Here is a 70,622-nt window from a genome sequence, read left to right as displayed (position 1 = left end):
CTGAGGGCCACGTGCTCCACCAGCCGGACAGGAGACCCCAAATTGCAGTGGCTTTGACAACAGAGAACTGAGGCCTGTCACTCAGCGGTCTGGCTGTAAGGAGTCCATGGCTGGTACCCATGCTCCCTCCCTCCTTGGTTTCCATCATCAGCAGGGACTGCGGTATCTCCCTCCCACCGTCACGTGCCAGCTAGTGAGAAGAGAGACAGCGGCCTGGGGAGGGCAGGACCCCGATGCGGACTCATCGATGATGCTCACGGCCCGTGAGGCAGAACTTCATGGCGCCCATCTGGGAGGCTGTGACTTGCGATCTTTATTCTGAATGTCATGCCCTGGTCGAAAATGTGAGTGTTCTGTTATTAGAGAAGAAAGGGGAACTGGATATTTGGCGATAACCAGCAGTATTTGCTTCAAGAAAGGGCTGGTCAAATATGAACTATATTGTTCATCCAGAAGCTGGAATGTTGGGCCACTAAGTCAACGAGATGAAGCTACATCCACTACTACAGAGGGGTCTCTGACATGGGTAAGTGAAAGAGGTTGTTGCAGAAGACCCTCTAAGTTTGATCTCGTTTTTACTGGGGGGAAAATAAAACCAGTGGGTTGCACATGCATCCTACGCCTATAGTGCTTAGTGTAGAAAGAGTCTGGAAGGGTTCACAGGTGCGTATGGATCCCCAGGGGATTGTGTGCTAGGAAAGGAGTTACAGTAAGAAGATAAAGGCCTGGGGCGCCTGGGTGGCTCAGTCGGTTAAGCGTCTGCCTTCGGCTCAGGTCATGATCCCAGGGTCCTGGGATCGAGTTCCGCATCGGGCTTCCTGCTCCGCGGGGAGCCTGCTTCTCGCTCTGCCTCTGTCTCTCTCTCTGTCTCTCATGAATAAATAAATAAAATCTTAAAAAAAAAAAAAAAAAGACCTGGATTCCCGGCAAAGCAATCCCATTGGATGCAAATAGAGAACCCGATAGAAACCAGTATGAGCAAAAAAGATGACTGGTTCATTTACCCAGAATGCCCATGGGCAGGACTGGCTTTAAGAAGCCAGTCAGGGATGGGCGTCTGGGTGGCTCAGTTGGTTAAGCGATGGCCTTCGGCTCAGGTCATGATCCTGGAGTCCTGGGATCGAGTCCCGCATCGGGCTCCCTGCTCGGCAGGGAGCCTGCTTCTCCCTCTGACCCTCCCCCCTCTCATGCTCTCTGTCTCTCATTCTCTCTGTCTCAAATAAATAAATAAAATCTTAAAAAAAAAAAAAAAAGAAGAAGAAGATAAAGGCCTGTATCTATCTCAGGCACATCCATCCTCTCCCGGAAGGAGTCTGTGGACGTCCAATTTCCGAGAGGGGAAGGATGTGGCCACACATTTGTGGGAAAACCCATCACCAGCCGTGTCCCAGCCAGACGTTTTTCATTCTATCCTCTTAATGAGCCCTGAGCAAAGGCAGTAGATAGATATGCATTGGTTTTGTCTGCCCAGCATACCTTCCCCCTTCTAGAAATTCCTGAACACCCCAAGGATCTCAGGGACAAAGAGCTTGCCTGCCGTGGCCCCAGCAATTGGTTCAGGAATAGGCATGTGACGAGGGTGGACCAGTAAGAGTCAGGCCAAGGACTAGAAGGGTGATTGTCAAGTTTTTTGAGGAAGCTTTGTTTCCTACAGGATTTGAAACTGAGTGGCTGTTAGCTGGGGCTTCTCAAGACCATGATGAAGAAAAAGGCTGCTTGAGGACAAAGATAAGGCAAGAAAGCACAGCTGGAGAAATCAAGTTCTGCTGACATGATCTGAGGCACTGGATCCTGCCGGACCTGAAGCTTTGGATGGTCCCGCTGTGTGAGCCAGTATTTTTGCTTAAACTCCTTTGAGTTGGGTTTCTGTAGCTTGTACCCCAAAGAAAATTTAATGATACAACTCCCCATTGCCTGTAGGAAAAAAGGATTTTTTTAAAAAGATTTTATTTATTTATTTCAAGAAAGAGAGAGAGCGTGAGGGGGGAGGGGCAGAGAGAGAGAATTTTTTTTTTTTTTAAGATTATTTATTTATTTGACAGAGACAGAGTGAGAGAGGGAACACAAGCAGGGGGAGTGGGAGAGGGAGAAGCAGGCTTCCCGCTGAGCAAGGAGCCTGACGTGGGGCTCGATCCCAAAACCCTGGGACCTTGACTTGAGCCGAAGGCAGACACTGAACAACTGAGCCACCCAGGCGCCCCAGAGAGAGAGTCTTAAGCAGACTCTGCACTCATTGCAGAGCCCGACTCGGGGCTCGATCTCACAACCCTGAGGTCATCACCTGAGCCGAAAACCAAGAGTTGGACACTTAAGCAGTAGAGCTACCCAAGCACCCCAAGATTTTTAAAAAAATCAACTCTATCCCCAACATGGGGCTCGAACTTGACCCCAAAATCAAAAGTCACTTATTCTACCCACTGAGGCAGCCAGGTGCCCCAGGAAAAAAGAATTTTTTTAAATTACTGCTTGAAAGAGCAGACAGCTAGACCCAGGGAAGACCTTCTTCTGGAAAACCTTACTGAACTTTTGCCAAAAAATAAAAGTATAGTTACACACCCAAGGTTCCAGGAACAGAGGAGGGAAGGTAAACGTGGGAGAATAAAATCCCAGTAGAGTGTGTCATAGGGAATTTGTCCTGCTGACAGTGGGAAGCCTTGGGAGTCAAGATTCTGGCATGAAAGAGAGATCACGTCAAAAGAACTTAAGTAAAGATAATTTCATAAAGAGACTGTTTATTGAGATTTATACAGCGTTAGTAGCACCAACGAGGGCTGGTGAAGCACCTTTAGTCCAGCTCTCATGGGAGCAGTTATTCGGGGCTGAAGAGGGTTCAGGAATAACCTGCAGAGCCATGGCCTGGAGGAATGAAGCCACCCCCGAACCCCAGGGGGACAATGAGGGAGCAGGGCTGGTGTGGGGCAAAGGGAAGCACAAAATCCTCAGCTACCCTCCTCCACCCTCTGCTCTCCGGCTGGTGCCTCCCATTGGCCAAATTTAACTGGATGCCAGATAGCAAAGCAAGGCCAGGTGACACAGCCCATGGGACTCAGCCTCCTGGGGCACAGAGCCCAGCAGGCAGAGCAGAAAAATGATCTAGGATGGGCAATGTGGTTGAACCGTGGAGATTAACCATCTCCTCCAGGATGGTTGTGGAGGAAGAACTGGGATGGGAGTTGAGGTTAACAGGGAAACTGGAATGGAATTAAGGCAAGACATTAGAGCAGTCTGCACCAGGACTGTGGTGTAGAGATGGAGGAGAAGCTAAATGCAGGAGGGAGAACCGTGAGATTGACTTGGCTCTATGAAGAGTGAAGGAGAGGAATCTAGGGTGGCCCCCGAATTTTTGACTTCTCCAACTGCTACTATCTGGGAGGGGGTCCTTGAGGATAAGAGTGAGTTTCCTGGTGGAGGGGGTAGCAGAGAGTTTTGTTTGGGTCTGGATGAGTCAAGGAGCCTGGCGAAAAACCCAGTGGAGCTATCTAGTTGGCAGCTGGGTGGACACTATATGTGGACACTGTATTTCCTCATCGCTATATCCTTAGCTCCTAGCCCACGGCCTGACACAGAGTAGGTACTCAGAAAATATTTGTTGGAGGGGCACCTGGGTGGCTCAGTTGGTTAAGCGGCTGCCTTTGGCTCAGGTCATGATCCTGGGGTCCTGGGATCGAGCCCCACATCTGGCTTTCTGCTCAGTGGAGAGCCTGCTTCTCCCTCTCCCTCTGCCTGCCACTCTGCCTACTTATGCTCTCTATCTATCTGTCAAATAAATAAATAAGATCTTTAAAAAAAAAAAAAGAAAATATTTGTTGGGAAGAAGGAAGGAAGAAAGGAAAGCTGGAAGGAAGGAAGGAAGAAGGAAGGCAAGGAGGGAAGGAAGGACAGGTGGATGGATGTGTGGGTGGATGGATGTGTGGGTGGATGGATGGATAGGTGGATGGATGGATGGATGGATGGATGGATGGATGGATGGATGGAGGATGGATGGATGAGTGGAAGAGTGGGTGGAGGGTTGGATAGATATATGTATGTATAAGGAAGAAGTCACAAGTAGAGATATCAGTTGCGGGTAAGGGCTGATGCTGTGGAAATGGCCATGGATGTAGAGTGAGGGTTCAGGTAACACCATCATCTGAGAAACAGAAAGGAGCCTAGATGCCGGAGAAGGGAGAATCAAAAACTCAAAGAGGCATGGGATGGAGGGATGGCAGGAGAAAATGGAATCTCAGAACCTGGGGGGTGGACGGACAAGTGGCCAGTGTAGACGAGCCTCCCAGGGAACTGGTCTACAGAGAGAGAAGAGGGAGAGACTGAGCAGCAGCTAGAGGGAGACAGAGGGCCAGAAAAGCTTCCCTGTGTTTCTGTATTTGATCGTTTGGGAAACACTCGAGTGTGGTTTTCGGCTGGAAGGAGGAGCCCCCAGAGAAGGCGAGCCTACAGAACGGAGGGAGAATGACGATGCAGTGGGGCCCGTGAGCGCAGGTCTGCCCCGGGCTCTGCTTCATCCCCAGAGCTCCGAATGTGGCCTGGCACAGAGCTGCACTGACCACATGACTGAATCCATGACGAATCCATTTGGGACATTTTAACACGGAAGGGAGGAAACAGAGCACCAATACATATGCCGTTTAAATGTAGAAATGTACTGAAAAGAGGCACCAGGACACCCAGATCCTCTCCACCTTCATTACCATGCCTTGTAGCGTGCACACGACTCCATGGAAGCTCCTAGAAGCCAGGCAGGTACCCCAGCCCTGATTCTCCTATCTGGGCTTCAGTCCTTGCCCTTGTCTTTCATGCTGTGATGGTTTACGTTTCTCTGTAAGAATATGGTTATAGAAAGACTTTTATGGGGGCGGCCGGGTGGCTCAGTTGGTTAAGCCGCTGCCTTCGGCTCGGGTCATGATCCCAGGGTCCTGGGATCGAGCCCCGCATCGGGCTCCCTGCTTGGCAGGAAGCCTGCTTCTCCCTCTCCCACTCCCCCTGCTTGTGTTTCCTCTCTCGCTGTCTCTGTCAAATAAATAAAATCTTTAAAAAATAAATAAATAAAAAAGACTTTTATGTTTCTTTTGTTAAGATTTTATTTATTTGTTTGAGAGAGTGCGCATGCACGAATAGGGGGGAGGGGCAGAGGGAGAGAAGCAGACTCGCCGCTAAGCAGGGAGCCCCACGCAATGCGGGCCCAATCCCAGAACTCTGAGATCATGACCTGTGCTGAAGGCAGACACTTCACCGACTGGAGCCACCCAGGCGTCCTTAGAAGAATTATATTTACATTAAAATCCTCAAAATAAGGGAGCCCGGGTGGGTCAGTTGGTTGAGTGTCCAACTCAGTTTTCGCTCAGGTCGTGATCTCGGGGTCCTGAGATCAAGCCCCGCATTCAGCCCCACGTTGAGCCTCGCCTCAGGCTCTGCACTCAGCACGGAGTCTGCTTGAGATTCTTTCCCCCTTCCTCTCCCTCCCCTTCTGCTCCCCACCCCCTCTGCTCTCTAAAATAGATAAATAAATAAATAGATAGATAGATAGTAAGATCTTTTTTTAAAAATCCTCAAAATAACCATGTTTGTAATGGCCTCTTAGTCAAACCAGAGGCTTCCAAGAATGGCTTATTTTGTTCCAAGACAGTCGCTTTGGACTATGTTCCCCTTCCACTCACATTTCTACCCCGAGGATTTTACTATGTTCTGAGAGGAAAAGATGGGGACAAAAGTCTTTGCTGTCAGTGCCTTGTACTCTGGGGACACTAATCCACCAGGTGATGCTGTAGGCAGGAGCGCAGCAGAGGACCAGATAGTAAATATCTGTAGGCTGTGCAGGTCTCTGTCACAAGTACTCAACACTAGTCACTGTAGCACACAAGCTGCCAGAAACAATATGCAAACCAATGAGCACGGCTGTGTTCCAATAAAGTTTTATTTACAAAAACAAGCAGGGGGCCAGAGCCAGTGGGGAGGTGGGGAGGAGGGCGGAGGCATAGTTTTCTGACCTCTGTAGGTAATGGAATATTGCGGAAAGCCTCCCCTTCTGCTGCTCATGATGGGATGGCTTTATTATGATGGGGGTTGCAGAATGTAAAGGACATTAGAGACAATGATATAATAGGTGACCTGAGCCAGGCTTGGATTAAGGTATAGACTAGCAGTGATGGCAACAGGTACTGTGAGCACAGTGACATTTCCTGAGGCATGGCCACTGGGTCCCATTGCCTACCTTCTTTATTTTATTCCTTGTCCCCATAGTCTGTGGCTATGTGGGGACAGGGAGGGACCTGGGACTGGAAGCCAGATGTCTCGGTGATCACCCACTGGGCAAAACACCTGCTAGATTTGGTGATCAAGTAAAGATTCAGAACGACTGCAACAGATGGGAATTTATGAGGCAATCTCTACCAGAAAATTCGAAAACAGTCACTAAAATAAGAACACTCACTTCTTTAGCATTTACACAATAAAACTCAACAGTTCACATGGATTATCTCATTGGAGGCTTACCACTATCGTGTGTGGGAGGTACTCTGACTTCTCCTTCCTTTAACAAATGATGAGACCAGGAGTAACTAGGGTAGGTCACTCACTCAGTGGAGTCTAAAAGCAATGTTGGAGGGGCGCCTGGGTGGCTCAGTCGTTAAGTGTCTGCCTTCGGCTCAGGTCATGATCCCAGGGTCCAGGGATCGAGCCCCGCATCGGGCTCCCTGCTCGGCGGGAAGCCTGCTTCTCCCTCTCCCTCTCCCCCTGCTTGTGTTCCCTCTCTCGCTGTGTCTCTCGCTGTCAAATAAATAAATAAAATCTTTAAAAAATAAAAAAATAAAAGCAATGTTGGGGACTTTGTGCAGGAGTGAGAATGTGTCACTCATAGGTTTCCTGTAATGAGACAAAACTAGGTGTGTCCTTCTGGAGAAAGACAGCAGGGTCCTGACTGCAAAGTGCACTTGCCCAGTGCTTCCTCCGCTTTGCAGAGACGTTGTAGGGTAAAAGGCTGGGCTGTCCTAACACCCATTTAGTGCGTGGGAGGCTCCAAGGCAGTGGCTTCTCTGCTCCGTCGGGAGCCCAGACTGCTGGTCTCCAAGGCCTTTCTCCAAGTCACCATCCTGTCCAATGGGAAGGCGGGAAAGAGTGGACGTTCAGGGCCTGGGGCTCCCTCTTAAGCAAGGGAGGCAGAAGTCACGTGGATCACATTGGTCTGGTTCTGTCGGCCACACCCCACCACACTGGGGCTGGCTAGTGGGGTCCGCGAAGGAAGAAGGGCAGATTTTGCTGACCAGACCCCACCCCGGATCGTTCTCTTATTTAATCCTTAACAACAACCCCATTTGACAAGTGGAGAGCCCGAGAGGCACGGGTGGGGGAGGAAGCTGCCATAAACCACAGTTAGTAGGGCCGGAATTTAACCAAACGCGGAAGGCAGAGCCCAGGCACCCACATGCACCCCGCGCTGGGACTCACAGCGCCAGTGACAATGGGCTGACCACACAACTGTCTCTTCGAACCCAGGCTTGGGCTGGTGGCAGTTTCGGTCAGGCTGGCTTCCACAGGGCCCTGTTCTACTCTGATAATCTCCAAATGTGTAGAAGTGACGTTTCAAACATCAACCTCTCTGCTGTGAGTGACCCGCTGTTAAAGCGCTTAGCAATTAAGTTAAGTAGAGTTCTTGTTCATTCATTAACGATCCACTCCACACTGACCAGCTAGGTCTGTGCAGTTGCAAACATCTCTCCCACACGGACCCTCACACCACAAACAGGCTTTCCAAGGAGGGCTTACTTGCAGCAAGACACACCATTTCACACCTTGCACGGGTTTGGGTTTAAACAGAGAGTTCACAAGAGTTTCCCCCCATGCACAGACTCCTACTAGCAGTTCTCAGACTTTCTCGTCTAGGACTCTTTACAAGAACCCCAAAGAGCTCCCGTCTATGCGGGTTCTGTCTCCAGCAACTTACAGAATTAGACATTTAAATGAGGAAGCAATTTAAAACATGCATTAATTATTTAAAAGTAACAATAACAAACCCATTGCATGTTAAATAAATAACTTTTTTTTTTTTTAATGAAAAGCAGTCATCTTTTCTTGAAAGATTTAGTGAGAAGAGTGGCATTGTTCCACATATTTGCAAAGCTCTTGAATGCTTTAATAGGAGACAGCTGGATTCTCATATCTGCTCCAGCATTCTGTCCGTGGTGACATCTCATGTCATGTGGCTTCTGGAAAACTCCACCGGACATTCAGGAAATAATGAGAGAAAAAAAGAAGAGTAGCATCTTAGTAGTATAAAGAACATTATAGGAGCACCGGGGTGGCTCAGTCAGTTAAGGGTCCGACTCTTGGTTTCAGCTCTGGTCGTGATCTCAGGGTCCCGGGATGGGCTCCGTGCTCAGCGGGGAGTCTGCTTCTCCCTCTCTCTCTGCTCTCCCAGCCCCCCACTGCTCATGAACTCTCTCTCTCTGACAAATAAATAAATCTTAAAAAAAAAAAAAATACAAAGATGGGGCACCTGGGTGGCTCAGTCATTAAGCGTTTGCCTTCGGCTTGGGTCGTGGTCCCAGGGTCCTGGGATTGAGCCCCGCATCGGGCTCCCTGCTCCGTGGGAAGCCTGCTGCTCCCTCTCCCACTCCCCACTTGTGTTCCCTCTCTCACTGTGTCTGTCAAATAAATAAATAAAATCTTAAAAAAAAATACAAAGAACATTATAGGTATTATCTCATTGAGCCTTCCTGATAAAATAGCTCAGCACTATGATGACATCTTCATTTTTCAGAGGAGAGAATGTGGGCTCAGAGCACTTGATTCATTTATACCAGAACACACAGCTAGGAGCAGAGAAGCTGGAATGAGGACCAGGGTCTGCCTGCCCTGCCCCCCCGCCAGCCCCTCCCTCCTGTGGAGTCCTGCAGCCACTGGCAAATGGAAGTCCATTCAGGTTTGTGAGAACCCTGACCTGGGGAACAACAACAACAAAAAACAAAAAGAGAGAGAGAGAGGAGAAAAAATGAAAATGTACAATTTTTCCTCGTTGGATCCATCATAAAGAAAAAGGCTTTGAGATTCTCAACTACATGCAAGGCAGGCAGCTCATGGTTTAACTTAGGTGGGGAAGGGAAGGACGGAGCCAACGTGGACCGAGCACCATCCCAGGGGAGATGCTTCTCGGGGGATCTTGTTTAATCTTCATTTATTCCCCTGCGAAGTGGGTATTAAGAACATCCCTTTGCACCGGGAGGGAGCTGAAGGCTCCTGGGAGGCACAGAGACTTGCTCCAGGTCTCATAGTTACTAAGTCAAAAAATGTGTCTCGTGTTTACTCTTGCGTTTACTTATGGACTTGGTTTTACTGGACTTACCGGGTTTCCTCGGAATCACCCCTGGCCGTGAGCTAGAAAAGCTTGCCTTATCCAGGGGGTAAGTGGGTGGGTGTCGGTGTCTCTAAAAGACTGTGGAAAACCTCAGGAAGGAGTCCCTACCTGGAGTTGAGGTCAGCCTGGATTCCATAGTAGGAGGGGGTGGGACGTGAGGGTACTGAGTAAGATTGTGACCCCAAGCCCTCAACCGTGTGGGTCTTTCCCCCACACCACCACGCAATTTCGTGACACCAGCGGGCGTCCTACAGTTCAGCTCAATTTTGACACCGATTTACTTGGAGACAGTGTGTGAGCTCACAGTGTATGAACTCACTCTCGGTCCCACGAGACTGCCCCCTCCCCCACTTCAGAAGTCCCAGTCCTCTCCTGTGCTTCTGACCCAGCCGCTCTAGATGGAGGTTCCTAGAGTGGCTCACAGAACTCAGAGAAACATTTTACTTACTAGATTAGCTGTCTATCACGTAAGGATCCATAGGCAAGGCAAGAGGGAAAGAGGGGTGGAGTTTCCACACCCTCTCTCTCCAGGGACCCCACTCTTCTCCAACCCCCACGTGTTCAACAACCCCAAAGATCTCCAAACCCTGTCCTTTTTGGGTTTTTAAGTTGTAGGGTACACAGTCACGATTGATTAAATCATTGCCACTGGCGATTTATTCAACCTCCAAGTCCCTCTCCCGCCGTCCCCAGAGATCAGTGCGTGGGACGGAAGGTTCCAACCCTTTTAGACACAGGGTCCTGCCCCCATCCTTTTGGGTGGGTCCCAAAGTCACCTCATTAACATAACAAAAGTCACCTTGATCTCTCTTATCTGCTCAAAAAATTCCAAGGGTTTTAGGAGCTCCGTGCCGAAATGGAGACAAAGACCAAGTATCTGTTATTATAAATTACAACATCAGGGGCGCCTGCCTTCGGCTCAGGTCATGATCTCAGGGTCCTGGGATCGAGTCCCGCATCGGGCTCCCTTGCTCCTTGGGAGCCTGCTTCTCCCTCTGCCTTTCTCTCTCGCTCTGTCTCTCATGAATAAAAAAAAAAAATGACAACATCAGTATCACACAGGGTTACAAATGACAATGTTTTAACTTCTTTTTGTTAATATCAAATTACTTGCCGAACCTTATAAATCAGGAGGGTTTACGTAAAACGCAGACTTACTTTGGCAACATTGGGACTGCATTCTCCAGTGGAGACAATAGGCTGGGACTAGCTCCTGGGAGGTAATATTTGGGCAAGGACCACAGCCTCTGCCACCAGAGAAGCATGGACTGAATTTGCACAACTCCTTGTTGGTACGTTCTCTCCTGTTTTTGTTTTTGTTTTGTTTTTGTTTTTTTAAAGATTTTTTTTTTTATTTATTTGACAGAGAGAGACATAACGAGAGAGGGAACACAAGCAGGGGGAGTGGGAGAGGGAGAAGCAGACTTCCCCGCAGAGCAAGGAGCCCGATGCGGGGCTCGATCCCAGGACCCCGGGATCATGACCTGAGCCGAAGGCAGACGCTTAATGACTGAGCCACCCAGGCGCCCCCTGTTTTTGTTTTTTAAGATTTTATTTATTTGAGAGGGAGAGCGAGCTCATGCAAGCACGAAGGCAGGGGGACAGAAAGGAGAAACAGGCTCCCCACTGAGCAGGGAATTGATCCTAGGACCCTGGGATCACCACCTGAGCCGAAGGCAGACGTTTAACCGACTAAACCACCCACCCAGGTGCCCCCATCTTTCCTGTTCTTGAATCTCATAGAAATGGAATTGAAAGAGGACTTCAACAACCTCCATTTTGACCTTAACTTTTCTAATTGATTAAGTTCTTGGGCATCTGGGTGGCTCAGCCTGCATCTTCCTCTCCCTCTGCAGCTCCCCCCACTTGTGCTCTCCCTCTCTCTCTGCCAAATAAATAAAATCTTAAAAAAAAAAAAATCAATTAAGTTCTTTCCAGCTTAACTCATAACTCAGGCAGAAGGCTGGGCAGGGAAAGCATCCTGCGTCTGACCTGACTCTACCCCCTCCAGCAGTAAGCACGACCCTGAGCCAGCAAGACCCCGCCCACGATTGACCCAAAGACACTGATGACCTGACCTTCACTGCCTACCTTTGTCTCACATGTTCCTTATATAAACCTGGAAGTATGTTCAGCACTCTGGAGAAAGTTTCTCTGCCTTTGAAAAGATTTGGTCGGCGGCGAGCGGCCGGACCTGGTCAGCGCGGGGACCCTGCAGCCACACCGCTGCGCCCCGGCTCCAGAATCATAAGGTATGTGTACTCCTTCACGTCTGCCTCAGCTTCTGAGGTCCATCCGTGGCGGTGCCTGCCAGTGGCTTGTTCCTGCTGAAGACCAGCACGGTCTTCCCCATCCCTTCGCCCGTGGATGAACCCTGGGCCTATCGTGAGCAAGACCACGGGGCAGGTTTGTGTACAAGTGGGAACGTCTCTTGTCATTTCTCCAGATGAACACCTGAGAGCGGAATTGCTGAGACACAGAGTAGGGGTATGTTCACCTGGGGAGTAAGAAACTTCCAAAAAGTTCTCCCAGCTGGTTGTGCCATTGTCCTCTCCTGTTCTTCACAGCCCCAAGAGAGGGTAGAAAATGAGGGAAACGGTCAGAGGGGATGAGCCTGTGATGAACAGTCATGTGACTACAAAATTTTGGACTTATGTTTCTGGAACAGGTGGAAGGTGTGGCCCCATTGGGTCTGGGTTCCCCACATTAGAGCTGGGTCATGCCTCTCCCTTTTGGCTGGGACACATGCTCTCCAGTGCACGTCCACCTGGCCAGCCCGGCTCACCCACGGGCCTCCTCTGTAAGTGCTCTGATCCCCAAACATGCCTGTGGCCCCCCACGCATGCCCAGTGGTCAGGGCTGGGCCCCGGGCTAGAGGAACAATGCACTTCTGTAGCACCCACTGCCTTCCTGTGGCCCCAGACCACAGGTGCAGGCTGCCCATTCCCTGGCCTCCTGTCTGCTCCCCTCTTCCAGTCCCAGCTGTCTCCTCTGTATGCCCGTCCTTCCGAGGCAGACTCCCCCTTCTCCCCTGCTCCTGTAGGACTCTGGGTTCAGATGCGAATCCTGCTGTTCACAGCTGGGTGGCCTCGGGCAAGTTACTGGCCTCTTTTTATTTGAGAGCAAGCACGTGTGTTCACTTGTGAATGAGGTGGGGAGGGGCAGAGGCAGAGGGAGACAGAGAACCTCAAGCACATTCCACGCTGAGTGCAGAGCCTGACCCGGGGCTCAATCTCACGACCCCGAGATCATGACCCGAGCTGAAATCAAGAGTCAGACGCTTGGGCGCCTGGGTGGCTCAGTTGGTTGGGCGACTGCCTTTGGCTCAGGTCATGATCCCGGGGTCCTGGGATCGAGTCCTGCATCGGGCTCCCGGCTCGGCGGGGAGCCTGCTTCTCCCTCTGACCCTCTCCTCTCTCATGCTGTTTCTCTCTCGCTCACTCTCTAATAAATAAATAAATAAAATCTTTAAAAAAAAAAAGTCAGACGCTTAACCGACGGAGCCACCCAGGCGCCCCGTTACAGGCCTGCTGTTTCAGTATTTCTTTTCCTTCGGTGCCCGGGGCTCTTGGTCAGCCCTCTTTGCAGAGCAAAGAGGTAGACCAAACGAAGAGTGGTGGGCAGCAAAGCAAAGTTGATTGATCGAAGTTTCTCATTCTAGGTTTTTAGGAGGTTATGGGCGGGCTGTTTAATCTGCTTCACCCTCCACGCACCTGTCACCCAATCACGTTTTTGTCCACGTGTTCATCTACATATCAGGTAGTTGTTCACATGGGAAAGAGGCGAGGGCTCCTTCTGGGGTGATGTTTCATAGCCTCCGGGACCAAAAGGGTGGAGGCCACCCCTGCCCTAAGGCATGCCAGCCAGCCTTGGGCAAAGGATCAAGCTCTTTGTTTAAATAACCCAGTGGCTGTTGAGCTGGCCCCCCGGGGCTTGGGTTAGGCCACCCAAGGCCATTCCCTTCCTTTCTGGAAAGCCCAGAACAGGATAGGGGGCTTTTTCCTTTTAAGGGTAGTTTCCTCTTAGGACGGGGACCCTAGCCCCTGCCTGCCTGTCTTCCCACTCTCCTCCGTTACTGCCTTTACCTCTCCTTCCTCATCAGTGAAAGGGAGATAGTCGGACAGTTTGTCTTAAAGGGTCGTTGCGAAGACCAAGTGAGCAAAGACATGGAAAGCAAGCCCTTGGAAGGACCGAAGGCACGTGTGTAGTCACCGTCACCGGCCTTTCGGAATCACGCCGTGCGGGCGGCTGCGCACCCAGGGCCCAGCTGGGGCTACTGAGGGAGACAAGTGGGCTTGAGGTGGTGGTCTGTGGCGACAAAGGGTGGCCATGACTCTGCTCTGGCCAGTTGCTGTCCTGTGACCATGTGGACCTGGCGTGGCCAGATCTTCAGAATGTCCTGTGAACGTGGGAAATCAGAGCCTTGTTTCAAGTCTCCTGGTTCGTAAATGCTAGTACTTTTTTTTTTTTCCCCCGTGAAAGCCTTCTGCTGTCCTCCATTACCTGCCTGTCCCGGTGTCATGGGCCCCTGGCCGTGGCTGGGTCGCTCCTGACAGCTCCCCGGGGCTCCAGACGCCTTGTCTTTTTTTTGCCCTGCCTTGGTCTGAAGTACACCCAGGGAAAAGGGGCTGAACAAAGCTTGGGCACTGTCCCTGCGGCCGCAGTGGTGGGGCCCTGGCTGCAAGGGCCCTCCTGGGATTTTTCCGCTGTCCCCGGCCTCCCTCGGCAGCATCCCTCCCCCCCTCCCCCGAGCCGTCCCAAGCCCGCCTGTCCCCAGCGTGGAGGCGGGCCAGTGGAGGAGTGGGTGAGTGAAGCAGGACAGTGTGGGGCTCTGGCTCCCCTGCCCCTCCCTGCCATGGGCCCCCCTCCAGGTGAGGGCCCCCCATGGAGGCTGTGGAGGGGCGGAGCTCAGGGCATGCCCTCCTCCCCACACGGGCCTGTGTGGAGTTCAAGTTCAATGGTTCAGCGCTAGGCCTAGCCGCTCCTCTGCCTGGGGAGATCATTCTCTTCCTCTGGTCCCTGCTGCGGTGAGGCTGGAATTTGGAGTTTGACCCACAAGGAGGCTCTCAGCTGTAGGCGGTGCAGGAGAGGGTGGCCCTGTCCTCTCAAGCTCTGGCTGTGAGGGGAGAGGGAGCCCAGGCATCCCCCCTTCTCGCAGCCCCCTCCTGCCTCCGAAGCCACGGACCGGCCCCCGGGCAGGCGAGCCCTGCATCTGGAGGAAGGTAAGATTCCTACCTGCACCCCGCCCAACCTGACAGCCATTCTCCAAACTGGGGAGGTTGGTCTGGGGACAGGAGGACGTGGTGGCAGAGAGGACTCCAGCTGTGAGCAGGGGGCCCCGGGCGGGGGGGGCACGGCTCCTCTCCTTGGAGAAGGCCGCCTCACATACCAGGCCAGTGGAGTGCGTTTGGCAGGGGTGGACAGCCAGGGGCACCAGGCATGGGTCCCTGTTCTTCCACAATCCAAGTTCAGAGACTCAGCTCACTGAGCCTCAGATTCTTACTTTTTTTTTTTTTTAAAGATTTTATTTATTTATTTGACAGAGAGTGACACAGCGAGAGAGGGAACACAAGCAGGGGGAGTGGGAGAGGGAGAAGCAGGCTCCCCACCGAGCAGGGAGTCTGATGCGGGGCTCGATCCCAGGACCCTGGGACCATGACCTGAGCCGAAGGCAGACGCTTAACAACTGAGACACCCAGGCGCCCCTCAGATTCTTATCTATTAAACAGGATTATAAAGCCCAGCCCAGCCCAGCCCAGCCCAGCCCAGCCCAGCCCAGCCTCTAGGTGTGGTGTCTCGGAAGAACCCAAAGAGAAATGCGGGTGGAAATATCTACGTAACAGCAGAAGGCTGGTGGGATACGTTGCTGCCACCAGGGCAAATCTGAGTTTCACTGAAACGCGCTGGGCACATGCAGAGGGCTTCCCTCTCCGGACCTGGTCTCACTGGACAGTCACCCTTGTCTCACTGGGACACAGCCACCCTAACTCACAGACGGACGGAAAGCCATTAAGAAACATGCCTGAGTTTGCACAGATCCTGAGTGGCAAAGCCGAGACTCAACCATCAACAGCTGCAAGCTGACCCACAACGTCTGTGTTTCCGATAGTGTTCTGTTGAGTGATCTTGGGGACGCAGAGGAGAGAGGTGCCCTCCCCAGGTCCTGGGGATAGGATTTTGGGGAGGAGGGCCCACAACGTGCAGGGGTATATGTATATAGCAAAAGCTCTGAAAATCCCATATTTGTTACACAGATGTATATTGAGTGTCAGCTTTGGGGACACCAAGTGAGAAAGGCAGTCACAGTCTCTGTCTTCAAGGAGCTTCCACGGTCTCAGGCACGGGCAGTGATGACTTGTACAGATCAGATGTGCTGTTTGTTTCTACAGACAGTGAGGAAAAAATGTTTGCTATGATGGCAGATCACTTAAGGACCCGATTTAGATTGAGGCTGAGAGAAAGCTCTGGGGAAGGGACAGTTGGGTGACATCTGAAGGATGGGTCAAGCTGGTCACACTGAGGCCGTAGGGAAGAGCATTTCAGGCAGAGGGGAATGAATTAGGGGCCATCAGATTCTGGGAATCGAGAGAGACACTGTAAATGCTTTGGGGGTGTGTTGGCATTCCGTGGCCGCTGCCGTCCTCAGGCACATGGTAGGTGCTCATGGACCACTGGATGGATGAGTCAGTGATGAACGCAGGAATTCAGGCTCGCGAGTGTCGTGTATGAGCGTCAGGGTGGGCGAAGTGGCCTCCTGTGTGGGATGGGGGTGTACTGAGGTTGAAGAGCATGGTCTCCAAATAGGATGAGTTTTGTTGGAGAGGCCATGTTTGCATTTGGATGCTCTGTTCTCTAGGAAATTATGAGACAAGGTCATCATCAAAGGTCATCACCCCTGGAATTTTCCCTGCCAAGGGTCCACGTGCCAGGCGGTGGTTACGAGCTCAGGGGTTAAGCCTGGGCCGGACCTGGGTTCAGTCATTTACCAGCACTGTGACCTTGGGCCCAGGGCCTCGGCTTTGTTTTCCTCACCTTTCAATGGGGTTAATCCAAGACCTGACCTCTTGGGGTGCTGTGCATTTAAAATGAGATTCACACATGTAGGTGGTCAGGATCTGCTGGACCACAAAGTCCAGGCTCTTTTTTTTTTTTGATAACAAGGACAGGGACAGACCCAAGTATTCTAGACCTAATCATGTTATAAAATGAACTCACCTAATGCTCTTAACAAACCTGTGACAGGTCTGATTACTATCTCCATTTTTTTTTTTTTTAAGTAGAGGCTTTTTTTTTTTTTTAAGATTTTTATTTATTTGTCAGAGAGAGAGAGAGGGAGAGAGAGTACAAGCAGGGGGAGCGGCAGGCAAAGGGAGAAGCAGGCTCCCTGCTGAGCAAGGAGCCGGATGAGGGACTCAATCCCAGGACCCTGACATCATGACCTGAGCCGAAGGCAGACGCTTAACTGACTGAGCCACCCAGGTGCCCCAAGTAAGGGCTTTTTTAATGCAGGGCTTGAACTCAGAACCCCGAGATCAAGACCTGAGCTGAGGTCAAGATCAGACAACCGACTGAGCCACCTAGGTGCCCACAGTGTTTGCTGGCCCAAGATCACGGAGCTAGTAAGAGGTAAAGCTGGGATTTGAACCGGGCCATGCAGTTCTAACATCTTTATTAGAGCACATCTCTTTTCTGGAGAGTTTTTGTCTATAATTAAAACTTGTAGTAAAGCTGTCATCTCTGGTCCCTGCAAGGCCCCTCCCTAGTATCTCTCTGTCTCTCATTCTCTGTCCCCACTGATGTGTTTGACATTCTTCGGCAAATAAGCCTGCATCCTGGCAAAATACTTCCGAGCTATTTTGTGTCTTGGAATGTATTTAACATACGCAGATAGTTTTATGCTGTAAATTTTGTTCTGTTCATTTTTCTTTTGTTATGAAATGTTTCAAGATGCACAAAAGTTAAAGAATGATGTTGTACGCCTCCCCGCCCGCCGTGGACACACACAGGGGAGCCAACCTATGGAACCAAATGCCCCCACCCCACCTGCAGCCGAGTTTCCCAGTCTTGTCCTCGCACTGGGGCGTGGAAAATTTCCACATCTGCTATGGTAAATTATGTAATGGCTGCAAGGAAAAGGGTGAGCAGCCGTCCCTGGGTGCTGAGCTTCCTTTGTTCTCTGGCCCATCGGTGACCGCGAGGCCAGGGTGTTCTGACAAACAAAGCCGAGGTTACAACGCCGGCTTTGTCCAAAGCCAGACTCCCCTTAACCCGGCCTTCCCACACAGAGGGTCCCTCACAGGAGGGGAAGCCGGAGCCCACCCCCAGCTTGGCCATCCTGGAGCAGTGCAAGGGCCAAGGGCTGCCTGGGCCGGCAGAAGAACCCACCAGGACAGGGGACCATGCCCTCCTTGTTCACTACTTTGTCCTCTGCATCTAGCACAGAGCCTGGCACACAGCTGGTGCCTAATAAATGTGGAAGAAAACCAGAAGGATGGAGGGAAGGAGTGAGGGAGGGGAGCAGACGGGGAAGGAGGTTAGGAGAAAGGGAGGGAATAAAGACAGAGCAGTCAGTATTGGGTGATGGCAGTGTCTGCAGTTGAGGACCTGGGTTCAAATCCCACCTCCGGCATTTCTGTGCCCTAGAAGCAAGGGGCTAGGACCCAAACCCCAGCTCACTGTTCCTTCTTCATGCCTCCCTTTCGCACCTGTAAGGGGACTGGTAACTGTGCCTCACCAGGGTGACCAGATGCAGTAAGAGGCCAGCTGTGAAGTGGGTTCCACACCTGGCGCACGGTGCTCACGGAATTGCCGAGAAGGGGCGCGTTCGCCTGTGAGCGTGTGGCCGAAGCGGTAGCACCAGGGTTCCCCGCTTCGCTGGTCCCCGCTCCTAGTCCTGCCCTGCAGAAGGGCCAGTCCCTCCTGGCCCCTGGCAGGGCCCCCACCTCCCGGGCACTCAGGAAGAGCCTGGAGTCGGTACCAGTTTGCCCAGAGCTGTGATGAATAGGTTGTTTATCCGCCCCTACCGCCCTCGGTGCCTGGCGGGCAGAGGCCTGCAAGGGGCAGCTGGGGGAGGGGCTGGCCCCAGGGTCGGCCCACTGCCCGCCCCTCCTGCCTCCCTTTCAGACCTGCTGGGTTCTAGAACAATCTACCCTCCTGCCCAGTTCAGCATCAATCTCCACCTTCCCAAGCTCCTAGCCCTCACCTTCCCCAAAGCCCCCGGATTTGGAAGCAGCAGGTTGAAGTGTTGAAAAACACATGCTATGACACCATACAGATGTGGGTTCGAGCCCTGGCTTTGGACATGATGCTAAACCTCCCAGAGCCACAAGTTCTCACCGCGCCAGTAATGTGTAGTAACAGTACCTAATAGGGATTTCATTCCTGGGATAACCTGACGGACCATCTAGCCGCCTCCTCCCCGAGCCTCCAGAATGTGCCTTTCCCTCCTTTATTATTATTTTTTTTAAGATTTAATTTTAGAGAGTGTGAGTGGGGGAAGGGGCAGAAAGCGAGAGAGAGGGAGAGAGAAAGAGAGAGAATCTCAAGCAGACTCTGCACAGAGTACAGAGCCTGTCTCGGGCTTGATCTCTTGACCCCGAAATCATGATCTGAGCCAAAACCAAGAGCAGGATGCTCAACCGACTGAGCCACCCAGACACCCCTTTCCCTTATGTGCCTCTGTTCGCACCCTAGAAACTGCAGCTTCCTTCCCTCTTCCTTGCACAAAGGCTCTGCAAGTGTCTGGTCCAGTTGGGTTCGTCTGGGCAGGTTATTACCCCATTTCATAGGTGGCAATGATCATGAAATCTAGACTGAGAGGTGAGGGGAATCCCGGCTTCTGCTACTTCCTTCCTCCCGCATTAGGGCACAGTAAGTGTCTGAGCTGGGCAAGCCCAGTAGCAGCTGTCTCCCCTCTCTCCCTCCCTCTCCCCCTCTGCCATCATTCCTTTCCATCAGTGCAGTGGATCCCTGCTTGCTTGGGTCCTCCCTTCCCGGGCTCGGGCCACCACGTCCAAGGTCTGAGCAGCCATGAGCTCCCTTGCAACAATACAAAGCAAGGTGCAACCCCAGGGAGAAGTCCAGAGCTATACTCGGCGTGGGAAGGGAATTCAAGATCCTGGAGCGCCCCCCTGAGGCACCTTCTCTAAATGAACATCCAGCTGCCTCGTTTAGGTCAACAAGACATCTCGTAGCAGGAGCTTGTTAAACATCCTACAGTGCATGGGATAGCCTTCCCATCCCATAACAGAATGATCCAGCCCAAAATGTCAATAGTTTCGAAGTTGAGGGAATTTACTCTAGAAACAAAGAACATCCTGCCCAAGTAATCAGGTAGTTCTGTCTGCGGGAAGCTCTGATCAGAAGCACGAAAGAAGCATTACCCTGTCAACTAATCACCAAGCCTTACTGATTTTAACCCCAAATTGCTTCTCAAATCCTCTGTCGCCCCTCTCTCTACTTCATCTCAAGTCTGAGTCATTACACCGTGACCTTCCTGCCCCCCTTCTTGCTTCTACTCAAGCCTCCCCCACCCCTATCTGATCACACAACTCACTTGTCCTTTAACCTAGAGCATAGACGTACAGCGGATGCATTGCTGCCCATTGGGAGATGCACTGAGCATGTATGGGAGCATTTTCGGTTGTGACCATGATTTGGGAGTACAATGGAGGCCAGAGATACTAGACTCCCCGAAATACACGGAACTGCCCCCATGCAATACAAACTTTCAGATATTCTACCAGACCTTCATGTGGGTGAACAACATGCTTATAACTGAGACTAGAACCTACCTCCAGTTTACATGAAACACAAAATGTTGGCTTTTTAAAAAAAAAATTTTAAAGCAATGAATGTGCCCGCTTTTATCATGACAACATTGTCTCAGATATTTTTCAGAGTGCTTGGTCTTAAAAAGATGGCATATCATGGCAATTGCTTGGAATTTTTTTTTTTTTAAAGATTTAATTTATTTATTTGACAGAGAGAGAGGCAGCGAGAGAGGGAACACAAGCAGGGGGAGTGGGAGAGGGAGAAGCAGGCTTCCTGCTGAGCAAGGAGCCTGATGTGGGGCTCAATCCCAGGACCCTGGAATCATGACCTGAGCTGAAGGCAGACACTTAAACATCTGAGCCACCCAGGCGCCCCCCCCCCCCTTTTTTTTTTAGATTTATTATTTGAGAGAGAGTGCACGAGGGGGGAGGGACAGAGGGAGAAGCAGACTCCTCCCCCCGCCCCCCCCCGCCGAGCAGGGACCCCGATGCGGAACCCGATGCGGAGCCTGACCCAGGACCCCAGGACCCCAGGATCATGACCTGATCTGAAGGCAGACGCTTAACTAACTGAGCTACCCAGGCGGCCTGGACTTTGGGGGCGCCTGACTGGCTCAGTCAGTAGAGCATCTGACTCTTGATCTCAGGGTCATGGGTTCAAGCCCTCCATTGGGCATGGAGCTTCCTTAAAAAACAATGAAATCACAAAGTATGCTCACAAATGCAAGCATTTTGGTGTATATACACTCGACCCTTGAACAACATGGGTTTTAACTGCATGGGTCCACTGACACATAGTTGTTTTTTTTTTTTTTTTTTATAAATACTGCGGTACTGTAAATGTATTTTCTCTTATGTTTTTTAATATTTTATTTTCTCTACCTTTATGGTAAGAATACAGTATATACTACATATAACCTACAAAATACGTGTTAATCAACTGTTATTGGTAAGGCTTCTGGTCAACACTAGCCTATTTGTAGTGAAATCTGGGGGAGTCAATAGCTACCTGTGGATTTTCGGCTGCACGGGGGGGTCAGAGGCTGTTCAAGGGTCGACTGTTCAGTTTCTTTGCTGGCATTCCTTTGCAGATTCACTTTTTATTCTGAGTTTGGGGAATAAAATGGCTTCTGACTTTGTTTCTCTTAAATTCAGAACTTACTCAGCATCGTAGGTACAAATGTGTGGCTGCCTCTTAGGGTCTGCCCGTGGAGTGAGACAGAATGCAATTGCATGTTGATGCATTCATCATTTTATCATTAATTGAGTTCCTTTTATTTCTCATGGAGTTAGAGCATCGACTTTTTAAAAAATTATTTATTTACTTAATTTTCAATCTTTTTTTGTAGTTTCTTTTTTTATTTAATTTTTTTGAAGATTTTATTTGAGAGAGAGAGATTGAGAGAATGAGTGGGAGGAGGGGCAGAGGGAGAAGCAGACCCTCTGCTGAGCAGGGAGCCTGATGCAGGGCTCAAACCCAGGACCCTGGGATCATGACCTGAGCCGAAGGTGGATGCTTGACAACTGAGCCACCCAGGTGCCCTACTACTTACTTTAGAGAAAGAGAGAGAGTGGGGAGAGGCAGAGGGAGAGACAGAATCTTAAGCAGGCTCCACACCCAGCATGGAGCCCGATGTGGGGTTTGAGCTCAAGACCCTGAGATCATGACAGGAGCCGAAATCAAGAGTCAGCTGCTCAACCGACTGAGCCACCCAGGCACCCCAGAATCTGGTGGTTTCTTAACTGTAACATGCTTAGTCACACCTCAGTGTGTAGATGCTGTTGTCTTGGCCTGGAATGCTCCCTTATCCCTGCTCTCACATCTAGAACCACCGACTCATTCTTCAAAACTCAGCTTTAAAAAAAAATTTTTTTTTTAAGGTTTTATTTATTTATTTGACAGAGAAAGACACAGCGATAGAGGGAACACAGCAGGGGGAGTGGGAGAGGGAGAAGCAGGTTTCCCGCTGAGCAGGGAGCCTGATGCGGGGCTCGATCCCAGGACCCTGGGATCATGACCTGAGCTGAAGGCAGACGCTTAACGACTGAGCCACCTGGGCGCCCCAAAACTCAGCTTTTAGGCTACTGTTTGGATCTCTTCATTGACAGTGAGGTGGTCTTTACCTTACTCACTGAATCTTGTAGAAAATCCTGTTAATCATGATAATAATAGCAGCCAAAATTTATGGGGCATAACTGTGCAAGCGGTGCACCCAGCCCTTCATAGGTATGAGCTCACCACAGTCTCCCAGTACACACTCTTATTGCCCATTTAGAGAATTTGTCCTGGTTCTCAGGATTGCTCAGTGGTGGAGCCAGCTCTGTGGCTTCTAAGCCCCCATTCTTAACACATCTGCCTCTAAGCACCTCCCCTATATGGAACATCTTTATGTTTTTATCTGATGAGTAAATTTCCCCATTACTGGGCTGCCCGTGGTAGAGGTCAGGGACTGAGTCTTTTCATTCCCAACCCCCTAGAGTGGAGTCACACATTAACACAGGAATAAGTCAATGCCTAAATCACTTATGGTCAAAAATCACACTTGGGAATTTTATTAGTTAACAATTACCAGCAGTGTAGCCGCTTGAAACAACACAAGATTATTATCTTACGGTTCTGGAAGTCAGAAGTTCTAAGTGGGTCTCACTGGGCTAACATCAAGGTGACAGCAGGGCTGAATTCTTTTTGGATGCTCTAGGATGGAACGCATTAATTTGTGTTTCCAGCTTCTAGAAGCCGTCTGAGTTCCTTGGTTTGTGGTCCCTATTTTTCCATCTTCAAAGCCAGCAACATTCGGCCAGATGCTTCTCACACAGTCATCTCTGGTTCTCTCTTCTGATTCCCTTTCACTTTGAAGGACCCTGTGGTTGCATTGGGCTCACTCAGATAATCCAGGAAAAAATCTGCAAATTTGATTGTCCTCTGGCCATGTAACTAACATATTCACAGGTCCTGGGGATTAAAATGACACATCCTTGAGGGGGACATTTACCTGCCTACCACAGAAATCCCTTAAATTACACACAAATGCAGGATACTGAGAAACAGCTTAGGATAGTGGTTCAAAGTATGGATCCTGGAGCAAGATCGTTTACCTTCAAATCCCAGCTCTGCCACTTGAGCTGTATTACCTTAAGCAAGTAACTTAATTTCCCTGTGCCTCAGTTTTACCATCTGTAAAATGGGGATGATGACAGTAGCGCTTACTAATAGTAAACACTTAGAATGATGCCCAGCACTTAGGAGGCGTTATATGTATCACTAAATACGTGCAATTTTATGGGCCATCCAGCATTGGAATAAGACAGTAGTGTCTAGCTGACCCTCAGACAAAATGGTCAGCTTGACCTTCACCCAGCTCAGAGGTTCTTCAGAAATGGGGAGTAACTCAGGTGTCTTGCTTTACTTACACTCTTGGAGTGGGAAGCCATCTGTACTATTCATGCTGTTTATTCTTTTTAATATTTTGCCAAGTGAGTGACTGAATTGCTAAAAAATCAGCAGTTGAGGGGCGCCTGGGTGGCTCAGTCGTTGGGCGTCTTCCTTCGGCTCGGGTCATGGTCCCAGGGTCCTGGGATCGAGCCCCGCATTGGGCTCCCTGCTCGGCGGGAAGCCTGCTTCTCCCTCTCCCACTCCCCCTGCTTGTGTTCCTGCTCTCGCTCTCTCTCTCCCTCTGTCAGATAAATAAATAAAAAATCTTTAAAAAAAAAAAGAATCAGCAGTTGATTGAATGTGACTTCACTGTATTTGCTGAATGAATGAGTGAACGGATGGACGGACAGATGGGTGGGTGGCTCTGCCTTCCCGGGGGACATGTCCCTACCACACATCCTCCTCCCTTGCTGTCCTCTGGTTTGGGTGCTCCGAGGAGGCAGTCCCTGAGAGGATGAGAAAAGCTCCTCTGGTTCTGGCATCTGATGCACATTTGTACTTCCCGCAGGAGTGAACGTTTGCTCAGGACCATGGAGAGCAGCTCCAGCAGCCCTCCGCCCACCCAGTCAGATCCCCTGGAGGCTTTTCCCCAGAGGAACCTGGAGCCAGGTGACATCGCCGTGCTGGTTCTGTACTTCCTCTTTGTCCTGGCTGTGGGACTATGGGTAAGCCAGGCCAGGGAAGGCAGGGGAAGAAACTCGCCCAAGGTCATCAAGTAATCTGAACTTGACACTGTAAAAACGGACCGAGTGTGGATCATAAATCAGGTGCTGTCTTAGGTGCTTGCAAATTTGTGTTACCCCATGTACTTTGCACAGATGTCTACGAGGAAGACACTACTACTGTACTCATTTTATAGGCAAGGAAACTGAGGCTCAAAAATGTAAGCTCCTAGGGGTGCCTGGGTGGCTCAGTCATTAAGTGTCTGCCTTCAGCTCAGGTCATGATCCCAGGGTCCTGGGATTGAGCCCCACATCGGGCTCCCTGCTCTGCGGAGAGCCTGCTTCTTCCTCTCCCACTCCCCCTGCTTGTGTTCCCTCTCTCGCTGTGTCTCTGTCAAGTAAACAAATAGAATCTTTAAAAAAAAATGTAAGCTCCTTGTATGTTAGTTAACAGAGCTGGAATTAGAAGCCATATTTCCTTCACTTTGAAGGTCATGTTCTCTCTTCTTTTTTAAAGGAAGGTTTGTTTTTGTTCTGTTTTGCTTTGTTTTTTAAAGGCAATACAGCCTCATGGTTCAAAAATAAAAGCAACTTAAAGTGACATACAGTGAAAAGTCTCACTACTACACTTCCCTTCACAGGTAACTACTGTTGTTAACTTGTTCGCACGTTAGTTTGAGTTTCCTTATGGAAATCCAAGCAAATATTATTGTGTGTATTTACCTTTTTCTTAAATGGGAAATTGCTTATTATACACATTTTTTAAAAAGATTTTATTTATCTGACAGAGAGAGACACAGCGAGAGAGGGAACACAAACGGAGAGAGGGAAAGGGAGAAAACAGGCCTCCTGCAGAGCAGGGAGCCTGATGTGGGGCTTGATCCCAGGACCCTGGGATCATGACCCGCGCCGAAGGCAGATGTTTAACGACTGAGCCACCCAGGTGCCCTACATGTTGTTTTTTCACCTTGCTATTTTTCACCTATCATAGTCTCTTGGCTATTTTTTCATATCAGTACATAGATGCTTCCTCGCCTTCTTAAAAGTTGCACTGGATTCCATGAGATGATCGTACTGTGATTTATTTAGCCTGTCTTCTTCTGAGGGTCATTTGGATTGCTTCCTATCTTACTGTCACAAACTATGTTGCAGTCAACAAATCAACAAATCTTACACACTCATTATTTTGGATGTGTGCAACTATAATGTAGGATAAATTCCTACAACGTATGAGGTTGTCAGACTGAAGGATGTAGGAGTCTGTAATCATTGAGACCTGGGTCTGAATTCCCCATGTTTCCGCTATCTAGAAATACGGCACAAGATAAGTAACTTTGCTTCCAAGCCTCAGGGTCTTCATCTGTTAGACTGTGGTCTAATGACACGAACTTCATAGAAGTTGGTAGGGATTAACATGAGATGAGCTCTAGAAGCTTAGCGTGATGTCTACCGGCTCTGTTGCTGTGATGCTACGCTGTGCTGATACTCAGGAAATGGTGCCCATCACGAGCTCTCCTACATGAGCCCTGGGGTGAAAACTCAAATACGTAGGTGAGCCGTAAGTATGCGAAGCAGGGAGTGGCAGGGGTTGTATTGACCCGAAGAATTTATGTCTCCTCTAAAGCATTCAAATTAAAATCCTCTTAAACCATGGGTTTAAAAAAAAAAAAAAAAAAAAAACCTGGGGCGCCTGGGTGGCTCAGTTGGTTAAGCGACTGCCTTCGGCTCAGGTCATGATCCTGGAGTCCCGGGATCAAGTCCCGCATCGGGCTCCCTGCTCGGCGGGGAGTCTGCTTCTCCCTCTGACCCTCCCCCCTCTCATGTGCTCTCTGTCTCTCTCATTCTCTCTGTCTCAAATAAATAAATAAAATCTTAAAAAAAAAAAACAAAAAAAAAACCCTAAACTATATTTGATGTCCAAATCTGGCCTGCTGGACTCGCGGTTGGTAATCCATGGCTCAGGAGCTCTGGGATGCCTCTGATTGTTACCTGCCCTCTTCTTTGTTTCAGTCCACAGTGAAGACCAAGAGAGACACAGTGAAAGGCTACTTCCTAGCTGGAGGGGACATGGTGTGGTGGCCAGTAAGTGATCTTTGATTCAATTAAAGTCACTTCTCAAAGATTCTTCGAGGGCTGATGTTCTGTTTAGCCTTGAGTCTCGCAGGACTCTGGTTGTATGTAGTGTGAAAGTCACGGTCTAGAGAAGGCTTAGCTCCAATGCAAATGTTTGAACAAAAAGGATTCATCAGCGCACCCAAGGGAAAAATCTAGTTAGGCTGGTTTTAGGGATGGCTGAGGGCAAGGGTTCAAGTGATGTCACTAGGACCTGGTTTCCCTCCCCCCCATCCCTTCTTTCCTTCTTTCCTTCCTTCCATCTGTCCATATCAACTTCTCTTCTTCTGGATGGGCACTATTCCCAAACAGGGCCAACTTCATGGCAACAAGATGGCAGACACTGCTCCAGACTTTTCATCTTCTCAAGTTCAGTCCAGTATGGGAAGAGCACCTACCTCCATGGCAGTATCCCCAGAAAATATCTTATCTCTGATTGTGTCCCATGCCCACCTCTGTGCCAGTCTCTATCAATCCTCCTGATTACATAAAAGAAAAATTCACAGTTTGGTACTAATATATCTTTATCAACCTTCCATCACTGGCTAATCTCTATGTTTAGCCAAGAGAATGCAGTCCTCACTGATCGAAACTAGCTAGGATTTAGTAACAGAGATGGTGTCCCAGTTCCAGATTCCCAGGAGAGAAAATGTAATTGACCCAGCTTGGGCCAGGTGCCCAGGGCTGTCTGGTCCAATCAGTTGAGACCAGGGATTGGGATCATTGAACATAAGCTTGGCCACTTAGTGTTCTACCAGGAGGGTTATTTACATTGCTAAATTAGAAGCAGAACTGGAATAGAACACAGGCTTCCTGATTCTCATCATGAAGCACCTTCCACAATACCCGTCATCCTTTTCCCTGGGGATGCTGCATACAGTTGTTCATGTTGTGCACTGCACAACCCTATGGCACACAATTCACATTTTAGCCATCATAAATATACATGTTTATTATGCCAATTTCTGATGGTTGGAAGTAAGAGTCTTGGGGAAGAAGAATCTTTTTCTAATTTGAAAAAAAAGGTGCCAGATAGGCTAGGGATGGCCCTGCCTCCTCTACTTCTCCTTCTGTCTTGGTCCCTCTGGAGCATGGGAAGAACTGAGGGTGGGGAGAAGGTACCATAGACCATCCCTCCAAGATCTGACTTGTCCATCTCCTAACAGGTGGGCGCATCCTTGTTTGCCAGCAACGTGGGAAGTGGACATTTTGTTGGCCTGGCAGGGTCAGGTGCTGCTGCAGGCCTTTCTGTCACTGCTTATGAATTAAATGTAAGTATTTTACCAGGGTGGGTACAGCTCACCCTTTGCCTACTAGGTAGATCCTGGGGGACAGTGTGAATGCCCCGTACTTTCATTTATTTATTTTTGTTAAAGATTTTATTTATTTATTTTAGAGAGAGCGAGCGAGAGAGGGAGCATGAGTGGGGGGAGGGGCGGAGGGAGAGAATCCCAAGCAGTCTCCATTGCTGAGTGCAGAGCCCGAGGTGGGGCCAATTCCCTGACCCCGAGATCACGACCTGAGCTGAAACCAAGAATTGGACGCTCAACTCACCAGGCCACGCAGGCGTCCCTACCCTGTACTTTTTAAAAATAGAGTTGTACTTCACGAGAAAACAAACAAGCACCAAAGGCACCGCTGGTCTGCAAAAATCAGTTTGATCTGCAAGCTTCAGGCTTGTCTGGGTTTGCTTGATCCTGGGACCAGAAGGCTGGGACCCCAAAACACCAATGTGTGGGAGAAGAGGACTCAGAACCTCTCCCTTGTGGATGCAGAAGATAGAAGGACCCGAGGGATACCAGTCGGCCATCACAAAAATGTAGTTCTGTGGTTCAGTGGTTCTTGACCTTCCTGGCACCCCACAGATACCCCAGAGATAGGACACACTGTCTTGTGTAGCAGGGCTCGTGCAGGGTATGACTTTCACTGACCGGGCAGGCATGCACTCTTAGTAGTGTTTCGTCTTCACAGTGACTAACAGTTTTTTTTAAAAACAAGCTTAATTTTTTATTTATTTTTAAGTCATCTCCATGCCCAGCGTGGGGCTTGAACTCACTACCCCAAGCTCGAGAGTGACTCACTCCACCCACTGAGCCGGCCCCTTAGTGACTAACATTTTTAAAATGCTCATTCTGTGTCGTACTCTTAAGTACACTATGCATATTACTGTATGATGGGGTTCACTTAGGGAGCCCATCCTGGCTCAACGAGGGAGGGCCCACGCCTGGATGAAGGGGGACGACACAAGGTTTTAGGGGACATTGAATGAGGAGTCACAGGAAAGCTTCTATTTCCACGCTTCCCTCCTTCTTCCCCTTCTCCCATTATCAGTGTGGGAATATGATAGCCCGGGGAGGATGAGGTACTGAACCCAAGACGGAGCCAGGCCAGGTGACCTCCAGGTGCAGAGGGAAATCCAAATCAGCACCTCAGTGTAGGTGGGAGCTAAGTCCTGACTCTGTTTTCTCGGGCAGGGCCTGTTCTCTGTGTTGATGTTGGCCTGGATCTTCCTCCCCATCTACATAGCTGGGCAGGTGAGTCAGGGTGCTCTGGGATGGGGAGACCATTGGGGAGGGTCACCCTCGAGTTCCCTCCCTCCCACCTGAGGACATCTGTTAGCCAATCCCTGGGAGCTCCTTGCATGGTGAAGGATGCTGCACAGGTGAGACCGGGGAGCCCTGTCCTCAGCACCTCCCACCTCCTGACCCATGATGAAGATGGGCATAGGCTTTCAGATGTTTCAAATGTTTCAGAAACATTTTTTTCAATGCCTCACACAGTGATAGGTGGGTATATCCGCCTGCACAGAACCCCAGTTCCTCCACACCCCACTCCTCTGCCCCTGTTTCCTCCTTCCTTCTTCTTCTTTTTTTTTTTTTAAGATTTTATTTATTTGAGAGAAAGAGAGAGTGAGCACAAGCAGGGGGAAGGGCAGAAGGAGAAGCAGGGTCCCCTCTGAGCAGGGAGCCCGACTCAAGACTCGATCCCAGGACGCTGGGATCATGACCTGAGCCAAAGGCAGATGCTTAACAGACTGAGCCACCCCTCTGCCCCCATTTTCTCCTCCCTTCTTAAGTCTATGATTAAGAAGACCATCAGTGCTGCTGAGTTTGGAGAGGAAGGGGGAGGGGAGGGGAAGGGCCAGTGCCCTGAGGCCATTTGCCCCAAATCAGGTGGGTGGTGACAGCTCAGCTCTGGCCCCCAGGTCACCACGATGCCAGAATACCTAAGGAAACGCTTTGGTGGCAACAGGATCTCCGTCATCCTGGCTGTGCTCTACCTGTTCATTTACATCTTCACCAAGATCTCGGTAAGGCGGGGACACAGCCTGGCCACGTCCTTACAGCCTGGTGAGAAGATCGATTACAGCCATTGGTAGTGGGTCCTGCCCATGCGTTTCCTCCCCTTGGGCAGGCTTCAGGGAGCTTGGAGGATGGGAGGGGTGGGGGAAGAGGGTAAGCATGGGGAGAGGAAGTTGGGAGAAAAGGTGGAGGGAAGGACACCTCTTTCCATTCCTGCTTTGGCAACATGTCAGGATGGTGCAGGTCGCACAACAGGACTCTTTGAGAGCCCTGCCAGGCCTTGCTGGGGGGCTCTTCTCTTCCTCCTGGGATCAGGTAGTCATCAGGTATTCATCAGGTGTGCTGAGGCCCATAGGGCCTGCCCCACCCTGGCCTTTGGTTGGATGGGCAGATCTCCAGAAAGAGGCCAAGAGCAGATGCATTGCAGCCTCCAGGCACGTGTGCTCAGCTGGCCTGACTCACGCTGATGCTGTCTCCGCTTCCAGCTGGGGCTGGGGAGAGCTTGCCCCAAGTGGGGGGCGGGTGCAGAGAAATTCCATTCAATTCAAACAAAAATACTGGACTCTACACCAGCTGCAGGCTTGAAAGACAGACATTCGATGACAGCATCCTTTCAGAACTCTGCCTCTCAGTCTGGTGGGAAGCTATAGATGTGGGGAAGCTTTCACAGGGGAAGTTATGACCGAGGATGATTACCAGCTGGGGAGAGGGGGACTGGCATTCCAGATGGATGGACAGGGCTTGTTGGGGAAGCAGGGAATGTGAAGGGAGTGAAGGAAATGAGGCCAAGGGGCGAGCAGACTGTGAAGCCTGGCATGCAATTCTAATGTATTTATGTAGACGTTATCATGGGGGCCATTCAGGGGGGGCACTGAAGAATTTTAATGAGCAGGAGAAGGTTGTTTGATCATGACAGTATTTGATAAAGGTTGCAGTGTTGAGGGTGGAGGGTGGAAGACCAAGAGTAGAAGCAAGAAGACCACTGAGGAGGTTGTTGTATTAGCCCAGTGAATGGGTGTCAAATGTAACAGCCCACAGGGCTCCAGTTGGAGAACCTTGATCTGGGAAGAGGTGGTTGAAGAAAGGGCAGTAGAGAACTCTTCCGTGTTTGCCAGAATCCAAGCTTAGCGGAGCCTGTGCTGAAAATGTCCCTCCTTTCATTCATCCGTCAACTTCCTGTCTCCCCAGGTGGACATGTATGCAGGCGCCATCTTTATTCAGCAGTCTCTGCACCTCGATCTCTACCTGGCCATAGTTGGGCTGTTGGCCATCACGGCTCTGTACACTGTTGCAGGTGTGTCTGAACAAGGGGTGATGCTTGAGAGACTGTGGCCCCCCCCCCCAATCTTTTCCTGGCCCATCTTCTGATGTTCCCGTGTGTTAAAACCATTCATTTATTACACCTCACTCCACAACCCCAGACAAGGTGATTTCTCTTAGCCATTGTCCAAAGGAAGAGGGTTTCCCAATTAGAAGGAGGATTTAAAAATGTACCACAACTGCATCAAGCTATTTTCCATTTGTTTATTGAAGAACTATTTACTGAGAACTATCAGTGCATGTTTATTCACATGCACCCTGTAAAGCTAGGTGGTAAGCAGCTCTAATTCTGAGCCTGAGGTCGGGCAGCCTCCTCTTTCCCCATTAGAGCTGCATTGTAGGAGAGAGACTGGCCTATAGTAGGGCCCGGACAAGTATCTGGTTTGGAACATTTGCCTTTTTATCTTCATTCTGCTCCAGCTTCACCCTTGTCTGCCTCCTCTTGGTGTAATATAATCCATTCCGCAAATATATCTGCATATTACCTAGCATGTGCGAGACATCGTGCTAGGAATGGGGCAGAGCAGTAAACAAAACAGACAAAACCTTTACCCGAAAGGACTTTATATTTTAATGGGGAGACAGACAACGAACAAGGAAATGAAGATATTTCTTGGTATATCATGGTATATCAGGATATATTAGTATAATCTGATAAGTGCTCTGAATGAAGTTTAAGCAGGGCAAGACAGGGAGTGATGGGATAAGGAGGTTTTTTTTTTTTTCACATAGAATGTTCAGGGAAGGCCTTTCTAAGGTGATGTTCGAACCACATTTTAATGATACGAAGGAAGCTCTAAGGAGAAGTGCAGGGGAAGGGAATTCCAGGCAGAGGGTACATGTAAAGACTCTTAGGATGAGAACATGCTGGTTTGGGAAACAAAAGGGCGGTCACTGTGGCTGATGCTGAGCGAGCAAATGGTGGTTCAGGCCGCGTCCCGCTCAGCTCCGGGGGCCGTTCCCACAAGCCAGAGAGGGATGCAAGGCCAGGCACTGTGGGTAGAGCAGCCCTAATGAGGGAGAAAGACCAGCCGCCAGAGCCTCGCAGGAGACAAAATGCACCTGGATTTTGTTCTAAGTGCCGTGGATCTCCACTGGAGGCTCTAAGCGGAAAAGTGACTAAATCAAACATATGCAAAGATCCCCCGAAGGATCTCAGGGGGGCGTCAGCACTCACGGAGGCCCTGTGCCTGGAGCCCAGGGAAAGAGAAGGGCGAGCGGCAATAGCCGGTTTATCTTTGTGTTTCCTTGTTTGGGGGTCTCTGTCCCCATGACACTGATCTCTCTGAGGACCGGGGACATGCTGTTTTGTTTGTTTCTCTTTCCCTACCATGTAGAGCTGGGCAGGGCGCTCACCAGAGATTTGGTGAACAATTGAATAAAACACTGAACCCAGTGTCGGGTGCATGATAAATGCTCACACTCGTCAGTGTGGAGATGATGCTGGCTTTTAGTGGGCAGGACCTCGCCGCGCTCAGGCCGGCTAATTGCAGCAGAGGGCTGGGGCCAGAACGGACCCCGGGCCTCTTTCCGCGTTTGTGACGGGGCCCTGTTCCCGCTGGCAAGGAGGGAGAATCAGAGTAGAACACCACAGCTCTGTGCACGGTTTTGGTTTTTTTTTAAGATTTTATTTACTTATTGTTAGAGAGAGAGCATAAGGCAGGGAGAGTAGCAGGCAGATGGAGCAGGGAGCCTGATGCAGGACTCGATCCCAGGACCCTGGAATCATGACCTGAGCCGAAGGCAGTGGCTTAACCGACTGAACCACCCAGGCGTCCCTCTGTGCACGTTTTTTATTGCACACCGACTTTGCCCGCTAGTAAACGTGCTCATATCAGAGAAGCATCTCTTTCCCCTTTGGGAAGAAGGAAGAGGGAGGTGTAGTACAGAGAAGAGACTGGAAAGATTGCCCTGTCCAGGTGCCGGCAGACTTGCTGCCATTAATTATATGGCCATGATCAGATCTCACCGGGCTCCATCAAGAACAGGAGGTTGATGACATCTGGAACGGCTGCCTGGGGCAAGGTGGCCTCACTCGGGCGACTAGTGGTTGGCATGGGCTCTCAGCTGGGCTTCCCCCCACCCCGTGTGAACCATCACCCTCCGGAAGGCGAGCATGGGCTTCTTAAAGAAGCACGGTGGTCTCAGGACAACACGAGAGCAAGAGCAGAAGCTTCTGGGCCCTTGAGGCTTAGGCTTCGAGCTGCATAGTATCACTCCCACCATGTTCTGCTGGTCAAAGCAAGCCATCTGGCCAAGCTCCTCGTTAAGAGGTAGAGAAATCAGCTTCACCTCAACATGGAAGGAGAGCAAAACCACAGTGCAAAATGTGCATGCACTCAGGAAGGCGATACCGTGGCCATCTTTGCAAACAACACTAAGAAATCTCAGGCAGGGCTTGAACTTGCAGGTTCTGTCTGCTCCCCAGGGTAACTCCTCTCCACCATGGTACCCGACCCTCACCTCGGTGCTTATCCCCACTCCCACCCCCAGGTGGCCTGGCCGCTGTGATCTACACGGATGCCCTGCAGACCCTGATCATGCTTATAGGAGCGCTCATCCTGATGGGCTACAGTAAGTGGGGCCCCAGGGTCACTTGGGTGGATGACAACCCCTCTCTCAGGGACATCTGCTTTCGTCACTGTGATCAGCAAGCCCAGGGTCAAAAGCATACCACGGGGGCATTCCAGTCACGGGTGATTTGCTTGAGACATGGTTCTTTTAGCTGGAAGAGAACTGGGCTTATGGAAACTTATTGTTTTGTTTTGTGTTTTTTTAAGATTTATTTATTTTAGAGGAAGGGGGAGGGGAGGGCAGAAGAAGAGAGAATCTCCAGCAGACCCCCTGCTGAGTGAGAAGCCCCATGTGGGGCTCCATCCCACGACCCCAAGATCATGACCTGAGCTGAAATCAAGAGTCAGCCTCTTAAGCCACTGAGCCACCCAGGTGCCCCTGAGTGGTATATACTTCTCTATCATTTTACTTTGAACCTATCTATGTCTTTATAAACATAGATATGTGTTTATACATATATATGTATATATTTCCTATTCTTTATATTTTAAGTGGGTTTCTTGTCGACATCATATAGTTGGGTCTTACTGTTTTATCCAATCTGACGATTTCTATCTTGTCATTTGCATCTATGGGTCAATTATATTTATGTACTGATTGATAGGGATGATTAAAACCTACCATCCTGTCAGCTGTTGTCCATTTGTTCCAGATGTCCTCTGGTTCCATTTTTCTTCTTTTAAAAATTATTTTGGTGGGGCGCCTGGGTGGCTCAGTTGGTTAAGCGTCTGCCTTCGGCTCAGGTCATGATCCCAGGGTCCTGGGATCAAGCCCCGCATCGGGCTCACTGCTCAGCGGGAAGCCTGCTTCTCCCTCTCCCACTCCCCCTGCTTGTGTTCCCTCTCTCGCTGTCTCTCTCTGTCAAATAAATAAATAAAATCTTTAAAAAAAATAAATAAATAAAAATTATTTTGGTGTTGGCCCTAAAGTTTACAATGTTCATCTCAGTCTTCCTTCTAATATTATCCTACTGCTTCATGTATCCTTTAAGAAGCTTACAATATTACACTCCCAGATGCTCCCTCCCGTCTTCTGTGTTATCGTTATCATACATTTACACATGCCCTAAACCCCGATGCCCTGCTACAAGTTTTGCTTTAGACAGTAGATTATCTTTTAGAGTGATTAAAAAGAAGAAAAAAAGCCTTTTGGGGCATCTGGCTGGCTCAGTTGGAAGAGCATTCGACTCTTGATCTTGGGGTTGTGAGTTCAAGCCCCACATTGGGTGTAGACATTACTTTAAAAAAATCGTAAGGGCTGCTTGGGTGGCTCAGTCGGTTAAGTGTCTGCCGTTTGCTCAGGTTGTGATCCCAGGGTCCTGGGATCGAGCCCCGCATCAGGCTCCCCCCGCATCGGGCTCCTTGCTCAGTGGGGAGTCTGCTTCTCCCTCTCCCTCTGCCTGCCACTCCCCCTGCTTGTGCGCTCTCTCACTCTCTCTCTCTCTCTGTGTCAGATAAATAAAAATCTTTAAAAAAGAGAACAGAAACCAAATTGTTATTACGGGGGAGCCTGGCTGGCTCAGTTGGTGGAGTGTGTGACACTTGATCTCAGGGTTGTGAGTTCGAGCCCCATGTTGCTCATAGAGAGTACTTAAAAATAAATGAATAGTTATTAGACCTGCTGCTCGGTCTTACTGTTTAATGGAGCAAATAATTACTAAGCCACAGTTTTTGTGTTTTGATGATTGCCATCACTATATCTGTTTTCCTTTATAATCCTATGTATTTTGTATTATGCATTGGTTATTAATATTCTGAGGAGCAATATATAATCACCACCAAAGGCATAAAAACAAGGCCGAGAACCTTTAAGGTGACTAACTTTCTTTGTTAGCGCTGCTCGAAGTAGGATGTCACCCATCCAGCCATCCCCTGACCACTCGCCATGGATTGCTCTGAGTTTCTGGCAAATTTGGGTTTCCTCTGCGTCTTAGGTTTTGCTGCAGTTGGTGGGATGGAAGGCCTGAAGGAGAAGTACTTCTTGGCCGTGGCGAGCAACCGGAGTGAGAACAATAGTTGCGGGCTGCCTCGAGAAGATGCCTTCCATATTTTCCGAGACCCCCTGACATCTGATCTCCCGTGGCCCGGGATCCTACTTGGAATGTCCATTCCATCCCTCTGGTACTGGTGCACGGATCAGGTACAGGGCACCTGATGAGGGAGCGCCCTCCAGGACGCTTCTTTGCTTGGGGGGCTGGAGGCTGGGCTGGTTTCCTCCATCTCTTCTCTTGTTTGCTTCCGCCCCTCCCCCGCAAGCTCGACGACTCCTTCTTTCCTACTGCTCTACATTATTTTACTTCTTGAGCTTGCTCATGTAATGGCAAATCCAGGGCTACTAATATTTGCAAAGGGGAACTGTTTTTTGTTTGTTTTTAAAGATTTACTTAATTATTTTGAGAGAGCGAGCGAGCAGGGGGAGGGGCAGAGGGAGACAATCTCAAGCAGACTCTGCTCAGCGCAGAGCCCGATGCCGGGCTTGATTTCACGACCCTGAGATCATGACCTGAGCAGAAGGCAGACGCTTAACGACTGAGCCATCCAGGTGCCTGAGATGATACATTTTAAATGGAGTTTAAAATTGATATCGGGTATCATTTATCAACAAATACTCACTGGGTGCCCTCTAGTACTAGACACTTGGAAATCATGAGTACACACATCAGACAGGGCTCTCTTCTCTCCTGGAGCTCACCTTCTTCTAGTGGGGGGGTAGACAGACAATAAGTAAATTATGTGGAATATTTAAAAATGATAAATGCAATTTTTTTTTAAAGCAGGGTAGGGAAAGAGGGGTTAAGAAGGTGGGAATGCAGTTTATTTATTTTTTAAAAAGATTTTATTTATTCATTTGAGAGAGAGAGCACGAGCAGGGGGAGAGGCAAAGGGAGAGGGAGAAGCAGGCTCCCCGCTGAGCAGGGAGCCAGACGCAGGGCTTGATCCCAGGACCCTGGGACCATGACCTGAGCCAAAGGCAGACACTTAACCAATGGAACCACACAGGTGCCCCAGGGCTGATGGAAGTTTAAAGTAACCATCACGGAGTAGGGCAACTGAATTTATGCAGGTGGCCATGCCAAGAACAGAGCCCAGTTCCCCCCATGGGCCAGAGTTCCTCTACACCCGGGCAGTGGCGAGGTGCCACTTAAGACGAGACCATCCTTGGCAAATCTCCTCCCCCATCCCAAGCAAATCTCAGGTAGGAGAGACTTTGGGACACAGTACAAGATCTAGGCTAATAGCATGGGCTTGAAACGTCACAGGCCTGGAATCAAGTTCTGGGGGCACTGGAATACTAACATCTTGTTTCCTTGTTTCCTTACTAACAGTGTGGTTACTAATGGTTACAGAAGAGGGAAGCATGAGGAATTTGGCCATAATCCTTTGGTCACAGGGACAGTTAATAAACCATTAAAAACACTTATATATATATTTTAAAGATTATTTATTTATTTATTTGACAGAGAGAGACACAGCGAGAGCAGGAACACAAGCAGGGGGAGTGGGGGAGGGAGAAGCAAGCCTCCTGCTGAGCAGGGAGCCCGATGCAGGACTCGATCCCAGGACCCCGGGACCATGACCCGAGCCGAAGGCAGACGCCCAACGACTGAGCCACCCAGGTGCCCAAAAACATTTACATTTTTGCGATGGTTTATGTTAGTGCTCTTGACACAGCTCACCACCAGCTGATACTTCTGAATTTGTACAAATATTTCCTTGAGGGCGCCTGGGTGGCTCAGTTGGTTGGGCGACTGCCTTCAGCTCAGGTCATGATCCCGGAGTCCCTGGATCGAGTCCCGCATCGGGCTCCCTGCTCGGCGGGGAGTCTGCTTCTCCCTCTGCCCCTCCCCCCTCTCATGTGCTCTCTCTCATTCTCTCTCTCTGAAATAAATAAATAAAATCTTTAAAAAAGAAAAAACAAACAAATATTTCCTTGAGATGCCTCAAGCCCTTCGTAGCTGGAATTCCAGCATGCACCCTGTGAAACCCACCTCCAACCCACCCGCATTGTTCAGGAGCCTGGGGACTTAGTCACAGAGGACTCAGTCTCCTTCCAAACGCCAGGCAGGGCAAGAGGGCCTAGAAACCCACGCCCTCTTGATCACACGGTGTAGCCGCTGACCTGGGTTCTGCGGAGTCCCGAGACTGCATTGCTTCATTGTGCTGGTCCTGCCCTAGGGAACGTAGAGCTTTGCCAGCCCTATATCTAGGCTAATTTTAAGATTTTATTATTTATTAGAGGGAGAGAGAGAGCGTGTGCAGGGGGAGATGCAGCAGGAGAGGTTGAGAGAATCTCAAGCAGACTCTGCGCTCACCACGGAGCTCCACACGGGGCTCGATCTCACAACCCTGAGATCATGACCTGAGCCGAAGTCAAGAGCTGGAGGCTCAACTGACAGAGCCACCCAGGTTCCCTTAGGCTAATTTTAGAGCAGGAGAAAGGCACAACTAAGCATTTGTGATTCGCTGACAGAGAATATTCCAGATCTTCCTGGGTCGAGACTGAAAAGATAAGTAACAGCGGACAATCGTAATGGCACTTAAACGTTTACTACTGCTGTGCTGTGGCCAGTCCCTGGTCTAACCATTCTACATGAATTAATTCCTTTTCATACCATCCCTCTGAACTGTGGTTCCATTACTTGGGCCTGGGGGTTATCCTACAGGGGGATCCCCTTCCCCCCAGGCTTGTGGGTTTTCAAGGAACACAGATCTTTTCAGACATACTCAGCTGCTTCTTAAATTGATGTTTGTATTCTCCACTTCATGGGAATAAAAGCCAGAATTCTTTTTGGTCACAGTTTTGGATCTCTAGTAGAAAGGGCTTTGTTTTCCAAAGCTATAAATGCTCTCCTCTCAGCTTCCAGAGGGATGGGCTAGGATTAAAGCCTGGGTGCCTCTTTGGGCACCTTACTGAAGCAACCAGACGTATTCTATAGACCCTGATATCCTCACATTTTACTACCACATTCTAAAGTGTTCTAGAAGGCCGCCTGGGTGGCTTAGTAGGTTAAGCGTCTGCCTTCGGCTCGGGTCATGATCCCATGATCCCTACATTGGGATCCCTGCTCGGCTGAAAGCCTGCTTCTCCCTCTCTCTCTGCTGCTCTCCCTGCTTGTGCTCTCTCTCTGTCAAGTAAATAAATAAAATCTTTAAAAAATTTTTTTAAAAAAGTAAAGTGTTCTAGAAAACCTCAGTAGGTATATATCTGGAGTTCTAAAAAATAACATAATAGTTAAATCAAATTCTATAAATTTTTTTAAAGATTTACTTATTGATTTGAGAGGGAGAGAGAGAGAGAGAGAGCATGAGGTGGGGAGGGGCAGAGGGAGAGGGAGAGAGAGAAACTCAAGCAGACTCTGCACTGAGCAGGGAGCCCAATGCAGCGCTCGATCTCACAACCCTGAGATCACGATCTGAGCCGAAACCAAGAGTCAGATGCTCAACTGACTGCGCCACCCAGGCGCCCCCATTAAACCAACCTCTAAACAAGGATGGCTAACTTCCCAGCTCTGGATTGAGGGCCTCCATGCTCTCCACTTTTCCTCACATAAGCCAATCCTGCATTTTAGAGCCTTTCACTTTATGGCATCCAAACAAATATAATTTATGCCTGTCAGGGTACACTTGGTTGCAAGTGACCAAAAAAAAAAAAAAAAAAAAATCAAACTCAAACTACTTCAGAGAAAGGATGGGGGATGTATTAGCTCATGGAATACAAACAGGAAGTTGAATGAGCCTTCAGAAATTACTGGAACATATTCTGGTTTCCCTCTCCATCATCCATCTTTTTTTTTTTAAGATTTTATTTATTCATTTGAGACAGACAGAATGAGAGAGAGCACATGGGAGGGGGGAGGGCCAGAGGGAGAAGCAGACTCCCTGCCGAGCAGGGAGCCCGATGCGGGACTCGATCCCGGGACTCCAGGATCATGACCTGAGCCGAAGGCAGTCGCTTAACCAACTGAGCCACCCAGGCGCCCTCTCCATCATCCATCTTTATCGCCTATAACTGTTGCCTCCCACTGTAGACCAACAGGAAAGAAGCTGGGAACTCCCTAAGTCCCAGTCCAAAAATGCTGTAGAAGGGTCTAGCATGGGTCAGGTGCCTACCCCTGGATTAGGCAGCTGTGCCCAAGATGAGAGTGTAGCCATGTAGACAGGGCGTGGGTTTCAAAAGAAGGAGCAGGACACTCTGGGAAGACTACTCCATTAATGCCCACTGTCACAAAAACTGGGAAGAATCTCAACTTTGTCCTGCTCGTCACAGCAGTGGTAATGATGTGACATTTCATTCCCTTTGTCCATAGTTCACTGAACCGGCTTGTAAAGGCTCTGGTAACTCAACAAGGCCTCTGTAGCTTCTGCAGATGCTTCAAGACTCAAAGCCGAAAAAAATAGGAGAGAAAGTTCTGGGCTCATGTCGATTCGATCTGAAGGCTGGAGGAGGATTTTGGGGGACCACTCTCCTACTCAGAAAACACTCTGGAACAAGTTATTCCTTTTGAGTAGATAAGGTTTTTTGTTTTTTTAAAATTATGTGATATACATTTTTAAAGATTTTATTTGAGAGAGCATGAGTGAGGGGAGGGGCAGAGAAAGAGGGAAAAGCAGACTCCCCACTGAGCAGGGAGCCTGATGTGGGGCTCGATCCCAGGACTCTGGGATCATGATCTGAGCTGAGGGCAGATGCTCAAACAACTGAGCCACCCAGACACCCCAAAATAACTTGAATTTTAAAGAATCTTTCCCAATATGATGGTGGAGGTGCAGCCAGTGGTCTAAGCTCCTCTCATAGTTGGCAATTCTAATGGAGGCTGTAGGTTCTTTCCTTTGCCTCTTCTAGGAAGAAGTTTTGTGGGAAGTTGTAACTGGCCCACCTTGGATTCATACTTTTCCTCAACTGATCATGGTAGCCAGAGAAGTGGAGAAACTCCATGTAGAAATCGAACTGGCCAGGTCCAGCCCCAGGATAAAGGAGTAGGGAGGGGATGGAATGGGGTTCTTAGCTTCCTCAACTGGACCACAGGGATTGGGAATAGGAAAGTGATGTTTCCTCAAAAAGAAGCTAGACAAACCAAGATCCCAAGTCTGCGATGCCTACCAAGAAGCTTTGCACACTTAGCCACTTCAGCCTCCAACCACCCCACTGTTTTCCAGGTGATCGTTCAGCGGTCTCTGGCTGCCAAGAACCTGTCCCATGCCAAAGGAGGCTCTCTGATGGCTGCCTACCTGAAGGTGCTGCCTCTTTTCATGATGGTGTTCCCTGGAATGGTCAGTCGTGTCCTCTTCCCAGGTGAGAAGACAGTGGGGAGAAGAGATCGTCTGTCTTTGAGTTGCAGACCCTGTGAAGTGTTCTAAACATGTGACTGCCATCAGAGATTGGGACTGGAGGTCCCTGCAGAGTGATTTGGCTGAGGCATCTCTATCCAGACATCTGACTCTCTCCTGTTTCCTAACAGGGCTTCAACAGGAGTGTCTAGTAGATGTCCCAGGCCAGTAGAGGGGAGACCCATTTGGGGCCTTGCCTCAAATGAATTTTTTTTTGAACCCACAAACTACAGGCTAAGATCTTGTGGTTCCAGATGTCAGTTTCTTAAAGACTAATGTGAGAGTGCCTGTTGTGCTTTTTAGTATTTCAGCTCAATGGTTTGGTTAGTTTGGCCCAGTGGAACCCCTTTGGGGTACATAACAAAAACCAGGGATGTCAAAGCCTCTAGATTATTTGCCTTAGATTTTTTTTTTAATGTGGTAAAGTGATGAGATTTGCACTGTGTGGATAAACAGGACTGGGGGGAGGGTGTTATTGGGAGTCATCATGATGTCAGGAACTGCTGATCTGTAGGGAAGAAAGCTCCTTTATTCCGAATCACTGAGCTTTCCTCCCGTACCCACGAAGGCTGTTATTAACTCAAAGGGGAGGGTAAGATAGAGTGCTCCCTCCCCTGCGTTTTATCCTACACAATGTCATGCACAGGTAAAGAAAGGGTAGGATGGCCTAGAAGTTTTGTCGAAATAATTTAGGACAATAAGCCTTAGGAGCAAAAAGCTGGGGAAGGAAGGGGGCGGGGGGAGAGGGGGGAGAGCTCTCCATGGTGCTAGACTCTGGGCTTCCCGCTCCTCCAGCACAGAGGGCATGAAGAACCCAGAGTCACTGGTCCTGGTTCCAGGGAAGGTGCACAAGACTTGGGAAAAGCCAGGTCAGAGTAAGAACTGGGATTTGGGATTTGTGGTGACTTGATGGAAAATACACAGCTTTTGGGTAAGGCTTGACATATGAACAAAGAACGTAGCTTTAAACAACCTACATTCATCATGCTAAGAGTCTTACAGAGAGTGTGGTCTTTCTGAATATGGACTCTGATTTGAATGTTGCAGCCAGAATCCTGGCTCTGCCACTTCCTAGCGGTGTGACCTTGGAAAGCCACTTGCCTCTGTTCCCTCACTCATAAAATGGGGATAATCCTTCATGAGGCTTAAAGCAGTTCTCGGCACGAGGTAAGCACTATAGAAGTGTTTACTCTTATTTTATGTATTATCTCATTTATTCCTCAAAACAACCTTATAAGGTAGGTACTGTTAGGGCTCTTTTCATTTACAGATGAAGAAACTGAAGTTCATCCACTCATTTATTCTTCCATGTGTCCATCAAAGATTCTGAGAGCCAATGATCTGCCAGGCCTTATTCTGGGAGACCCTGGGGATCCATAAGTGAACAAGACAAACAGTATCCCTGCCGTTGGTGGGGCTCACATTCTAGTGGTGGAGGAGACACAGAAAGATAAGGAAATAAGTAAATGAGACATTCATTGATTATGTTGAGAGCTGTGAGCCATTGATTGTGTTGAGAGCTGGGTGGGGGGATGGGGTAACTGGGTGATGGGCATTAAAGAGGGCACATGATATGATGAGCACTGGGTGTTACACTGAACTGATGAATCACTGAACATTATATCAAAAACCAATGATGTATTATACCTTGGCTAATTGAATTTAAATTAAAAAAAAAAAAAAGAAATGCAAACTTTTGGGCCTTGTCCAAGACCTGCTGAATCAGAATCTCTTGAGGTTGAGGCCCAGCAATTTAATAAGCTCCCCAAAAGATTGAGAAGCCCTTGCCTAAAGTGCCAGGCTCCAGGTCAAGCCACTCTACCTTCCTGTTTCCATATCTCCCTCTATGTCTGCTCTGCCAGTTCCCCCTGAATCTTCAGTTGGGTCCACAAACCACCCAAAAGGATGCTCTAATACTGAGCTATAATGAGCCTGGACAACACCTTCTTCCACTTATCCATCTGATAAATGGTACACACTTTGAAAGGAACCATAGTGGAAATTAAGAGAGAAGCAAAACCACCCTCAAAAACAGTAAAACACAAGTCTAGAAATGTACCCGTTTATAAACCCAATCATCCCCACCTGAGCTCTGGAATACATTAAGGGTATGAGACCTATCCATGATATTTACTAGCTGTTTGATTTGGGGAAGCCTTTTCACCTTTCTGGGCCTCAAATTTACTTGTCCTTACAATAGGTGTAATAACCACATCTTCCCCATGGAGTTGTGAAGAATACAGTGAGAATTGTATTGAATTGAATGTTAACATTTGGAAATAGGAGATTTTGTGTTGTTTGGATCTGACCTTGCCAGAAGCATCCTTTTTTTTTTTATTTTAAGATTTTATTTATTTATTTGACAGAGAGAGACACAGAGAGAGAGGGAACACAAACAGGGGGAGTGGGAGGGGGAGAAGCAGGCTTCCCGTGCAGCAGGGAGCCCAATGTGGGGCTCGATCCCAGGACCCTGGGACCATGACCTGAGCCAAAGGCAGACACTTAATGACTGAGCCACCCAGCACCCCCAGAAGCATCCTTTATGTCAACTATCAGAGGGCCTGATAAGAGAACCCACACCATATATGAAATGGTTGATTAATTAGCCCAAGACAGGTAGGTGGTTGTTACCCAATGGTGTGTTAATGATCCATAAGGCTGTTGGTTTCAGTTGTAGCTTAGCCAACTAATATCCTAGGATGATTATATTCTTTTTTTTTTTGAAGTAAGCTCCATGCCCAGCATGGAGCCCAATATGGGGCTTGAACTCATGACCTTGAGATCAAGACCTGAGCTGACATCAAGAGTTGGATGTTTAACCAACTGAGCCACCCAGGCTCTCCGGATGAAGCTGAACAGACAAGGACAACTGCCACAAACATGCTTTGTAAACTGTGTATGTCACGTTTCATGGTTGAAAAGTGCATGTCTGGAAGGCTAAACAACCTAAGGTTAACAACCAAAGGTTAAACTATGTAGTTAATTAAATATCCCAGGGAGAGTCTTGCTCCATCTCAGTGTACCTTGAAGAGAGGAGCTTTTGGGGGCGCCTGGGTGGCTCAGCTGGTTGGGCTACTGACTCCTGGTTTTAGGTCGTGGTCTCAGGGTCCTGGGCTCAAGCTCTTCCTCTTCCTTTCTCTCTAAAGTAAATAAATCTTTAGAAAGAGGGAGAGAGGAGCTTTTGGACAAAAAGAGGTAAAGTCCATATGATCTGAATGTGAATAAGATCTTTGCCTGACCTGGGAGGCTCCTTACAATATTCTGGGCATGGGAATGAAATTATTTCCTTATCTTCTTTTAAGACTTCTCAGAAGTATCATAAAAAGCCAAGAACTTTGACCTGTCAAAAGCATTTTTCTCAAGATGGTTTCTGCTCAGGACTTCTCTTCAAATATCACTTTTGGTCTACAGTCTTAATTTTGTCTAAGACTTGAACCAGAGCTTTGGGGGCATCTACTTCTGTTCTGTAGCAATTGTATTATTAATTGTGGCCACAACACCCATTGGTGGATGTTTGTGAGTCGAAGGGTCCCAGCCTTTGAGAAGACAATAATGTGTGGAGAAATTTTATGAAGATCAGTTTGCCCTTGGACTTCCCAGTGGATGAAAGGGCCTAGGGCTATATCCATTTCTTGGGTCTTATATTACATTAAAAAGAAAATGAAGATAGAACAATACTGCATTTTAAAATTGTGGTGTCCTTTAAGTGGTTATAGTTATTAAATTAGCAGTTTCAATGCAGGTAAAAATATAGAGACTAAGTGTACAACCTCACCTGGAGATACTGTCAAACATCTACACTTGGGGTCTCAGTTAAATGGTCATCATGACCTTGATAAAGCACTGGAACCAGGCAGAAAGTTGGCATGAGCGGTGGAGGGCTTCATGTTCACTTGTAAACTGAGGTTCGAGATGGGCGGACAGGAAGCCCATCACCCTTCAAAATGAGGACCAAGGACTGAAGACTTTGGATTGAGCAGAGGGGGCCCAGGAGGGATTTATGGGAGTTATTTCTCAGTCCACCTGGTGAAGGAGACTTGAGAGGTAGTAAGTGGCCCAGCTGGGGTGAGTGGTGTTGGGTAGGCATTGGGGCGTTGGTGAGGAGCACTGGTTAACTCAGATGTCAGGAGCTGAGGAAGTGAGAAGGTGACAAGAAAGGTATCCTTCAGACACAGGTGCCAAACCATTGAGACCAGAGTTCTGAAGGTCCCAGTGGCCAGGATTAAGTCTTGGATAGGGTGCCTGCCAGACTATTAAAGACAGAAAAGCATATACTCTCTTGGTCTTCCTTCTCTGAAAAATTGGATTTCGAGTCAGGAGACCTGGGTTTCAATTCTGCCTCTGGCATGACCTTGCTGGGTGTTTATACTCAGGTCTCTCGCCCTGATTCTTCATCTGTGAAACGGTGGAAGCAAGCACTGTGATAGCTAGCTCTGTCCCATAGAAATTTGTTGAGCACCTGCTCCGCCTCACGCTCTGGACTCCAAGCAGGAGTATGGACGTGTATGCTTGGGACGTGTTCATCATTATACTAGGAAGAGATGACAAACTGCAGATGCCATGAAGGCTGGGTGGCTTTACACCAGAAAATCAGAATGCTGTTCAGGAGAGCAAAGACCCGACACAGAAATGCAGGAAGAGGGGGGAGAGAGATTCAGCTAGCACAGTTGGGTTGTTAGGAGCCTAATATGAGAACAGCTCTTGAGGAGCTGGGGGAAAAGAGGGATTTGGAAAATATTCGCCCTGTGTGGGGCAATGGCATTCTCCTGTGCATCCCCTAAGGAACTGTAGGCAAGATATGAATTGCTTGTGTCCCCATTTTGGGGGCCCGGGGGAATGCAGCCTGATGGGGGATGCTGTGGAGAATGGCCGTTAGGTGTCTCAGTTTTATTTGGGTGACAGTAATAACAGCCGAAGTGCATTCAGTGCTTCCTACATATCAGTTTCCGGGCCAAGCACATTATGTCTGTCATCTCAGCCAACCCCCATGATAATCATACAAAGTAGACTTACATTACTGTCCCAGTTTTACAGATAGGGCAAGGTTAAGTAAGAAGGTCATGGTTTATAAAGTCTAGGCTCCTTTTTTATTTCACGGAGTTATACAGGTATAGACAGTCATCCTGTCTCCCGGCACGGGCCTGCGTCACCCCATGCTAGTGGCTCGGCCTGGGCTCACAGGGTCTGTCTGCTCACCCTGGGCCTTGTTTTATCCACAGATCAAGTGGCTTGTGCAGATCCAGAAACCTGCCTGAAGGTCTGTAGCAACCCCTCTGGCTGCTCCGACATCGCATATCCCAAACTGGTGCTGGAACTCCTGCCCACAGGTAATGTCCACTCGTCCCTAAATGGAGTCCCCATGGCGCTCCCGGAAGGGAAGACCTTGGCCGGGCCCTGATCTGAGGGAGGGACAGGATGGGAGGGCAGCAGGAGGGAATGCGCTCTGGGCTGAGGGACTGAGCCCTGGAGCCAGGGCCCTCAAATAAAACCCAGGTCCTGGCTATGCCCCTGCTCCAGCCCCCGTCCCTCCTCATGGCTCCCACCCGAGTTCTGCTTCCTCCCGGTGGCACCTACTGGGATCAGCTGGTGCTGTGGGCCTGGGGTAATGGGGTCATGAGTGGAGGCAGCAGCAGTTAGCAGGAAAAGCCTGAGGCCCATAGACCTCCCTTTTGCCCCCAGGGCTCCGTGGGCTCATGATGGCTGTGATGGTGGCGGCGCTCATGTCCTCCCTCACCTCCATCTTTAATAGTGCCAGCACCATCTTCACCATGGACCTCTGGAATTACATCCGGCCTCGGGCATCAGAGAAGGAGCTCATGATTGTAGGCAGGTAAGGTTGTACTGAGTGGGACTGGGGAAGGAGAGTGAAAAGTTTAGAAACCCAAGGAGGAGAAAGCTGAGCCCACCCAGAGGCAACCCGACCAGCCACTCATCCTGGAGGCTCAGCCTCCTCTGATGGCAAAGGTGAGGTTCCTTAAGACTCTGTATGAATAAATCACTCATTCAAGAGATGTTTGCTGAGCACCTACTATGTGCCAGGTGGCTGGGTGCAGAGCAGGGAAAAGCAAAGATTCAGTTTCTGCTTTCACAAAGCTAAAGAGAAGATAATTAAAGAGAGAGGATAATTAAAAAGAAATTACAACCCCAATGAGTGCTATGAGGAGGAGCCAGGAGATGTAGGGATTCAGAGGAGTCCCTAGCCTGGACTGGGTGAGACCTGAGGGATGAATAGGAGTTAGCCAGGTAAAAGGGAGGAAGGGGTTCTGGGGACTGGGCGGGGGTGGGGGGTGGGGAAGGTTTCCCTACTAAGGCTTCTGTAAGGTCCTGAAATCTAATGGGGGGAGAGGGGGAGGAAACGGAAGGGGCCAAAATGGATGGTATGCAAGTCTTATGTAAAATACATGCTAATAAGCATCTTGGGGCCCCGAGGGCTATCTTAGCTTTAGGTTAGGGAAAGAGTTCTTAGGTCTGACACTGAGAACATAACTCATAAAAGAAAAAAGAAAAAAAAAAGCTTCATCAAAAGCTAAAACTTTTTCATTTCAAAAGACACCATTAAGGAAATGAGAAGACAAGCCACAGATAAGGAGAAACTATTTGCAAGTCGTGTAGCTGACAAAGGACTTTTGATCTAGAATGATTTGCAAAATGAGATCATAACCCTAGAAAATTGCAGGGAGATACCACAACGTGCTCACTAAAATGGCTATAATCAGAAAGACAGAGGGACGCCTGGGTGGCTCAGTCGGTTAAGCGTCTGCCTGCCACTCCCCCTGCTTGTGCTCTTTCTGTCTCTGACAAATAAGTAAAATCTTAAAAAAAAAAAAAAAAGAAAGAAAGAAAGACAGACAAGGAGATAGAGAAGTTGGAACTTTCTTAACACTGCAGGTGGGAATGTAAAATGGTTCAACTGTTCAAAACAGTTTGGCAGTTTTTAAAAAAAATTAAACATACAACTTATCATATGACTGAGCAGTTGCATTCCCAGAAATGAAAACATACGTCTACATAAAGATTGCATTCCCAGAAATACATAAAGACACAAACACAAATATTCACTTAGCAGCTTTTGTTTACAAGAGTGGAAAAATAGAAAAAACACAAGTGTCCACTGACCACTGCAGGATAAACAGTGGCATGTCATGGTAGATCCATTCAATGGGGTATTTTTCAACAATAAGAAGGAATGACATACTGTGATCATGCATGATGCATGGATGAACCTCAAAAGCATGCTACGTGAAGGAAACTGGCTGCCAAAGACCACATGCTGTTGAATCTTATTTCTGTGCAAAGTCCAGAAAAGGCAAACCCATAGAAACAGGAGCAAATAAGGAATAAATTGTAAATGGGCGCGAAGGAACTTGTTTGGAGTAATGGACTTGTAAAACTTGATTGCATTGCCCGGAGTTACGGGATTGTACTCTTAGAATGGGTGAATCTTGTGGTATGTAAATTCTACCTCAATAAAGCTGTAACAGAAAGAGCAGTAAGTGTTTATGGGGAAGACATGCTAACGAGGGGCTCTCTCCGCCTGGCACTAGGGCGTTTGTGTTGCTGCTGGTGCTGGTCTCCATCCTCTGGATCCCCGTGGTCCAGGCCAGCCAGGGAGGCCAGCTCTTCATTTACATCCAGTCCATCAGCTCCTACCTGCAGCCACCCGTGGCCGTGGTGTTCATCATGGGATGCTTCTGGAAATGGACCAATGAAAAGGTAGCTCATCACCCATGAGGATGTCTTAGTGACATGGGTGGCATTCCGGAGGATGAGTTCTGGGGACGGAGGTGTGGGGAGGGGGCCACCTGGCCTTTGAAGAGCAACCATGGGGGTTCTGTTTTGATGCATTGTGTCATGAAACAGGAAGCTAAATTCACAAGGAATGAGTAAATTATTCATGAATGATTAGTTATGTGTGAAAGATAAACAGATAAGTAGCTGCAGTCCTTTTCAAATTACTGACGCCTGCATCGACCGTCCCTAGAAAGGCGGGCTCTTGAAAATGGCTCATCGAGGTCTGCAGAGGCTCAAGCTGGCCGCCCCGTAACCCTGGACGTCTCTAAGATGGCCTTGCTCTGATTTGCAGGGGGCCTTCTCAGGTCTGATCTTGGGCCTTCTCCTAGGCTTGATTCGGCTGGTCCTGGACTTCATTTACCCGCAGCCTCGGTGTGACCAGCCAGATGACCGCCCCACCGTGGTGAAGGATGTCCATTACCTGTATTTCTCCATGATTCTGTCTGCAGTGACTCTGATCACGGTGTCCATCGTGAGCTGGTTCACAGAGTCGCCCTCCAAGGAGATGGTACCTCTGGGTTTGATACTATATAACCACTGAGATCCTTGGCTGCAAGCGACAGAAAACTGACCCAAACTGGCCTCAGCAAAGATGGTTTGATTGTTCAAGAAGCTGGGACATCCAGGGTTGGGCTTTAGGGACAGCTTGATTTGGGATGGAAGACCATCCGAATCCATCCTTCATTTCCACCCCAATTTTCAGGCCCTGTGTGGGGCTGGCAGTTTCCAGGGATTTTATCTTTTCTCATGCTCATCAAGCAAAAGCAGAAACATGTTTGTCCCAGCATTTCCAGCAGGGTTCCTGATTTCCATCGATGCAGTCAGCTCGACACATGTTTACCCATGAACCAGTTCAGTTTCTGTGGCTAGAGAAATGCATGTGCTGAATGGCTGATGGGGGGGGGTCCCCCCAAAAGCCCCAGGCTAGGGTTAAGCTCTGGGGGGCCAGAATGAAGGAGGGCGAGATCCCAACAGAATTAGGGCTGCTGAAGAAAGCCAGGGGAATCGTGGGGGAAATGTCCATTGATTCTGCAGAGGGCAGGGAGCTGGAGCTTGTTGGAGGTGCAGTGATGGGGGGCGTTCTCACATGTGAGGCTGAACATGGGTTCGAGCAGGGGACCCTAATCTGATCCATCTCTGCTCCTTAGGTAAGCCGCCTGACCTGGTTTACTCGTCATGACCCCATGGTCCAGAAGGATCAGGTACCACCAGCAACTCCCCAGACTCTTACCATCTCTCCAAATGGGACATCAGAGGCCAGCATCACCAACATCCAGTTGGAGATTGTTCAAGAAAACATAGCCAAACCCCACTGCTGTGAGTTGCCTCTCCTCGGTTACAGTAGAAGCCCAAGAAGCATTAGGTGTTTAAGGGGAGATTTTTCTACCAAATCACCAGCCAGAAGGAGGATGTCCTTGGAGTGTTAGCATCCCCTGACCCCCAGTATCTGTTCTAACTTTCAACAGATGCTCAGTGGGGAGCAATAACAGCAAACGCATGTTGAGTGCTTGCTAAAACATGGCTCACTCAATCCCCATGAAATCTCACCGGGTAGGCTGGAATGCTATTGGCTTTCTCTAAATTGCTGGTTTCAAACTGGCAGCTTGCAGACATACCGCGGTGTAGTCCACCTACCATTTTAATAAGAGGTGAGTTAACATTGAAAAATCAGGAGATTTCACATAAAATTCCAGATTTCCATCTCCTTTTGAAACGTGGGAAGATGTAACAACACTGGGCCCCCATGTCTGCATGACTCACGTTGTCTGGAGCTTGGAAAGCAGGCCCTTCAGACCTGGGCTGTGCCCTTCAGTGAGCCAAGGTCCCCACCTGCCCCTATTGCCCCATGACCCTGCGGCCGTGGGCTGTCATTTACCATCACACGTGGCCTTTTACATCTATCAGTATACATGTACCTGCACGTACAAACGTTCTGTGGCTATGTATCCATGTCAACCCAACGAGATAGATCCAGAAGACCATGTGTTTCAAGAAAAATGAGAGAATCCTTCCTGGTTCATATTTTGACGAGTTTAATAAGCAAGGTGGCTCCCCTTGACCACGTGCCTGGCTCTAAAGGCCGTGGAGCTTGCAGCCCCAGCTTCGAATGGGGAAATAGTTTCCCCACAAGAGTGCCCTTCTCTGCGTTGGGCCTCCTGGCAGGCAGTGTGATCGAGAGGAGGGAGACAGATTTGGCTTCTAAACCCACCCCTGCCACTGCTTACCCACCAAATGGCCTCACCCAAGTTAGTCAAGTGAGGCTCTGTCTCTTCATCTGAAAATGATAAGTCTGAAAATACCACTCTTCCGGATTAAGGTATTCATGAATACTTTCCAGAAAAGGTATGGAAAATAGTCACTGGGAACGGAACACAGCTGGTCGGCCCCTCTGCTCCCTTCTCTGGGAGACACAGCCCACATCCTTATGACCTTCCTTTGGGTTCTTCTAGGTGACACGACCCCAAAGCGGTCCAAAGTGATGCGAGCCATCTTGTGGCTCTGTGGAATGGAGAGCCTGGATAAGGAGCCCCCGAGCAAAGTGGAACCCGTCATAGTTTCCTTGGAAGAAAACCCCCTCGTGAAAACCCTTCTGGACATCAACCTCATCATCTGCGTTGGCTGTGCCATCTTTCTCTGGGGCTACTTTGCTTAACGTCCGGGGGTGAACCCAGGGGTCCAGTCTGTTGTCTGCGCCCTCTTTTTGTAATGAAAGGAAATAAATAATAAAGCTTCGTTTGTTTACTGTGAGGTTTCAAAGGAGTTCATGGGCCATTTTCAACGTGACACTTAGCTCTTTTCTTCTTAAAAGGGAATGGAGGGTAGAAGGTAGGGGAGAAAAGAAGTGTCAAAGCTGCCTCTTCTCAAAAGGCTATTCACTCTTCTTGTCTATTGTGCGACACCACGGGCGAAATTCAAACTGATAAACAAGTGAAGAGACCCGCCAGGCCTCCCAGCCTGGCAGCAGCCCCATCTCCAGGGCCGAGCACTAGCATTTGGACTTTGCCCGGCTCACGTTCAAAGCGCAAGGAATGGGACCTGCAGGCCACCGCTTGCCTCCACTCCTGCTGGCTTTGGGTGAAGGAATAGCTGGTCCCCAGAGCTTTCCTCGCTGTGACACTTGCTTTTCCATATGATCTCTGGGAAGTAGACCAGAGGGGGCACCCTGGAATCTTGTGCTTTAAGGAAATCAGGGAAATGTGTGCACTTCCCAAGTGCTGACGTCGATTCTGTTTCTCCACTTAATTCCCACAAGGCTGCTTGCCCTCAAACAAGCGGCCAGAAGGATGGGCAACCCCACAGCAAATCTCTACTGACCGAGGGGCGGTGGGGCTTTGGACCTGAAGAGCAGCCACCCCTGTTCCACGCAGTCCCAGCCATCCTCCTTTCTGTGTTCTGGGCTCTGCTGGGGTCTGCCGGAATGACCCACACAGGCTGTTGGCTGCGTGCACGGCTAAGGTCAAGGGCAGGCCCACAGACCTGGCCCTGGGGGAGCCTAGCGCCTCGAGTCGTGATTCCGGCCCTGGGATAAAGGGAGCTGGGGCGGACTGGAACCACTTATTGGCGTAACAGAACTCGGAACTCTGTTCTCAGAGCAGTCTCTCCAGGGACCCCAATTTCCACACTTGAACACGGACAGGAAACCCTGAGGCTGAAGAGCCACTGGCTTCACTTAGTCACCCAAGTGTCTCTGGAGTCCCTGCTGGTTGCTCTCAGGACCTGGGGCCAGCCTTGTCAGAGGCCTGGCTCTGCCACACTGGTCCCGAGGTCAGCGGTGGGTCGGGCGAAGGCACACCCCCGCCTTTGTGGGGAGCCGTTTGCTAACGTGGCTACTCCCCAGACCCTCGGGAACTGTCCCCCGACCGGAGCCTGGGTTGGCCTGCAGCAAGTGGGCTCCAGGGGGAGGCTAAGCGCTCCTCTCCAAGGGCCCAAGGCGGGGAGGGGAGGCCCAGCAGGCTCTGCTGGGGTCCTGAGCTCCTTCCCCACGCGGCCGCTCAGCCAAGCCCCAGAGACCTCTGCTGCCACTGGTGGGGCTTGGAAGTGCATCTCAGTGGGAGCCATCACGACGGTCATGCAGGCCGATGCCATCTCTCCCCCGGGTCACTGTCACAGCCTCCTGACTGCTGGCCTTCCTGACTCCAGTCTTGCTCATTGTGCAGCTACAGGCAAAGACAGCGAATCTGACTGTGCCACTCTTCTGCCTAGAATCCTTCAGTGACTCTCCCAGGCTCCCGGGATGAAGTCCACATTCCCTGATGGGAATTACCCCTCATGGCCAGGCCCCTCTCTGGCTTTGACTCTGATCGCTCTCCCCTCGCCGCTTTGCCATGCCAGATCTTTCCTTGTCCCCAGCACCGCCACTAAGACATTCCAAAGTGGAGGCTTAGAAACATCCGCCAGTGAGCTGCTACCCCATGTGATGCAACAGACTGTAAGTCACAGATGTCACTTGGTGCCCCGGAATGAAGAGATGGCAGAACAGTGTCCACTGGAAGAGAGGGAAGGCTCTGAAATATGGTCACAGGCTGCCAGGGCCACGGTGCTGATGGGAAAATGGTGGGAACAGATGTCAGGTGGAGAAGCCGGTGGAGGGTCTGTCTTCATACCTTCAAATATGAGCACCTGTGGGGCTCACTGGACTTGGGGGGCACTGGGAGCTGGAGTCCCAGGAGGGGGACAAGGGTCTCCAAATGCTGCACCAAGAACGGGATAGATGGGTCCTGAATGCAAGGCGTGGTGCAAGGAAGAGGGCCTTGACCCTGGTGTTGCCGTGGGTGGGGGAGCAGAAAGAGAAGGCCTGAGCACACAGGGCTAGAACGTTCTATGAGAAACTGTTCTGAGGGAAGCAAACGGAAACCAGCATCTTCCTAGACACCAGCACCTTCCTGGATGACCAGGGACAGCCACTGTGAGTTTCGATTATAAAACCTCTCCTCTCTGATGGTGTTAGTGCCAGGAGAAGGGGACAGCAAGGTGGGGACTGTCCCAGCAGGGGTAATCACGTCTCTGTGGGAGCTCGCAGATGCTTCCACCATGGTGCGCTTGCGGTTCCGAACGCAAGCCGAGCCCCCATCCAAAAGATGGGCAGTAGCCTTGGTTTGGTGTTTACCTTTGACACGCAGACAAAACCAAATTATCATCATTTTTCTTTAGATTGGAGCTGCTGGGGTTGGGAGATTTTAACAAGTGAAGGAGAGTGAAAACTGAAACATTCTTCAAATAAAGAGGGTCTGTGTTATGTTTCAGAGCCAGCAATAACAAAACACGTGTGCCATTCTGGGGACAATGTCCAGCACGGACCTTCCTAGTCCCCAGACACCCACACCACCTCCTTGGCAAGCACGGTATCTCCGTTTTCTCCTGAGCACCAGCGCTGCAGAGGAAGCACGTCCAAGGCGCCGCCGAGATGCCTCACGGCACATAGTGGGCTCCCTGGAGAAGGGGCTCAATGCCGATGGGCAACCGACACCGAGACCCTTGGTCTCTAAGGGGAGCTTGATCTACAGCCAAGGGGGGATGGCTTCTGAGGAGGGAGACGGTCAGCCTTAAGCAAATATAAATTTAAGATACAGGGGGAAATGGGTTCATGGGTATATATTTTCAATGTCATTAATAAGTGTAGGAAGTGCTTTGGGGACACAGGGATCTTTGATGTCTCACCCAAATTCTGTTTAGTTAAGTGACAAGACAACACGTGCGCGCACACACACACAAGCCACAGTTTTGTTTCCGAGAATTATAAAGTTTTCATATAAACCACAGAATATATTTAATTCAAATTAAACATGAAACTACAATAATGTTCGGTCCTTATCAAGTAGCAATTACATTGTTTAAAAAAAAAAAAACACAGTACATTTCTTTCTACATTCTGGCAATCCAACAAGGCACAAGTCACATCCAGTTTGCTGAGGTGACGGATCCAGCAGTCACCATCAATGCTCGTGGGTTTGAGGGGTCGGGGGGGGCACGACCATATTTCATACAAAATGATTCTGCAGCAATTATGAAGGAGAGGAACCTCCCTCCTAATAGAAGGAAAGTCCAAGTAGCAGGAAGTAGGCGATTTGCATAATGCATGCATTTTATTAAATAGATAGTTCACGCGCTGCTTCTTCTTCATTCCAAATTGCCTTTCGTGCCACCTGCCTCAACGGCTGTGACAAAGATTCCTACACACATCTCGGCAATAATACTCTTTCCATTCTGGGTACTTCTTTTTTCTTTTTCTGTTTTTCTTTCTTTTTAATTTTTTTTTTTTTTAATTTTTTTGGCATGATTTCTTTCCCGTGTAAAGAAAGCCAACTTCAAGACACAGGTCATTCAGCTTAAAGTGTCAGCCTCCACCTTCTCCTGGGGCTGCGGGGAGGCGAAGGCCTGCATGCCAGACCTTCTTTTCCCTTCACTGAAAGCTCTTCACTGTTTGGTCTGCAGAGAGAAGCGCGCACCTGCCCCTGTTCTGCTCGCCAGGGTGAAAGGGGGCGTGGCGGTGCGGGGGCGTGGCCGGGGCGTGGCTTTCTTCACAGGGCGGTGCTTTCTGTATCGTTGTCTATATCCAACAGAATGCGTCCGGGCAAGTCTTTGCTGGCTGAGTCTGAAAGCATGTCAGGAAAGGTGCTGCGAAGCGGCTCTGAAACTCTAGAACTGGTGTCTGGACAAAAACAGGAGACACGCTGTCAGCGTGTGGTAATGCCCACGAGGCCGCCCGAGGGCGCTCAAGAAGAAGAGAAGCATGCACACACACCCTCGATCACTACAGGCACCGTCAGCCCCTGGAAGTTGGGTCAACTCTCTCAGACCCCAGGGCAGCCGAGTGGCACAGCCCTGCCTCCTGGCTCTGGTGGCCCTTCCCGGGAGCCCTCAGAGATGCAGCCCTTGCAGGGGGCGCTCCTTCTGACCGAAGAGAGGAAACCTCATTCTCACCAAGCCTCTCATGCGCTAACTAAAACCTCCTCACAAATCAGGGCTGAGGGGATAGGTGAGCCTCACTGGAGAGAGCCCCCTCCTCTGGGACCCAGGAGTCTGTTCTCCTGTTACTCCTGCTATGCCAGCCCTGGCACCAGTGACATTTTGGGCTGGATCAATCTGGGTTGGGGGGCCGTCCTGTGCCCTGTAGGATGTGCAGCAGCTGTCCTGCCCTTCATGCATGAGAGGCCAGTGGCAGACAGCCCTCTCTCCCCCAGTGTGACAAAGATGTCTCCAGACACGGCCAGATGGCCCCTTGTCAACCCCTGGGTAACAATCCCTGAGGTAGATCACCAGCCTCTCACAAATACCGATTTCTCTTCTCCTTCTAATACTTATACTCCAGTTCCTTTTTCATGTCTTATTATGTTGGCTGGAATTCCTCTAGCGAGAGGGCAAATGCGCAATCCTCAAGCCGTCGGTCCCTCACTCCTCAACCCACAAGAGACATCTTCACCTGTCATGGCCGGCCTCCTGGTGAGGCCGGGGAGGCTCAGATGCATTCGTTCATGAACAAGTACTTACTGAGCATCTACCTGAGAGGGCACAACAGTGAACAAGCCAGACACAGCTTTAATGAAGCCGGCAGTCCAGTGGGGGAGATGGCCCCTGATCAAAACAGAATCATTTGTTTCTCTAGGAGGTGTGTGTTTTAGCAAATTGTGAGGGCCTAGTTAGAGGTTTTACGGCCGGTGCCGGAGAGAAGGGAGAGGTTCAAATTTGCTGTAATTTCACGTTGCCGGGCTGGAGTGTCCTGGGAGTCTCCCCAATATGTTTAAGAACTTCTCTTAACTTCTCTTTCACCTGCTCCTTCTCCACACAGGCTGCGGGCACACGCAGGTGCGCGCTGGGGGGCTCACTTCTTTATGACTGGTTCCTGCTCCTGCATAACCCCACAGTTCTGAGCTGCAAGATCTATTTATTCCCCTTTCTCACAAGGGCTCTTGGGTTGGCAGCCCCAGCCCTCCAAGTTTCCTATGCAACCACAACTCAAGAGAAATTTCTAGATTTATGGAGATGCCAAGGTGTGAGAGGTTCAAGTGCTAAATGCACTTGACAGTTCCGGTCTTACAATAATTGTAAAACCAACTGAACTGCACTGCATTGCACTGTCCAGTGGTGCAGTCAGGGGTGGGCTGTGTGCACAGAACAGGGATCCAAATGTCTCAGACTTGACCTCAGCAGAAAGGAAGTCACGAGAGCAGGGACCGTGTCTGTCTTGTTCAGTGCATCCCCAGTGCCTAGAACAGTGGCTGTTTAACGGCTCAACCTCAATAAAATTTGTGGCTGGCCAGTTGGATGGATAGATGAGGAAGAGCCCTCCAGCCCTCCCATTTTTCCAATCCTCCCCTCCTATAGTCTCAGGCAGAGTAGTCACGTCTCAAAGACAAGACTGGTACAAGAAATCCATTGCAAATTCAATCCCTAACCCAACAAGACAGATGGTGCAACCAGTCAGTGTCTCTTTTTAGCCTGAAGAGTTTACCAGAGACTATGGAACTGCCATGCCTGGTGGGGGACGTGTGATGCAAAGGCACTATACGTACTGATTAGATTTCTACTTGTTAATATGTGGATTTACATGCAAACCAACACCGATCAGCCACAGATCCTTTTCAGAGGACAAACTTTCTTTTCTTTTCCTTTCTTTTTTTTTCCTTTTCTTTTCTCTCTTTTTTTCTTCCCTTTCCTTTTTTTTTTTAAGATTTTATTTATTTATTTGAGAATGAGAGAGAGCACATGAGATGGGGGAGGGTCAGAGGGAGAAGCAGACTCCCTGCCGAGCAGGGAGCCCGATGCGGGACTCGATCCTGGGACTCCGGGATCATGACCTGAGCCGAAGGCAGTCGCTTAACCAACTGAGCCACCCAGGCGCCCCTCTTCCCTTTCCTTTTACTTCCTTCCTTCCTTCCTTCCTTTCCTTCCTTTCCTTCCTTCCTTCCTTCCTTCCTTCCTTCCTTCCTTCCTTCCTTCCTTCCTTCCTTCCCTTCCTTCCCGTCACACATAAATAATTTCTGGATTTGTACTTTCCTGAAATTCTCTATTTATGATGAATACACACAAATTGTACACTCAGGAAAAAAAATGTGTGGTGGGAGCATAAGGGACGTTCCTTCCCTCTGCCTCCTGCCTGCTCCCCTGGTTTGCCTGAAGTTGGCAGGTACATTATTTCCCAGCCCTGCGCCCCCTTACAAGAACCACTTTTAGTTTTTATTTTTTTAAAGACAGTTGATTTAATTTTTATTTATTTATGATTTTATTATTATCTTTAAAGTTTTAAGTAGGTTCCATGCCCAACATGGGGCTTGAACTCATGACCCTGAGATCAAGAGTCACATGCTCCACTGACTGAGCCAGCCAGGCCGGCTGAACCATGTTTAAAAAGAAGACAGCAAATCTGTTCCCACACAAGAAGTAGTAAGAATCAGCATGTGTGCAGAGCCAGCTTTCAGAAGGAGACTGCTCTTCATCACAATGGCTGGACCACTGAGCAGCTACCGTATACCAGACATGGTGCGGGGGGCTCCACACACATCATCGCGTCAGTTCACTGGCCCCCCGTGAAAGGACCCCAAGGCAGCACTAGTGCCACCGTAGAGGTAGAAAGGGGGACTCTGAGAGACTCAGCTCCACACAGAGGATCAGAGCCAGACGGGTTGGGCCCTAGAGTCTGGTTCTTCATTGGCCTAGCGCTCTCCCTCCGCCCCGCAGGAGTCTGTGCGTCCTCGGGTGAGGGTCCCGACAGAGAAGACGGCCTCTGAGGATATAATGCGTGAGTCTTAAACACTCTGGTTCATTGTAGTAAAAAGGTGGAAAAGGTTATTTTAGGAATAACCTAAATCACCTAGAATCCTAAATAACCTAAATAACCTAGAATCATTTGTTTCTCTAGGAGGTGTGTGTTTTAGCAAATTGTGAGGGCCTAGTTAGAGGTTTTACGGCCAGTGCCAGAGAGAAGGGAGATTTTTTAGAAAATCTTTTGAAGGAATTCTATTTTTAAAAAATGCCTCTAGGGGCGCCTGGGTGGCTCAGTCGTTAAGCGTCTGCCTTCGGCTCAGGTCATGATCCCTGGGTCCCAGGATCGAGCCCCATATCGGGCTCCCTGCTCAGCAGGGAGTCTGCTTCTCCCTCTGCCCTTTACCCCACTTGCGCTCTCTCTCTCGCACTTTCTCTCAAATAAATAAATAGAATCTTTAAAAAAATTATAAAAATGCCTCTAGGGGCGCCTGGGTGGCTCAGTTGGTTGAGTGTCTACCTTTGGCTTGGGTCATGATCCCAGGGTCCTGGGATAGAGCCCCATGTCGGGCTCCTGGCTCAGCAGGGAGCCTGCTTCTCCCTCTCCCTCTGTCTCTCCCTCTGCCCCTACTCTCTGCTCTCTCTGTATCTCAGATGAATTAAAAATAAATAAATAAAAATAAAAATAAAAATGCCTCTAAAACCTCCTGGCTGCAAATTTACAAATTTATATGCATTCTAAAAAGGGCTGGTCTTTGAGCATAGAGTTTGGAGCTAAGGTCACATGACTGACGTTATATTATAAAACCCAAACCAAAAAGACAGAGACGCCCAGCACGCTGCATCTCCTCTCAGGCAGAATGTTACCCCTGATCGGCAGCTTGGACAAATCTCACCGGGTTCCTTTCTTTTTTTGAGTATCTGTATCAAGGAAGTTAGCCCCCCAAGGGCCAGAATGGGCCCTCTATAATTGCGGGTATGGTCCTACAAAGTTTATTTGTTACCTCAACAAGATGTGCTTGTCTAAGGTTATTCGAATGGTCACTCTGAGAGGTAATAGACCCAAATACATCCTTGAAATTAAACTTTCCAGGCACAGCTGCAGGGCGAATCAACTTCCCTGCCTGACCAATCTGTAACCTGAGGTAAGGACTCCCTTCTGCTGCTCGCCAGCACGCTAGGGCTGTCAGAGCTTTGGTGCCCAGTTTTTATTATTTTAGTCAAAGGAGAGATCCTGTTCAGGTCTCACTGGATATTTACCTTGACATGATTCTGATGTCTAGTTATTAAAAGTAAACTGCAAGTAGAAGCAGAAGCCACTGAAATGTCCGGCTATGAGCAAAAATACGCCTGCTTAACATTAAGGAGTCATTTGAAAAGATGGTTGTCAAAACTCCATCATAACACGGGATGGAGCATATGATGCAAGATCAAAATCTATTTTTGCAAAATAATTATGGTCAGGCACCCCCTGGACTTTTAGGGAAAAAAAAACTAGAGTAGAGAAAAAATAGAATATGAATAGCAAACTTCTTCAACTGTAGAAGAGTGCCTTCTTATTAGTTCTAGTTTCCAAATCTCCTTTCATATCCGTGATTAATTTTTTTAAATGTGTTTCTTTTGGGATATAAAAAGAGATTAGTTTTAATTTTTTTTTAATTTTTTTATTTATTTGCGAGAGAGAGAATGAGAGACAGAGAGCATGAGAGGGAGGAGGGTCAGAGGGAGAAGCAGACTCCCTGCTGAACAGGGAGCCTGATGTGGGACTCGATCCCGGGACTCCAGGATCATGACCTGAGCCGAAGGCAGTCGCTTAACCAACTGAGCCACCCAGGGGCCCAAAAAAAGAGGTTAGTTTTAAAAAAGAACACCGTGAGAACCAGCAAAGTGTCGCGGTTTTAAGGATGATCCTGAGAGCGACATGGTGTATCCTTGCACAGAGGATGGGTGCCTTGTGGGTATTCTCAGGCTCATGTAATATCATGAAGTATTAAGAAATATCTTCTACTCCTGAGCATTGTCTTTTTCACCCATGAAAGAAGCGATATTGGGAAAACCAAGTGGTGGCATCAGAATCTAAATATGGATGCCTGGGCCCCAGCCCTCCCGTGTCTGGGTTCTAGAAGGCTGGGTCTGGGCATATGAGTTTTTAAAGCATTGACCTATGAATCTAATACATAACTCTGAATATCTATTTTTTCCAAGATAAAAATGATCATAAATAGCTACTATTTACTTAGGACCCCGTGAATATTAAGAACTGTAAGATGTTTTCTTATTTTATCTGATTTAATCCCTTCAGGAGAAATTCTCACAAACATCACCCTCTTACTGATCAGCCAGGCTGTGCCTTATCTGATGTTACACAGAGAGCTGCAATTCTAATTCGGGCATGTCCGAGTCTACAATGTCTTCTTTCTACTACACCTCAAGCCTGCCTGGTATAGAAAAGAACAGAAGTGAGAGAAGTAACAGGGCCAGCCCCGTGAGCACCTGTCACACGTCTGTGAGCACACTTCGTATCCAGGGTGATTGACAGCAAGCATGAACGAAGCCAGCCTCCTTCAGTACATGCACTGTTAGTAGGGATGCAAGCAGGCAGGGTTAGGGTGCCCGGTTAGTAACAGGCATTAGTGCACAAACATGATCATAAAGTAGCACAAGTGCTTTGGCCAATCAGGTGCCTTTTCCTTACCATTAAATATTCCAATTTCAGTTCCTACTGAATATGGCAGGTCATACATCTAAATTATTTAATAAAATGTTGAAATTAGAACACTCTTGGCTAGAATCTATTATTTTAAAAACAGCAAGATGTACACTCTCTTACTTTTGAAGCTAAAAGCCTTGTCATGCTTTCTACAGTGACGATGAAGAAGAGATTCCAGTGACATCAGAATCCCTCCATTCCCCCCGGGCCGGTGCTGAACTGCCAAAGGTGCTTGGCAGCAACAATCTCCCCCAAGAGTTTATCCTAATGCCCAAGCCTTAATTCCACTTTTTTGGGATTAACTGCTCTAAACGAATAACCTGTTTCTAGGAATCTGTGGTTTCCCACGTAAAAACCCACGATGTCGTAATAAAGAAACGCCTTCCTTGGAAGTTATGTTGAAATACCCAATAGCCATATCGGAATGGTTAACACTAGCGGACTCATGAGTCCTAAATGCTGGCCTTCTGTGCGCTTCTGCGGGTAGTCTGGGCATTTTTAAGCAATTAAAAGTTAATTCTGCAATACAAAGGTCATTGTGGTGACCTGGAATTTCTTGAGTTTAGGAGAATTCATAACATAGATTGGTTTTTAAATACTTAGCTTAACATCTTAAGGAAAAGTAGTTTTTATATAAAATTTCCCTGACGTGATAATTATAAAGTACAGAGCCTTATGGGGCTGTACCAGATCAGTAAGATAGCTTTCTGGAATAAATACACCTGGGTGGAGAACGGTATTAAATAACAGACATGATTCTGGTTTGTAGTTCTCGATCTAAAAAGAAGGAAAGATCTGGGTGGAGGGGGGGAATTTTGGTGTGTCCCAAGTATTGACATGTTAAAAGGCTCAGCCTTGATTAGGGCTTAGTTACTTTACTGTTGTGCATGACTTCCACACCCCATCGGGCAACCCCTGGCTTCTGGGTTATAAGGAGTCGGGAAGGGGGACTCATCCCTGTGTCCTCCTCCGTGTCCTAAAGGCCGCACTCTAGTTTCCCTTTCCGGTTTCTCCAGAAAGTCTTACTCAGACCAAAGCTGTGAATACTCTGTCGAAGTAGCCCACCAAAGGTTTAAGGCTCAGCTCAGTGGCTGAGAGCAACGGTACACATAACGAGAGCCTTACGGTGTCCAAATGCGGACCCAAAGGCGGGTTGTAGATGAGCCTCACGGTGCCCTTGGAAAAGCTCATATGGTTTAAGAAAGCAAAATGTAAGCATGCTGGAATGCAAAGGAATTTAGTGTGGGATCTTTGGAGGAAGATTTTTTTTTTTTTGGTCCGAGAATTTCAAACATCAAATTAAGAAGCTCCATGCGGTTAACTTGCACTTAAAATATACAATTAAAAAATTAAAGCTCAAGACACAGGGAACACAATTTTCTGTGCTGACTGCACCCGAGTCCTCTTTGGTTGGATGTGATGAGCCAATCTATGAGAGGTAAATCAGTGAGAAGAGCAGGATCCTTTAGGAAAGGCTTACCAACAAGAAAGAAGACACTCCTCGTATCTTATGAGAGTAGCTTGAAATCGGGTTCTCAATCTACTGACATCTACCTCTTGAATTTGGAGCATTGCGGCTCGGGATGCTTTTGCTAAGAACATAAGGAATGTCTAATGCTACAGAACGGATGGCAAGGGCGTCAAGTAGCTGCTCCTGAGCACACAGTCACAAGCACATATGCAAAACAGGGCTAAGCAGGAGCGTTTCGAGCTGTGGTGAGAGCTGCTTGGGGGGGTTACAGACCTTAGTCCTGGGAACCTTCCCCACCTGTGAGGGCATCTATTGGGAAACAAACAAACAAACACACCAATATGGCTTTGTTTTTTAAAAATAAATGCTGGAGTGTCATCAGAAATTATTAACCATTTATAATATGTGCACTTATGTAGTATATTCCTGGGAAAAAAAAATAGGGTTATCAAAAGATAGACTATTTGGTTAACCCTCATCATTTGGGATACCAGTCCAGGGGATACCGTTGGCTCATTTCAGCAGAGAAGTTGTACGGTACAAACTAGCTCCACGTAGGAAATTTAAAACTAAGCTGTTGTGATTCAAAGCTCCTAAGTGCCATTTTTAAAAACACATTAAAAACCCCATCCACCCCATCCTTAAATCAAATAGTGTATTAGAGCCCTTGGGGTAGAACTTTTTAAAGAAATAATAATTAAGTAAAATGATCATGTTCTAGACTACCTGTAAAAAACAAAACAAAACAAAACAAACCACCCCATTAGGTAGCCCACTGAAATCTATATAATCACCACCACCCGAAACAGGTTTCCACAGGAATTATGGGAAATTCTTGATCCTTCCCCTCCCTCACCACTTGAGGCTCACGCTCTGATGTGATCACGCCCCAAGACTTCTCTTCCCGGAGCATCCAAATGGGCACAGATCACGTTTTTTTAAAGTTATACCCGAAATGCTTCACTTACTATGAACATTTTTAGCTTTAGAAGGAAAATAAGTATCTTAATGAGGAATTTGCTAAGAGATGGATTTCATGCTCATGTTGTACAACACCTTCCACCTGCATTAGGTCATTATACTTAGAAGAAGGTAAAGGTAGATAGGTCTTAAGCACATATGAAACTATAAATCAGAGGCCAGCTAACTTCAAGGGCCAGGTAGTAAATATTTTTAGGCTCTGTGAGCCAAATACTCTCTGATAGGACTATACCACTGTTATGTTAGCACAAAGGCAGCCAAAGACAGTATGTAAACAAATTAGAGTGGCTGTGTCCCAATAAAACTTTATTTATAAAAATGGGCTATGGGCCGGATCTGGCCAGTGGGGATGGTTTGCTGCCCCCTGCTGAAAACCAAAGCCTAAACTGAAAGGGGAGAGTCCGGAAGCAATGTAGCGTGGATGGGGGGAAAGGTCTGAGCCGGTGTCTCACTTACCCGTTACTATTTTGGAAGCAGTGGGAGCTGCATTGGTGAGGGTGCCGTCCCCAGCAGAGTGGGCGCCAGGAGGATGTGGGGGTGGAGGCACACTGGGCCGGTTCCTCGGCTTTGGTACTGGTCTCGGTCTCGGTAAGGTTCCGGTGTGTGGCTGCACCGTCTCAGGGTTACTCACCGCCTGGGTCTGAGAGCCTGGCAGGCTGGGGTTCTGTTTTCCTAAAGGTGGAGTCCTGGGGGGCGTTGGAGTCTGGGGAGGGGTGTGAGGCGGCTGCTCAAGTCCAGGCTCACTGGGCAGTGCCACCGGGGCGGGCGGGCCCTGGCCACTCGGTCTGCTGTGCCCCAGCAGCGCGGCCTGCGTCGGGGGCTGCGGCGGCGGGTGACTGGGGGCTTGTATCGGGGACAGGCTGCTGGAGTACCTCCGGGGCGCAGAGGGCTGCGAGGTGGTGCAGGGCTGGCCGGGGGCCTGGCCCGCGTGCTGGGCGGGAGGAGAAGGGCTGCGGGTGGTTGGCTTTGGTGACAGGCTGGGTGGGTGCGGAGATGTTCCTGGAGAGCTCTGGCCCCCGAGGTGGCCAGGAGGTGGGTTTCCTGGTTTCGGGGGTGCAGGAGCAGGTTTTTTAACAGCTGCACAAAGGGGGAAAACACCTTTCAGTAAGAACAGCACGGCGAGAGCCAACACCGCCTTTATCAGGTGAACCTCACCACGGCGGATCCCAAGCGCCCCGTGCAAGGATGCAAGCGGGAGGGCACTTCACTCTGTGGTCTCCCTCCCCCAAGCCCCCAGGCCCAAGTCTAACCAGGAGAATAGCAGCTGACAAACTCGAATTGAGGACGTCCTTCAAAATGCCTGACCGGCCCTCCCCCAAGCCATCAAGGCCACGAAAACACAAGGGAGGACAGAAACTGTCACGGCCCAGAGGAAACTCAGGAGATGAGGTGGATGCATGCGCCGTGGTCTCCTGGATGGGAGCGAGCCGGGGACAGAATATGGACGTTGGTGGAACTGGTGAAATCTGAACAAAATACGGAGTTTCGTCCATAGTAAAGCAGTGGGGTTGGTCTCTGGGCTGCGATAAACGCACCCTGGGGACCTGGGACGTTAACAGTTGGAGAAGTGGGTGAGGGGCATATGGGGACAACCCACACTGCCTCTGCCACTTCTCTGGAAATCTAAAATTATTCCCAAACAAGAAGTTTATGGTAAAAAGAAAAAGTACCTTATACACATAGGGACCTTTAAAGACCTGCTGTTTATTTTTTAATTTAAAAAATTTTTACTGATCGGGGTGCCTGGGTGGCTCAGTCGTTAAGCGTCTGCCTTCGGCTCAGGTTATGATCCCAGGGTCCTAGGATCAAGCTCCACATTGGGCTCCCTGCTCCACAGGAAGCCTGCTTCTCCCTCTCCCACTCCCCCTGCTTGTGTTCTCTCGCTCTCTCTCTCTCTGTCAAATAAATAAATAAAATCTTAAAAAAAAAAAATTTTACTGATCTCTATACCCTATGTGGGGTTTGAACTCATGACCCCGAGATCAAGAGTTGTATGCTCTACACACAGAGCCAGCCAGGTACCCCAAGACCTGTCGTTTGAAAAGTTCAATATGAAGAAAACTCAGTGAACGGTGGGGGGGCCGCCTCCCTACACGGAATCGCTGCTCTAAGCCCACTGAGCTGCCCACTTGTCAGTGTCCTTCCCACGTGATCTGAGAGCCCGGGAAGAATCAGGGAGAAGCAAGAACAGCTAGAAGAGGGTGACCCCCAAGCATGACTGATCTGCCTATACATGCACCATGGCCCCTTGCCCTAAGCCGGCTTCTCTCAGAAGGCTTAGTTTTTTGTTTTGTTTTTTTTAAATAACAGGAATTCTACCAATTCCAGAATCATTTGAATTAACAGCTATGCTCTGGATAGAAGTACAAGTAAGTCTGGAAGAGTTGTCTTAGCTAGATTTCTCTAAGGAGAGTTGAAGCGCATCACCATCCTTCTCATACCAGTTGAGATCAGTGTCACTAAGAGGGCTTGGGTGCAGAATTTGGTACTGAGGAGGTAGAAATAGAAAACAATGGGTCTGGAGATCAGGTTTTGGGCTGGGAGAGGTGGGTGGAAAGGAGAGATGTTAGTATTTTTCAAATTGTACTGAGATCCTACTAATCTTCCCCAAAAGCGGTAGAGAAATTAAGGAGGATCATTTACCCCACATCACCAGCACACAAGTTAGGCCCCCTACATAAATTGAAGTCCCATTTAAGTCTCATATAAGTCCCATTAGCTCCCTGTAAGACAGGCATTGTCATACCCATTTCACGGTGGAGAAAACCGACGCTCAGAGGAGTCAAGTATTTGCAAAAGATCACACAGCTAATAACTGGCAGAACAGAGGCTCACAACCATGCTCTATGGACTCCTTGAACTCTTTTTCATCCCCTTCCTCCTTCCTACACTGCCTGGCTCCCTGCTCACAGGGCTCAGAATTCAGGCATGAAAAAGGTATAAAGTCTGCTCTGCTCTGCTGGCCTAGAACTTTTGACCCTGGACCTTGGAAGACCTTTTCCTAAAGAAACAACCAACCAACCGACAAAGGAAGGACTCTGGAATAGTAGCCATTCTCTGGTTACCATAAGCAACTTAAAAAGAAAAATGTCTAGCTTTCTATTCTGAGCGATATTAATTGTAAATTCCCACTGGATGAAAGACCATTCCTGGCAGGAAAGGATACCGAGGGAATTAGGAGAGGAGGCAGGAGAGTCGGGTGCCGGGGCCGTGGGAGAATGGTGGACCTTGTCCAAGACCACCTGTGAACGTCTGGGGAGGCTGAGGCGAGGGCTGAAGGATCACACTCGTCCTGTGATCTGTGGTTTGAGGAAGCAGGAAAGACCCCTAAGGTGGCCATAAGGAGGGCCTCAACCTGGAAGCAGGGTTATACCCAGAATCCAGGAAGAGAAGACCTAATTACCCTCCGGGATCAGCTGGGGTACAGATGAAGATGATGGTGGCTCAGGAGAGAGGATCGCCTTAAGAAGGACCAGGTGGGGTCTGTAACCAAGCAGTGTCCCTGACTTTGCCTCCTTGCCTGTAACTTATAAAAATTCCACGCATAAACGGCCAGCTGATCTTCGACAGGGCACTGAGGATATACAATGAGGAAAGGACAGTTTCTTAAATGGGTGGTGTTGGGAAAAGCGGACGTCCACAGGCAGAATAAAACTGGACCCTTATCTTATACCATGAGCAAAAGTCAACTCAAAATGGATTAAAGATTTAAACATAAGAGGGGCGCCTGGGTGGCTCAGTCGGTTAAGCGTCTGCCTTTGGCTCAGGTCGTGATCCGGGAGTTCCAGGATCAAGTCCCACATCAGGGTCCCTGCTCAGTGGGGAGTCTGCTTCTCCCTCTGCCCCTCCCCCCTGCTCATGCGCGCGCTCTCTCTCTTGCTCGCTCCCTCTCAGATAAATAAAATCTTAAAAAAAAAAAAAAAGACTTAAACATAAGACCTGAAAATGTCAAACTCCTTGAAGAAAATACAGAGGGGAAGGCTTCATGACGTCGGAATTGTCAATGGTTTCCTGGATATGGCACCGAAAGCACAAGCAACAGAAGAATGGATGTATGGGTCCACATCAAACTACAAAGCTTCTGCACAGCAAAGGGAACGATTGACAGATGAAGAGGTAACCCACAGAATTGGAGAAAACAGTTGCAAACCATCTATCTGATAAGGGGTTAATTTCCAAAATATGTAAGGAACACCTACAACTCAATAGCAAAACAACTAATAACCTGATTTTAAAATGGGCTAAACACTTGAACAGACTTTTCTCCAAAGAAGTCATCCAGATGGCCAATAGGCACAGGAAAAGATGCTCAACAGGGAAATGCAAATCAAAACCACAGTGAAACATCACCTCACCCCGTCAGAATGGCTACTATTAACAAAACCCCCAAAGACAACAAGTGTTGGCGAAGATGTAGAGAAAATGCAACCCTTGTGCACTGTTGGTGGGAATGTAAATTGGTGCAGTCATTATGGAAAACAGTACAGAGGTTCCTCAAAAAACTAAAATTAGAACTACCATATGATCCAGCAAACCCACTTCTGGGTATTTAGCCAAAAGAACTGAAATCAGGATCTCAAAAAGATATTTGCATTCCTGTGGTCCCTGCAGCATTATTCACGATAGCCAAGATGTAGAAACAGCCTAAACGTCCATCGACGGATAATTGGATTAAAAAAAAAATGGGGTCACCTGGGTGGCTCAGTCGTTAAGCATTTGCCTTCGGCTCAGGTCATGATCCCAGGGTCCTGGGATTGAGCCCCACATCGGGCTCCCTGCTCCGCGGGAAGCCTGCTTCTCCCTCTCCCACTCCCCCTGCTTGTGTTCCCTCTCTCGCTGTCTTTCTCTCTGTCAAATAAATAAATAAAATCTTTAAAGAAAAATGTGGGATATATGGGCAACGGAGTATTATTTAGCCTTAAAAAAGAAGGATATCCTGCCATATACAACATCGTGGATGAAGCTAGAGGACATTACACTAAGTGACATAAGGCAGTCACAATAAGACAAATACTGCGTGATTGCACTTATATCAAGTATCTAAAGCAGTCAAACCCACAGAGTGGAATGGTGGTTGCCAGGGCTAGAGAGAGAGTACTGGGGAGGGGCTAATGGACAGCTGCAAAGCAACAGACATCAAGTTTCAATTATGCAGGATGAGTAAGTTCTAGAGTCCGCTGCACCACACTGTGCGTGTAGTACTCTTAGAGATGTAAGAGGGTAGACCTCATTGTAGGTCTTCTGACCCCAGTAAAATTAAAAAAAAAAAAAAAAAAAAAGAACCACAAGAAGATGTGGGTCAGAATGTTCCAGAAGAGAAAAAATGGAACACAGAAGTTCTAAAGAAGGAATGAGGGACACCTGGGTGGCTCAGTTTGTTAAGCGTCTGCCTTCAGCTCAGGTCATGATCTCCAGGTCCTGGGATCAAGCCCCACGTTGGGCTCCCTGCTCAGTGGGGAGCCTGTTTCTCCTTCTCCCTTTGCCTGTTGCTCCCCCTGCTTGTGCTCTCTCTGACAAATAGATAAATAAAATCTTTAAAAAAAGAAAAAAAGAGGGAATGAGCTTAGTGCATCCCAGGAGCAGAGAGCAGACCAGCACCGCTGAAGCTTGGCGAGAGAGGGGGTGTGGTTAAGTGTGGGGCCCAAAGGCAGGCTGGACCACACCGGCCCCACAGGGGAGGTCTGCACAGAAGCCATCGGAGGGACAGTTTCAACGGAGAGAAGACACGATCTGCTGTGTTTTAGAGCCAACCCCCCTAACTGCTGGTTGGAGGACGGTAGGGATATGGGTGGGAACCATTCAGATCATACAGCACTCAGGATCCAGAAAGCCCTGACCTCAATCTAGAGGTTACAGCGGCTTGCAGACCCGTAGAGCCTGGTTACGACAGAGGCTACAGTGGCTTCCAAGCAGAGGGATGGCTTGGAATGCCAGATTCCTGGAAAACTGGGAGCGTTGTTTCCAAGAAAAAACTTTTTGTTTATTAGGCTTTGTGGCTTAAACATATTCTTAAATGCCCGCTTTTCTGCTCTCTATTATTTCATTTCCTTTTAATGATTTTGCTCTTAAACGACTGATTTTTCTGCTTGCCATTTTTTTTGAAGTTGTTTTTTTTTTTTTAAAGTAATCTCTACACCCAATGTGGGGCTTGAACTTGAGACTCTAAGATCAAGCGTCGCGTGCTCCTTCAACGAAGCCAGCAGGTTCCCCTCTGCTTGCCACTTTAAAACAGACATGGAGATGCCCTGTTGGAAAGCCTTGCAACGTGAATCCCTGTGCTAACCCAAGAAAGTCTGCACATCCCTCCCTAAGGGGAAGGAGTAAAGGTGGCTACTTACCTCGGCGCAGAGTGTGCGGGCTAGGGCCAGCGGAATTGTGCCCCGGGCCAACGGAGAGCTGATGGGAGCCAGCCGCCATCTGCGCCTGGTTCTGGCCACTGGCCATCTGACTGCCATTTCTCCCTGGGGCAGGGGCAGGTGCGGAGTCCTTGGGTTTTGGCGGACTACGGAGAGCAGAAGTCAAGTTCGATGTCAGGCATTCCCCGCGAGAAAGCTAGTCAGCATGCTATCAAAATACCAGATTCCACCCAGAGTTTTCACCTCGGCAGGCAAGGAGGTGATCGGGAATTTTCAACAGTTCACACTGGGTCTGCAAACCCACTACTTATTTGTGGCCACACAGGGCTATTTTAGGAGATTCACTGCCTCAATTGTCTTCCAGCTACTCTGTCACTCGAATATCACGAGACACTATTTCACAGCTACCAACAAGAAATTTCTAGTTTGAGGGGTGCCTGGGTGGTTCAGTCGTTAAGCGTCTGCCTTCGGCTCAGGTCATGATCCCAGGGTCCTGGGATCGAGCCCCACATCGGGCTCCCTGCTCCGCGGGAAGCCTGCTTCTCCCTCTCCAACTTCCCCTGCTTGTGTTCCCTCTCTCGCTGTGTCTCTCTGTCAAATAAATAAATAAAATCTTTAAAAAAAAAAAAAAGAAATTTCTAGTTTGCTTGTACTTCAACTGGGCAGTATTAAAAAACATGAAAGGGCTTTCGGACTTCAAAAGAACGAGATTTGACACACGCAGTGTACAAAACAAAGCAAAAGCAGTGGCAAGATACTAACACT

At 48.9% G+C, this 70,622-nt stretch overlaps 2 protein-coding genes across 2 annotated transcripts in view; one reads left to right on the top strand and one right to left on the bottom strand.

Annotated features, from left to right (window-relative positions):
• Window positions 1-23,843: 23,843 nt before the first annotated feature.
• On the top strand, window positions 23,844-51,711 carry SLC5A11 (solute carrier family 5 member 11). The gene is made up of 15 exons (XM_034988030.1): window positions 23,844-24,216; window positions 26,224-26,295; window positions 27,492-27,596; window positions 28,800-28,859; window positions 29,531-29,635; window positions 30,816-30,921; window positions 33,441-33,521; window positions 35,455-35,660; window positions 40,679-40,814; window positions 46,069-46,176; window positions 46,529-46,679; window positions 48,394-48,562; window positions 48,933-49,148; window positions 49,789-49,957; window positions 51,091-51,711. The coding sequence occupies exons 1-15, from the start codon at window positions 24,037-24,039 to the stop codon at window positions 51,291-51,293; spliced, it is 2,067 nt and encodes a 688-aa protein (XP_034843921.1). The 5' UTR covers window positions 23,844-24,036; the 3' UTR covers window positions 51,294-51,711.
• Window positions 51,712-54,364: 2,653 nt separating this feature from the next.
• ARHGAP17 (Rho GTPase activating protein 17) overlaps window positions 54,365-70,622 on the bottom strand; it is a 51,236-nt gene continuing 34,978 nt past the window's right edge. Inside the window, exons 17-19 of the mRNA XM_034988029.1 lie at window positions 69,840-70,003; window positions 63,958-64,578; window positions 54,365-55,289 (exon numbers count right to left, since the gene is read on the bottom strand). Coding sequence (XP_034843920.1) covers window positions 55,159-55,289; window positions 63,958-64,578; window positions 69,840-70,003 — 916 coding nt within the window. The 3' untranslated portion in view covers window positions 54,365-55,158. The remainder of the gene's footprint in view (window positions 55,290-63,957; window positions 64,579-69,839; window positions 70,004-70,622) is intronic.

This window comes from Mirounga leonina, unplaced genomic scaffold (genome assembly GCF_011800145.1).
Source record: "Mirounga leonina isolate KUSES-001 unplaced genomic scaffold, KU_Mleo_1.0 Mir_448, whole genome shotgun sequence".
Taxonomy (NCBI): Eukaryota; Metazoa; Chordata; class Mammalia; order Carnivora; family Phocidae; genus Mirounga; species Mirounga leonina.
The sequence above is the reverse complement of the archived record's forward strand: the minus strand, read 5'-3'. Positions and strand labels throughout refer to the sequence as shown.

Bases quoted from the DNA above. Each gene is read 5' to 3' on its own strand.
- SLC5A11 (XM_034988030.1), top strand. From the start codon at position 24,037: ATGCACATTTGTACTTCCCGCAGGAGTGAACGTTTGCTCAGGACCATG. The intron at 24,217-26,223 runs GTAAGCCAGGCC...TCTTTGTTTCAG, and splicing joins TCCTGGCTGTGGGACTATGG to TCCACAGTGAAGACCAAGAG. The intron at 48,563-48,932 runs GTAGCTCATCAC...TCTGATTTGCAG, and splicing joins GGAAATGGACCAATGAAAAG to GGGGCCTTCTCAGGTCTGAT.